Here is a 59,931-nt window from a genome sequence, read left to right as displayed (position 1 = left end):
TCAATTTGAGCTAATTCACCGTGATGTTGACAGTTTTCTTTGTCATCAGCCCACATTGAGCTCTGAACTTTGTTTTGTTTCTTTTTGCTTATGTTACGTTCATCTTTAAATTTATTTATAATTAAATATAGTATTAAATATTTTCATTGAATACAGATTTTTAAAATATATTTATTTGTTAATATTACTAAGTAAAAACATTATTATTATTAATCTTAATCAAGACCAATCTTTTAAGTAATTAATTTAAGTATTTCCTCCAAGGTCTTTCCACCATGTATTTCCTCTACGTATTTTTTCCAAGTATTTCCGTTAGGTATTTTCTTTAGGTATTTCCTCTACGTATTTCATTCAAGTATTTCCTCCAAATATTTCCTCCACGTATTTTCTTTACATATTTCCTTTACGTCTTTCCTCCACGTATTTCCTCCACGTATTTCCTCCACGTATTTCCTCCAATTATTCTTTTATGTATTTCTTTAATGTATTTCCCTTAAGTATTTCCCTAACGTATTTCCCTTACGTATTTCCCATACGTATTTCCATAACGTCTTTCCTCTACGTATTTCCCTTACGTATTTCTTCCAAATATTTCCTCAACGTATGTCTTTTACGTATGTCGTCCAGGTTTATAAAGCTTGGTCGATCACACACTTCACTTCAGTTCTTTTTACTCCACTGCACGACTGACCCCCACCAGGCCTGGGCGACTGAAGAAATTCTGCAGCTGCTGCCCTTTATATAGGGCGACATTAACTCGAAGCCTGAGTCGCTATCAAATGTTGAGCCCGACGACAGGTAGGTATCGTAGCAGCCGAGCTGTAAGTGTCCAATGGGATCACTCTCTGCTGCTGTAAGCATTCTCTTTTCGTTTTAATTGAGTATAAGTACCAAATGAATACTGCATACACATAGAGAGCCTAAAATATCTTCTGTAGCTCTTCTAAATACCTTGTTTTTCATAGGCAGGCAGACCGAGAGACAGACTGTGAGAGTGACAGTAATACAGAGAGACATACAGGCAGACATAATAACTTGTATATAGACAAACAATACGCATAGTTAGATCGGATTATTTCATTAAGTTAATATGCTCAATAGCTCTTGTACATTAATATTTGTAATTATTAAATTAAATTTTCTTTTATATTCTCTTAACTGAGGTTTTTTGTATTATTCTTTTATTTATTAATTTTATTTTTTTATTAATTTATTATTATTTACATAATTATTAATGGTATATCTCTCAATGGTTAATATATTATTTCGTTAGCTGAGCTACATTTACTAGAGATCGTGTCCATTTTGTTTGGTCATCCAAATTAATAAGCTTTAACACTCTACTTAATTTTAATCAAGTCCACATCTTGCTTATTCGCACATATGCACATGCTGAAAGTATTCTTAAAGCATAAAAATCGAAAGTTGTTTGGTCAACGATCTGTGTAACGGTAAAGTTAATTTCTGTGGCAGCTCGCAGGTTGCAGCTCCCATTCCGCCAGTCTCTCCATCTCCCCCATCTCCCCATCCCTCCAGCTCACAGTTTGCAATTCCCTGTTAGGGGTAGGTAGACAAAGGACGCGAAACAGACGACCTGCAAATGGGATACATACTTAGTGCCATGTCACCAGCTTCCATCCGAAAAATAGATGGAGATGGGGGGTGGACGAACGCATAAGCATAATGAGCTGCCGTCTGCGCCAATATGAAGGCTAGATGCCAGCCTCCGCTAGGGAATGCCTGCTGGCTGCTCCTGCTGCCTGCTGCCTGGTGCTTGCTGCTTGCTGCTGTATCTAATGGCTCGCGTGGTGGATGGCGTTCTGTGCTGGATGCAGTCGGAGCGAAGGTTTTTGCTGATGCGGTACTTTCGAAAGCCATAAAAGGGCATTAGCCTTGTGAGCACATTGCTGCAGCTGTGGAAAATTGAATAACCAGGCGGCGCACAGGAGAGAGAGGCGAACGGAGGCAGTGTGAGAGAGAGGGGCGGAAGGCTGTTGAATGAGGCTGTTTGCACGAGGCAGCAAGGAATTGGGGAAGCGCGTGTTCGACGTTGTAGCCAAGTGATTTAGGGGTTGCCCTGGCAGCACAGTAGCTGCGGTTTTTAGAACAGTTTAATTTTAATGGCCTGCCAATGAGAGTGGCTCAAATAAACAGTGCTGCCTTGAAGTATGCACACCAGCGACAACAATGATTTATAAATTGCTAAGCGGATCATATTGAAAGCGCCTTTGTTAATTAAATATTGCTGTCATTTAACAATAACATTAACTTTTATTGGGCACTAATACAACTCTTCAAATTTACATAAAAAACATTTTACATTGTTTATATATATGCTTAATGGAACTTATTTATAATTTTGTTTGCATATGCTGTGCATGTACACGGATTTTAGCGCCACTGTTTGCTTTTGATATTTTTTTTTGCCGACAATGTGTCGTAGTGTTATGTAATCCTAGGCTGTTGAATACGTTTGGTTACATGGATATTGATTACGATGCTCTATATTCGGTAATTAAAATTGCAATAAAATTTTACTTTTAGATTTACTTTTATTACCCACAGCTGGTGCATCTATAAAATCAAAGCTCGGCTTTGTTTTGGATCGTCATAAAACTGGAAACATGTTGAGATTATGGACACTTTTTGTTGGTATTTGAAAGTGACTAGCGGTTTAGCTGACCAAATAGTTAAACTTGTCTCTCATCCGAACAATCCTCTGAAATGTACGAAGACTGGATAGAATAATTCTAGCCATCTATCTATCTGCATAATGTATTGTTTGTCGTTATGCAAATATTGAAAGCTATCTAAATTATCCACAAAAATTAAGTGATTTATATCTGTACATAAATTAAGCGAATCAATATATCAAATTTCATGACTCTAGCTTCCACAGCGTACCAGACCAGCTCTAATTAATTTAAATTGATTTGTTGGAGACGTGAAACCTAAACTGCATTTAAGCTATGTTCAAAGACTATAATTATATAAGCTGTGATTATAAATGCTTCTAGTTGCCACTTCTAAGATCAAAATATCATATTAGAGTACCGAGAGATGAACTAATAGATTCGATAGAAAAGCTGCAGAGCAATAAAAATATATTTATAAATACATGCATTATGATTCCCTGGCTTAATAACAAAATATTTAAATATTTATTTAAATATTACATGTAATATATAAAGCTATTAGTACCAGCCACGCCTACATCTATATGTTACATTTACAGGAAATCAGCTTACCATAAATGCCCATTTTCAATGGATCAATCGACGGGCATAGAAAAATGAAACGAAATGCTCGTCACATTCTCGAGTGCCAAGAAGCGGAAATAAATTTCTTTATGTGACGACCTTGAAGCATAGCCAATATGCTACGGATGATATACAAAAGGAAAGAAAAATAAAACTGGTGTTATCAAGAAGTCAACGCAATTAACACGCTACAGAACTCTATTTGACCATGCTCCGGCGACATAAATCGCATAAATATGCTAATTTATGTTGTTGCCGCCCATCCGATTTGGATGATCTCGCTATATTTCTCGGCGCTCTCAGCTCAGTTCAGCTCAGGTTTCGTTTCGTTTTGATTCGTTACGTTTTGTTTATTTTTTGCTCATTTTATATTCCGTTAATTAGCATAGAATTGGTTTGGATTGCCAGTTCTTTAGTTAAGCACGGCATTCAGTATTAAGTGTCTAACATTTGATAAAAGTGAAAGTTCTTAATGTTTTTTATTTTGCTTTATTTCGGATCATTAAATGAAGACGTGACGGGCATTTAAAAATTAAGCTTCTGCTCAGAATTTGCTGTAGATAATGAAGTCGATTTTAAACTGCAGTTCAAATGAACATATACTGTTCATTGTCATCGATAATTATCGATTATGATATATTGATTTTAAGTGAATATTTACTATTGGTGTAGAAACACCCACTTCTTGTGGATACAGACTGTTTACATTTATCTTTCATTGTTCTTCTTTTGTAAAGAAATTTATCGATTGATACCTATCGATGAACAGCCTTTGGCAACTGGTTGGTTGAAGTTTTCCACAGTTTCTTTTAAAAATACATATGCTTATTGATAATAGTTCTTACAGTGTGATAGGTACATACATAGATAAGTTATTGATTAACAAATAATATATTTCTTTTATCATTTGCAATATATTTGTGACTGCAATATATTTGCCTCTTAAAGTTTTGATTTTCAGGAAAATATTTAAATGGATACATAGTCGATAACACAGCACTATTGAATTTAAAGGGTATCAAATATATATACATATAGATGAAATTAAATGAAAATGCATTTCCCTTTGAATTGGCCAGTAATTGTAGTAAAATATTGCCTATGGCAATTTAAAAAATATATTTAATATAATCCAATTAGGGGTTGAGCTCTTTGTCATGTCGCTCTGTATGCATACCGTACTGCAATTATTTGTACAAGCATTTAAATATTATTATTTATTTTAATTGAACGATGCAAAAATGAAAAGAAAAATTAAAAAAGCAATATTAAATTTACATTTCAAAATTTACATAATGTTAAGCGCTGGCATTAAAACATCAACAAGCATATTTGTTGGAGTGAAATTGTGTCCAAACTCAAAATAATGATAGTACTGCGGCTTAATAATACCAACGAACCGAGAATATATCCACTAAGTGGAGTCTACAATACGCTTCACATTATATGATATCAACCATGAAGTGTAAGGGCAATAAATTGACACTTATAGTTTGCCAGTTATTACGTATACGCCCCACTGGCCGCTGAGCGAACATCGAAGCATAAAGAAAATTCTGAAAAAAAAAATAATGTAGAGCAGCGCGATAAGCAACCAAATGACATCCCATAAAAAAAGAGGCAGCGTCGAAATAGACAAAAATATGAGCTGAAGCAACAGCCAGTCCAATAAAAAAAGCAGATGATAGACAGCAACGAAATCTTGAAGTAGACAAACAAAATAAAACCAGAACAAGAATCCAAGATAAGTAGTAGGCTGTGCCCAGCCCATGGCGGATGGCAAACACAGAAAAACAAAAGCAGAGACAAAAGCTGAAGCTGAAGCGACGGCAGGGACGCATATTAAAGCGAATGTTAAAGCTCTCTTGGCAGAATTAGAAGCGGATTTCCAAGCACTTGTCAACTGATTAAATTTATTTATTATCAACTCGCCTAATGGGCAGCTCTTAGGCGTAATCGCAAATAGATGGCCCTTCCAAACACTTGGGGGCAGGTAAGCACTCAGCTTAGCTTCAGCCTGTCTCACTCTCTCACTCACTCACTCTCCCCATCTCGCTCTGTCTCTGTTGCTGGGCATCGATGGTTAGCTAATTGAATTTGATCTGATGCCTATCGGAACTGTCAGTTGAGAACTTACTTTGAGTGCAAGCCAAATTTCAAGCGGTATTTAAAGGAATTCCCCAGATAATCTCGGCCAATCCATGAGCATTTGGCGGCCCAAGAGCTTAGGCACCTCAAGAAGCTGACCTAGAAATTATTTAATTGAAATATATGCTTAAAGGTATTCTATGGAGCAACTCTATGTTGCTTTGATTTGTCTTTAGAAAAAAATCAGCTTTTTATTAGGGAGCTGAACCTACAAAACTATGCTTAGAGATACTAATTAATAATAAGAATACATTAGTATATAATACTTAATATTTCAATATATAAATATTTCAACAACAATGCAAAAAAAAAAAAAACAAAAAAAAAACATTATATAAAAAAATTATATAAAGAAATAAGTACAAGATATATTTAAATTAAAAAATAATAATAAATAAATATATTTTCATATGTAAAACCCTACATAATATAATAATATAATTTTTCTGATTCAAAATTCCATTGCAGTTCATCTAAAGTATATATGTATATAGCATTTCTGATTCTCATTTGACAGGCTTAAATAAATTGTCAATTTGTTAACTTAACACAAGTCTTGGTAATAGAAATGTGGACTCAGATTTGATGTACTACATAATTTAAAATTGATTTCAGCTCTTCGAGTCAGAATGATCCTAATCATAGACTCGATTAATCAATGAATCTGCCCTGTTCTGCTGCCTACCCCACTCATTATATAGAGCTGCCTGATAAAGGTTTTTCCATGAGCATATTTGATTAGCCTAAATGATAATTTATGGTTTGGGCTTTTAATCATAATTAGTCGACCAATTGCATTAGCCACATATACATATACATATACATATATACGAATGTGTGTATATATTGTGTGGCACAATTAATTACCATATTTTTGGGTTTCCGAATTCGAATTTGAAATGTGCGCAATAAAACAAAGGCTGCATTTACCTGTTTGTCTTCTTTTGCATTACGTTTACCGCTGGCCATTAACAAGCGAATGTGGCTGGGGGAATGTTTGTTGTTGCTGTTGTTGTTGTTGTTGTTATCGTTGCTGCTGATGCTGCTGCCTGTGTTTAACAAATGCAAAAATAATTATAATTAATGCAGAGTTTCTGGCCTTGAACCTGCATAACCTGCACGCGGCTTAAACAAACGTAATTGCTCCGATGATGGCGACTGATGATGGCGTCGTTGCTTTTTGGTCTGACCAACAAATAATACACAAATTTTTTAATATAAATGAAATATACGAAAAACAAAAATGAAGAAAAATTAACCGTCATCATTTCATAGCGAGTGTGAAGTCCAAAAATTGCACACATTCCGCACAAATTTATATTGAATATTCAACAAAGCAGTTAACGTAGTTTTTTTCCTCGGTTTCCATCCATTTTTGTTCTCCATATTTTCAAGCATCGCTGCACAGCGTTCGCTTTTTATGCAATTGCACACAGGAAAAAAGCTTCAATTGCCATCATCAATTACGACAAAAAAAAAACAAAAAAGAAAAAGCATTTTAAGTCCCACACGCAGCGAACGAGGGAGCAGCTCCAAGTTCAGCAAAGATCACTTGACAAGTTCAAGGTAATCAGTCGAACGCAGGTGTCACCCAGACAGCCAAAAAGCTACTTAAGCTATCTACATAGCTCTACACTGATGAAATGAAAATGCTGAGCTTTCGAAAAAAAAATCCCATTGGATATCTGTTATATAGAGGAGGGGTCTAGACCCTTAACTAGAAGAGAAAGAGATTTACTGCACTGTGCGACTAGATGTGTTGATGATTTCGTACTTTACTTTATTTTTAAATCATATCTGAAATACCACAAAATATTAAAAAAATATATATATTTTTTGCTGAATGATTACTTCCAATAACTACGCAGATTAAGTATAGTTTGTATTATAATTTTTTTTTTCTTTTTTTTTTTTGCAAATTTTGACAGTTTAGAAAATAATGCTTCATGTTAAATTTTAGGTTTTTAAACTGAAAGATTTGGTAAATGAAACTGTTTCGTTTCAGCTCAAGTCAAATATTTTAGTTTGCAGCTGTGGCAGCTCAATTAGTTAAAGCTTTATCCCATTGCGCCCATTCGGTCCTGATTCATTTTCTTTTGCATTATGAATCAGCCCATGAATTGGCTGCCGCATCGCCTATATCGACTCGATGTCATATAATTAGCTAATTTTTGGCCATTCTAATTTATTAGCCACTTCCATTCGGTTGCATTCAGGCAGGTGATTCACACACACATCCCGTGGGCAGTGCGGGGCGTGTTCGGCGTCTCAACAATCAGACAGCTCCTGCTCACGCGCGACTCGTCATCGTTTGCCATAATCTGATCTCACTTTAATTGCTTCTAATGAATGTCAACGCTAATTGCCACTTGAACGCCGGCATAATCGCTGCCTTGTTGCAAGTCAGCTGTAAAAAAAAAAAGAAAAGAGCTACGAATGGGGCGGGGCATGGAAGCGGAAAGCCAACAAACAAAATTAAATAAGAGCTAAGATATACAGAGAACTGTGGAAATAAAAACCAAGTGTTATGGAGAGTGTTATTTTTGCAATTTTATTGCTCAATCTAAGACTGGTATAGATCTAGATATTCTTTTGTAATTCCCCTACTTTTATTTAGAAATTGAAACTTGACTCGGCCTAATTAGATTCGTATATTTTTCATTAACAAATTACATCTTATATTTTAGCTATATGACATTTATGGGAACCATCAATCATGTCATGCTAAGTTATTACATTATATAATTTATTTATTTATTTATTTATATATTTCAATTTTCAGACCAAGTTCATGAGCCGAGCTCAGTCCAGCTTTGGTCTAAGATAAAGCTTCACATTTTGCAAACCTATTTATAATGCATAATACAAAACTAATTAATGACTTTTATATTTTATAATATTCCATTTGAAAACAACAACAAATATTTGTTTGTTCTTAAAATCTAAGTATTTATTTTTTTTTTTGGTTATAAATAAAATTCGAAGAATTAGTCGCAAAAATTGATTGTGCGATTCCATCTTCAGAGTTAGCTACTTCAACAGCAGCAACTACTGCAGCTGCTTTGGCTGTTGGCCATTTGAATTTGGAGCTCAAAGTGCTTTGTCATAGCAACAGTTGGCGCTGCGACTGCGACAGGTTGAGATTTGCTGTTCTGTGTACCAGGTAATTGTCGAATGAGATGATGACGCTGCCGATGACGATGATGATGTCATGTTGTCAAAGCCTCGGCTTGAGCTGTTGCCGTTGATAGATCTGTTCTGTCATGGACCTGGCTTCAATTGTATTGGATGCTGCGCATTTTGACCAATTTTAGCCAAACTCAATTAGTCTTCGCTGATGCTTAACAATCGTTCGCGTCTCAGTTCTGTGCACTCTCAGAAGGAGCGCTGATGCCGCCGCATTCAGTCTGGGGTCAAGGTGAGTGGACAACGGCTGGGAACCCAACTGGGTATCAATAAAATATAATAAAAAGCCATTTTGCGACTGAGCTGCGTAATTCAAAGAAAGCCGTGCACATCAGCGCCTGCTTAAAAAGTCTTGTCTGTATTTTACTCAAACGAATCTGATTCTTTCACTTTTATTTACTTTTGCATTCTGTTGTTGTTGTTGTTGTTGTTGTTGTATTGTTTTGCTTCTTTCTGTCTGGATCTGTGACTTTAATTAGCACTCGAATTCAACTTTTTACCGCGGCGCTGTGTCATTTGCTTTGCCCGTTTTACCTGCGACTCCAAAAAAGTTTATAAACTCCCAAAAGCAATATCTTTTTTAGATATGTATTCTATATATATATATATACAGATTTATATAAACATATATTCCAGTTTACATACGATGCTGATTAACCGGCTAATTCTTTGTTAAACAATCCGAGAGAACCAAAGAAAACAACAACAACAACGACAACAAAAGCATCCTCCACTGTGCAACTCAATTCCCCATTGAGCAGCGCCCAAAAATCTTCGTACACACGCTAAAAAAAAGTTCTTTTGCTGATGACCTTGGAATTTTATTTCAATTTTGCTGCTGTTGTTTGTACATCGAATTTGACTACCCTTTATGATGGGTATTTCAATTACATAGATGATTTTGACTGTAGAATGTGTTTCATTTCTATAATACACATCTTTTCATCACACTCTGTATATATATATGTATGCCACTGGGAAAGCTCAGATAAAAAAAAAATAAATTATTCAGAATTGCTTATCAAAATTTCTTGAATTTCACTATATAATGGTATAACTATGAATATATATACTTTAGTTTTTGGTTGTAGTCCTACTATGATATTCCCGGCTTCAGTCGGAAATGTAAGAAATGAATATTTTTCAAAATATTAGGAATTTTATTTTATTTTATTTTCTTCATACTACACCAAACTTCTCTTCTTAATCATATGCTTATATAGTGGAAAGACGACATATCATAGGATAATTATACTATCCTTTAACTCGCCGTCCGCCCTCAGTTGAATTAAAAAAAAAATTGAATTCTAATGAGAATTATTTTTCCCCTGCTTTAAGCTTTATTTCCATACATTTAAACTATGTACATCAAAATAATATAACTATATCAGCATGCTTATACCATCCCATAACATTCTCTCTCTCTCTCTCTCACTTATTTTCCGGTAAGAGATATTTATTCACGATAGTTTGTTTTCCCTTCACTTCATTCCCTTCATGCTATTATGACCATGTTTCTATTATTTCCGTTTATCATTACCATCTTTCTATTATTATTCCTCTACTAAAGTCTGGTCCTCCTCTAGTTAGTGTATCTAAGTTTCGGTCTGCCCTAAGAGTTTTACATTTTATCCCCTTGGCCGTCTTCCGCTGCTTCGGCTTTTTGGTTTTTTTTATTTATTATTTTTTAATGCGATTTTGCGGCTCGCCATTTATATATCATAAAATGCTAACTTTGAAATTTATTATTTTTTTTACATTTGGTTTTTTATGAGCTTTTCCAACTGTCTTTTTATGCTCGTCTTTTTTTTTTTTAATAACTTCAAATACTTGCGCTTTTCAGCTGTTTATCTAGCTGTTTATCGGCTGTTTGTTAGCTTTAGTCGAGCTGAAAGCCGTACCATTTACAAATTGGGGGCGCCGCATTTGCTAAATGCAACCAGCTGCAGTTCGGTAGCAACAACAATTGCTTTGATTTAGCTGTTGCGCAAGTAAGCACACACACAGACTCACACACACGCACACATGTCTATGCACTCCCATTAGCCCCTTTGACTCCTATATGGCTCACATTTTGGCGTGGCCTGCATTCAATGGCTGCCCCACGGCTGTGAACTGCATCTGCAGAGCTCATTCGAAATGGAAAACAGAACCAGAACAGAATACATAAAAGAACTAAATGGACAGAGCCCGCTTCTCATAGATACCGCCTCGCAATTGCACCGATGCACATATGCAGATACGTCAAATAGATATATACATATATATGTATATATATGTATATACATGCATATACATATACAAATGCGCAGACAAACGCATCTAAATTGCAAGAATCCATAACTGACAGACTTGAGTCGGTTGAGTGTGGGGACTGGCTGCTTGAGGCAGAAACAGAGGCAGGGCCAGGGGCTGGGGCATGGGCACTGGGGTCTGGTCTGCCCCAGTTGCTTCTTGCACCAATTACTTAATTTAGCAAGAATACTGCAAAGATCAGAACAGAATCGCACGAGACGGACAGTGGGCAGTCCGGCAGTCCGGCAGCCGGGCAACGAGTCGAGGCTAAATAGATCCACAAATGTTGCATAAGAATCTTTGGCGAGCCAACTGAAATTGCCGCGCGCAACAGCTTCGCATTGCTGCCTAGGAAAAAGAATAAATGGCGAAACTAGGTCACTTGCGCCAATTCGATTATGGCCCAATGTAAACGCAGCGTATTAATTTTTCTGATATTTTTGTATATTTTGTTCTCATGCCACTAACTGTGTCAGCATCTCTATAGCTGGCCAATTGATTTGTTCTGCTCTTTTATTGCACGCGTGTCGCATTGCCAATTTATTCCAAAGTCTGCACATCGATGCCTTTTAATACTATTTCATTTTCCAGCTCGAATAGTAGCTTATAATGATAATTAATAATAATGATAATGAATATTTTATGCAATTATAACATATATATACATAATTAATATTATAAATGATAATTAATTATGTATATATGAGTTTGAATATGAGAATTACTATTATAAAAAAATATTATAAGATATTATGGGAAGAATTACTTTTGTTTGCTCATTCATTAGAGAGGGAGAGACATAGATAGAGAGAGTGAGAGAGAGAGAGAGAGAGAGAGAGAGAGAGAGAGTGAAAGAGTGAGGGAGAGCGAGAGAGAGAGAGAGAGAGAGAGACATAAAGGATAGACAGTTCTATGTATGCTCTAATTTTCTTTATTCCAAGATTTGACTACAATTTTTATTCCTGAATTAAATTTATGAATTCCATTGATTAAAAATAAAGTGTCCCATATAAATAAATAAATAAAATATTATATATATATATAAAAGTGCTATGTAAAAATCGTAAATTTTGTCAGCGAGTGTTATCAGCAAAGTAATGCGTGCTGCTTGCGTGCTTTCTCTCTCCCTCTCTCTCTAATTTTTTTATTTTCTATCTCTCATTTTCACACATAGATCGTGGGCGTACCATAGACATTCGGACTGCACTCGACAGACAGCCGAATATTTCTCTGAGTTAAGCTCAGAGAGCATGCGAGCTGACTCTGCGTCAAACACCAAGCCAAGTGGTTCTTATTTGAATAATGATGTATTTTGTGGTAGGGGAGGGGTCGTTGTCAAAGGTGAGCTCTTAATGCATGAGTAATAATCTACACGAATATGGTTATGAATGCCTTGCTTCCATCTCTCTCTTTGTCTCTCTCGCTCTCTCTCTCTCTCTCTCTCTCTCTCTCTCTGTGCTTTTATGCAAACGTTCACCTTGAACTTGGCAAATGAACCTGGCGGAAATGAGCAAAGTTCTTGAGCAAACAATTTTTTTTACTAACTGAAATTGACTTGAGGAATTTTGTTTAGTACGTAAAAGAACTACGTAGATGAGGAAGCACTTAACAAGATTTTTTTTATGTGCTGATCTGCAGTATATTTTTAAAGAGTTTTCTTTAGAGTTGAATGTGTATTATTAACCCCTAAACACATTGTTTGATTTAGAGTATATTGGTCTTTCAGTTGAAAAAGGCAAGGCAGATGCCATCAAGTGTATTCTTATTGATGAGCTGAGTCGATAAAGCTGGGTTCGTTTCTTCGTCTTTCCGTCCGTCCGGCCATATGATCGTCTCGTAAAACTCAGTGCCTTGATAAATTTTGCAATTTCGATAATAATCGATTTTTTGTTCATTTTGGAAGCATATCTTGATTATTATACATAAAAGTTATAGATTTTACATTTAATTTTTCTGTTAATATAATGAATACTGGAGATCTCTTCTGGTTCTTCCAAAGACTTCTGCTGACACTTTTTATAGCTATGACACTTATGGACACCAATTTTACGTTCTTGATTAGGAAATTTGAACTAAAACAAAAGGTTTTGAGCCATGGCCATCTGACATATTGCGTATTCATAGGAGCAGCCCATTACAGCCGTTACGTCAACTGAGTAGCTAGCAGAGCAAGTGTGCTTATATATGCATGCAGATATCTATAAAATAATATTAAATTGTTTCAGGGTGTTCAGGGTATCATCGAGTCGCGCACTCCCGCAATGCGCACTCTTACTTAATTTATAAAATGAATTGCAAATATTGCTACCAGTTGAATGTGAATGAAATTATGCAATTGTCATTCGTTTCAGTTGAGTTCTATACAGTTCCGTGAATTGCATTCGCACACTGGGCACAACTGTGCGAGCAATGCGCAAATATTGACAAATCAAGATCTCGAGTAGCCCGAATGGGACGTGCGAGCCCTTTTCCCCCTTTTCCCAGCGCTGGTGCAAGTTACGCAGTGACGCAAACAGAAGCGACACAAAACAAAAACAAAAAATGTATAAAAATAAAAATGCAATAATTGCATATTGACCCATTTTACACACACGCACACACTTACCCAAAGTGGGCTGGAGGCGGGGCAGTTTGTGGCGATATTTACCGATTGAGTTACGCATGCGTGCGCGTTGCCTTCGATTAATTAGGCTGCGACGGCGGGCAGGTGTCGCGTCGCAGTCAGCGTCGCAGCTGAAGTCGAAGTCGAAGTCGGAGTCGGAGTCCAAGTTGAAGTTGAGGTCGCCATCAATCAGCGAACGAGTCGTTAAGTGAGGCGTGAAAATGGCGAAGAAAACGAACAAAAAGAGCAAGAAAGAAAAAAAAAAAAATAATGCATGGATGCATCGAAATGGGAATGCCCTAACCCGTAGTTGAAGCAGTTCCGGGAATATCAGAGTGACCCTTCATGCTCCTGCTACAAGATGCGCCTAAAAGTGTATATATGGAAATATGCAATCAAGTTTTATATTACTGCCAAGTCAATTGAAATATTTATGTGAGCATTATTAATATATTTTCTGCAATACCCATTGTTAGGGTATTTAACGAGATGAAAACGAAACTGCAGTCAAAGATTGCTGCATAAATGAATGAGACGAAGAGGAGATGGGCTGGGTGACTGTGGGCAGGTCTGCTGACTGTGGGGCTGGAGGTGCAAAGGCACTTCATTGAGGCGTGGCAGCCTGTTTAAGCTCATTTGACAGTGGAGTGCCTCTGATGACGACGCGGCTCTGGGCGCGTTTATTATTTGCCTGGCCCACTTTGCGTACAGCGGCGATAATTGACGCCACGGTGGCTGCAACTGAACCAACAACAACAACACCAACAGTAACAATTCGGGCTGCACTTTATTAAAGTGTCCCCCAAGCAAGTCGCGACGATGCGTTTTCGTGAGTGTTTTTCACTGTTGGACCAAAGCATTTGGCTAAATTGCATTTTTATGTGGCCGGCCGCTGCAGTTGTTGATGTGTGGCAACACTCACACACACACACGCACAGCATATGGAAATGCACTTACGCACATTGCTGCGGATGAGCCGGGCCATTGGTTGGCTGGGTCAAGCGCTGCTTAAGGATTAAGTATATATATGATATAATGGCTGACTCTGCGAGTTATTTGAGAGTTGAAGCTAGGCTAAGTCTGAATTTCGCTCTAGAATAAATTTAAAAATTATTAATAATTTTTTGTAAAACTAATTATTAATAATTTTTAAATTTATTCTAGAGCGAAATTCACAAAAAACCTGATAAAAAAAATATTCATTTATTTATTCAATTCAAAATCTGATATAGTATATAAGAGAAAATCCGATGAATAAATATTAAAAATAGTCTTTATTTTTATATACAATGAGAAGAGAAATAGTAATACAAAAATAAAATAATTAAGAAATAAAATATATTATTCAAACAAAACTCTTTCGTTTTACTCAAGCAAAATATTTCAGCTACGATTAGAGTATAGTTTAGCATAATATACAAATCGTATATTTAAATAGATGAAGAGAGATTAACTCTGCCTCAATATACACATATTTACACAGTGCATAAATCTATTTGCTATTTACTGTCACACAGGTCATCAGCTAGTCGATCATTTTAGATTTTCATGGTTGAATTGTCCGTCTAACAATAAATAAATGGGAATTTCCTGGACATTGTTTGAGCTGCCAGCCAAGCCAAAGTTCTAACAAAGCCCTCCCAAGCCGCATCAAATGTCAGTTTTCAGGGTTTTATTTTCGTTTTATTTTTTTTTTATTTTCAGCAAATCCAACAAATTGCAGCAGCAAACAAAAGAGCGTTATTCACTGCTAACCACTAATTAAAAAGCAAATTATTTGTACTTTAAATAAACTTTCACATTACAACTGATCAAATTTAAAGCTTCAATTTGATTTCCGTTCCCAAGTGCTGCTGCATGCTGGTGTATATTTTCAAGCAGGGACCGCAAATAAGTGTTACGCATTTAAAAAAATTGAGGCTCAAAAGTATTCCCAAAAAGAGAGAGGAAAACACACATAAGGATATTTTTTTATGGCGAGTTCAAAAAAAGGATAAACTTTTATTGGTAATTTTTTATAAAAAAATTATTTTTAATTATTAAAATTGATTTTTATGATAAAAATCAAAAATAATTATTACAAAACAATTTTATATAAAAATCAAATCATAAGTCTTATATTTGATTTTTATTATAAAAATCAAAAATAAGACTTATGATTTGATTTTTATTTTAAAAATTGAAAATAAAAATTGAATTGATATATCTCTTGAAGTAAAGGAGCTAGATCATATATCGGCATATATATATGATCTACGCATTATTACCTTTCAGATGATATATAATATGTATGTAAATATGTACATATATACGTACATATACATTAATTATATACTTAGACGCTTTCCCAGGGCACTTGCGCTGTGCACTTGCTCGTACCTATTCAGCAGATAATGTGAGGGGGAGACAGATGCAGATAAAACATAATCACTGTATATATGTACATACATATGTTTATATGTATATATACGTATTATTGTCACCTTTCCCTGCTCCCATAGATAAAAAATTTACTTTAGGCGCAAAAGAGTGAAAGAAATAGATTGAACTAGAGCATAATGACATACGCACAGTGGGCATCTATCGGTCAATGCATTTTATAAAAAATAATACCAAACCTAAAAATTGTTCAATATTGTAAAAATATCCTAAAACTTTGAATTCTAGAAAAAAATTAATTTTTTAAGAGAAAAAAAAAACTAAGCTAAATGGGCCGTTTGGCCCACTGTGCAACGGGGAGAACCGTTAAAAATCTATTTTTAGAATTCGATTTGCGATAAGAAGTGGTTAACGCAGCATCGTTAAGCTTTTTGTGTGCATTGTTTCTTTTATAATTTGGTGATTGATTGCAAAGCCAAAAGATTTAAACGTGGATATTATGTGCTATTGGGAGGACAAAAAGTTCACATATCCACGATTGTACCGTCTTGCCAAGATAGTTCACTCGGTGCCTGCCACGCAGGTTTCGGTGGAAAGGGCATTTTCTGCGCTTAAGCTTGTGCTGACAGACTTAAGGTCTAACCTAAGTGCAGACTCTATAAAAAAAATAATGTTCTTAAAACTAAATAAATAGTAAACTTATACCAAGTGTTATATCTATGAGAGCAGGGAAAGGTGACAATAATACGTATATATGCATATAAACATATGTATGTACATATATACAGTGATTATGTTTTATCTGCATCTGTCTCCCCCTCACATTATCTGCTGAATAGGTACGAGCAAGTGCACAGCGCAAGTGCCCTGGGAAAGCGTCTAAGTATATAATTAATGTATATGTACGTATATATGTACATATTTACATACATATTATATATCATCTGAAAGGTAATAATGCGTAGATCATATATATATGCCGATATATGATCTAGCTCCTTTACTTCAAGAGATATATCAATTCAATTTTTATTTTCAATTTTTAAAATAAAAATCAAATCATAAGTCTTATATTTGATTTTTATAATAAAAATCAAATATAAGACTTATGATTTGATTTTTATATAAAATTGTTTTGCAATAATTATTTTTGATTTTTATCATAAAAATCAATTTTAATTATTAAAAATAATTTTTTTTTAATTTATCAAAAAATAATAATTATTTTTTAATTTTTTCGTATAAAAGTTATAATCGTTACGGTCCCTGTTTTCAAGTGAAACATGTATATATATATATTTATGCCCTGTTTAGAATCGGCTCGCCGTGTGAATCATGTGCGAATCTAAGCTGGACAGCACGAATAACAAAAGAAATGCAGAGCTGAAATGAAATTAAAGCGTCTGCTCATGCTGCGACGATAAGCAACATTGACGACAACAACGACTCGAGTCGAGAAGGGTATTCGTAGTATAATAAAAAAATCAATTTCGATTTCTGTTGTGTTTTGTGTTTGGCTTGGCTGTGTCTTGGTTGAGCTGCGACGTGTAAGCACTGGGACGTGAATCGAGCCACGAACTTAAACTCTGAGACCTTAGCTAATTTTATTTTATTATTATTATTATTATTTTTTTTTTTTTTTTTGTATCAGAAAGACACAAAATAAGTATAAAAACTAAAGAGCGCACGTAGCCGGAGGCGAGACTTCAATAGAATGTAAAATAGGAATATGAAATTGCATTTCCGCTAAGGGAAACTGTCATGGAGACATTCAGTTCAGCTGGCACAAACCCATAGGCAGACACATACATATACATACATATATATGTGTATATATGTAGGCCAATCTCATATATCAGCTGTTGGGGTAATCTGTATCGATTCGCCAAGCAGATAAACAACAGTCTGTGAATTCAATTGCCGCACAAAAGGCAGTCGGCCAAACTGCTGACCAAAGTCAAATTGCCACCAATCAAGGACACTGAAAAGGACACACAACTGCCGTTCTAACGACTGCCAACTGCCGACTGCCCACTCCATAGGCTAGGGATGATGGCGCTTAAGAGCTGCTCATAAAGCGCACATTCAGTGTTCTAATAAATAAATTTAATCAATTGCCGTCAACATCTGTCGTCTCGGGCCTCCAGCCCAACTCAATGGGGTGCTTGCGCTATTGAAATTCAAATTTTTGGATTATTCTGGGTCGGCAGCCACGCACAGAGCGTCTGTCTTTGTGACATTCTTGTGTGCTTCAGAGTTTGTCACTCGTCTATCTATGAGTTTATAATTTTAGTCTTTAGCGTTCATTTCATTCGAATTTCGAACCTTTTATGAGCTCTGCTTATCGCGCTGGCTGCCTTTGCCTTCGCTCTTTGCCTTTGTCTGGCATGAAAGAAAAGACATTCTCTGCGTGTGTCTCCCTCTCTGTGTGTGTCGGTGAATGTATTTCAATACATCACAGAATATATTTCACATTATTTACAGCCGCACAGCCACACAGCAGACTTCACATTACATCACACATACGCACTGTTGGCTTTATCAACCCCAAAAACTTTGAGAAGGTTAATGTTTGCGCATGATTTGCAGTTGCTTTATAGCTAATTAAATTTCATGATATTGCACACATTTAAATGTAATTTAAACTTGTTCAATTTAGCTACTGTTTTAACTTTTTTTCCTTTATTTTTCGCTTTCTGTTCAGTAATTTTATTCATCATTCCATTGACCCAATTCGTGAAATAAAAAATGTGTTTTAGACTTATTGCCAATAGCTGCGAATTACTTTTACTTTTTTTTTTTACTTTTGTTCTCTAGAACTTGTATTTCATAAGCTCAAAGACTCACACACACACTCACTCAGAGTTAACTTATGCTAATTGTGCAAAGCTGAATTTTAAGTTAATGCGACACAGAAAAAAAAAAAAAAAATGATAATAAAAATAAAATGATATAAAATACCTGGCCGCAAAGCGCAAAACGTCGCTTGAGTGAAAAATTAACATATTTATGCGATTTATGCGAGCGCCTCTTCATTTTAATATCAAATCGCTGAATCGCGGAGAATCTCGCTGAATCGAAGATGGCTTTCCTGCACTGTGGCAAGTGCTAATTTCTGATCCACCTGCTCAGGTGGTTGCTCCGTCAATTCGAGCTGGCTTCCAGCTGGTACCAGGCAGTTGGAATTAATCGTAGAACTTCAGATGATTCGTGTTCGCTCACAGTCAAGGACTGTTTGTAAATGAAATTTGTAGAATTTGCTTCCGCTTTGGCCATTTATTGTAATTTTTATTTATTTTTTTTATTGCTATTGCCAAGCATGTAGCTAGTTATATGACCGAAACCAGTTATTAGACTTGGTTCGATAACCATAGTTCGTGGTATTTATAAATTACACATTTTTACATTCCATGACTGGCCAATCATAATGATAATGCTGATGATGATGCTGATAATAACAATTCAATGGCAATTAACTGAGCAATTTGGTTTCATTCAACTGAAAGTTATGTAAAATTTAAATGGCAATGCAAATTATATTAGATAACCAAACTGCTGTCAATATATACCTAAATATATAACTGACATAAATATTTAGAATGAAACCATGGTAAATCGACAATAAAATATTATGTAAATAATCTAAAATAAATTCAAAGAAAATTAAAATTAATAATAAAAAATAGTTTTTATATTTATTTATAATTCTCAATAAATAAGTAATAATCTTATTCCTTATAAAATAAAAAATAAAGCATAATACATCGAAGTTGTTTCCAATTAGCTTAAGATCCCTTAGGATACTATTTAAATATATAACCCAACAAATGGGACAGCTTTTTAGCCGTTAGCAAATTAAGCAATATATCATTTATGTTAATAATGTCATAATTCATGGTTGAGCTGAAAATTTTGTCTACGACGACTGTGCGTTCATTAACCGTTGTGCATGGGTAAAAAAAAAAACAACAAATAAGAGTACTATAGTCGAGAGTGCTTGACTAATTGATACCCTGAAAGTTGAGCAGATCTGATAGTCCTATTATTCAAAACATTTTTTTTGCATATGTAGCAGCAAAAAATTAAAAAATTATTTTACTAAAATTTAACAATTAAACGGGATTAGTAATATTTTTTTTTAAGTGTCAAGTTTTTATAGGTTCTGAGATCGACTTGTTCACACATATGGACAGACGGATGCATAGACTGACGGACAAAGCTAACTCGACTCAGATCATCGGCTCGATTAGAAATATATATATACTCTATGGGGTCTGCTTCTGCCTGTTACACACATTTTAAGAAAATCAATATACCCTAATTTCGCATTTGCAACGTGTTCAGGGTATAATACAATATATAAATCAGGCAAAAGAAGATCGAGCGAAATATATAACTCAAAGAACAATACGTAAATTAATCAGACGCCCCCACAGAGTGGACGGCAGCACAGCCTCATTCCGTTCTCTCCACAAAAATGCGACAGTTAAAGCGTTTGCATTGCGCGGCACTGTGTGGCACATAAATTTTATTGCGTATACGCAACGTTGCAGCCGTATGTCTAAATGGTCAACAGCAGACAACATGATGTTTAATATTTATTTGCCCGGCCCCAATGATGACGTTGTGGCGGCCACTTTGCCTAGTCCGGCGACAGCTGCCGGGTGTCGCGTTCAGTTTTCATGGCGCTGGCACAATGACAAATTACAAGTTGAAAGTTGACTGAACTTTGGCCGCTTTGATTTTTTGTCACTGCTCGACTTCTACTGCCGCTGCTCCTGCCTATTCCTCTGCCTCTGCCATTTGCCTTTGCTGCTGCAGCAGCTGATGCTGTCTTCTGTTTCTTGTTTCTCAACCTCTGTCCAATCTCTCGCGCAGCCTATGAAATTGATGGGGCTCTTGTTGTTTTGGCAAATGAGGCGCAGATAAGCGTCAACTTTGACGCCCTTTTCTTCGGCTACTTTTGCTTATCAACACACACAGACGCACGCATACCAAATTTAGCTCTGCTGCGCTCTTTGATTGTTGTTTTCTTGATTTTCTGCGTGTGTGATGGCCACCCATTTGAACCCAATAAGAACTCTCTGCTCACTCTCCCCCTCATTTATTTAGCTAGCATTCGTTCGATCCCTCTATCCAGAGCCATTGATTTTGTTTCATAACTGACTTCATCAAAGTTGCATATTGGATTGCAGATTAGGATAAATCGGAAAATAAATTTCTTGGTCGTTGGACTTGGGCTTTGAATCAATTGACTGGGTCTGGAAGCTTGAGTGGAAATGCTGATGACTCTCTTTAGTTGTGGAACTATTCTTTCACATAAATCAAATAGATGAGCAACGATGCTCTTTATATAGGCATATATAAATTTAATTAATTAATATAATTCAATAAAATATTTTATTAAATTAACGTAATAAATTATAAAAATATATAACACCTAATAAATAAATTAAATTTTTTTTAAATTAATTTAATATAATAATATTTGTGTGTGTGTGTGTTTTTTTTTTTATTAATTAATTATGATTATTATTATGATTATGATTCATATAATTATTAGTATCATGATTATTATCGGCTAGAATTATTATTTTGAGCTCGTTATTCAATTGATATATATTACATATATATATATATATATATATATATATATATATATTACTATATACTCACATATCCCTGGATTATTTTCCTTTCCATAAACTATTTCTAATTAGTTTGCAAATCTAATTATAGTTGAATGTGATGGCATACATTTGCATAATCTTTGATGGAAATTCTTGCCAACTTCGAATCCTTTGAGAATATGTGCATGTATACAACTAGACATACATACACATGTGTGTGTGTAGCTATGTATATGTTGTAGTTGCTATGCAAAACTCAGGCACTCATCTTTTTTAATGCCACTTCTGCTGATTTTACCTCAATCAAAGCAAATCCTCAGTGAGTGGCGGCGGTATTTGCTGCATTTCAATTGCATTTCCACTTTCCTCCAGGCTCATTAGACTTGCATATGCTTGGATTTACCATAGGTACGTCTGGGCTTTCCCTTTGACGGCATACATACGGAGACCGAATCCCCAGTGTCAATATAGAACCAGCTTCTGCTCCACATTTGGTGCTTAACTTTCATTTTTTTTTTTTTTTTGTTTTTTTTTCCACCTTTTTTTGCATCTCTTCTGTTCTGTGTTAGTCAAACTCTTGTTCGACATATGCAATATTTCCTGTTTTGGGAACTTGCCATTCAGTTGGTCTTTGGTTCTTAGCTTTTTGGTATTTCTGCTAATCTGCAAAGATTTTCTAGCAAAAGCTGCCGCATCATTCATTAAAATCAAATCTGGCAAAAAAAAAAATTCTAGTTTCGTTATTCCTAAAAAAAAAGAAAAAATAAAAATAAATAAAAAACTGAGCGCAGAGACAAAGATTATTGAAATGGCAAAAGGAAGACCTTGATCTTTAGATTATCACATCAATAAATGGTAGTTTTTGTTGTTGCCTCACGAGAGCGCAGCTTTGTCGTCTTCTTTGGTACGTTTCGTGTTTGTGTCTTTGGCGTGAAAGAAACGAAAACGAAATTGAAATTGAAATTCTAGCACTGACAAATAGTAGCCAGCCCAGTCAGCCTCACAGCCTCCCAGCCTCCCAGCCTCTCAGCCTCTCAGTCAGCCATTCAGCAGCTACGTCGACGGCGACAGCGTCAGAGACATTAACGTACGCAAACTGGTGGAACCAGTCAAACAGCCATCCAAGTCGAACCAAAAGAACTTCTTGAACTAATTAAGACCTGCCAGAGCAAATAAAAGATATTTTCATGTTTACCTTAATAACTGCGTCTCGCGCTTTTTCGTATTGCAGCTCTATAAAAAAAGAAACAAGTTAGAACGTTGCAGTCGGGCGTTATCGACTGCACAATACTCATTTACGGTCCAAACGCTGCCAGATTCATTTTCCGATCGGCCGTACCCTCAATTGCTATATACATATATTCGAATCAAATGTAAAATAGTCTTTCATTTTGAGTTTCTTAATCTAAAACTGTAGAAATGCATTTTTCGATTCAACACGGATCCCAATATGCTCATTTAACTCTCATGAATGGGCATATAAACTAACAAAAAAGAAGCGGCAAAGAAAAAAGAAAACAAACGTAATTTCCCCGTTGCTAGCCGAAAACATTGATGGAAATTGCCGTACGAGTGCGATTACGTGATTGCATAAAAAACATAAAAAGCGATTTGAACTTGAAAGCCCAGAGAGCGTCATGCAATTGAAACAAAGTAAAAACAGCATTAGCCAAACACACACACACACACATACACAGAAGTATTTAACTTTTTATACTCTGCTTATGTTTTTTATTAACAAAAAACTGCAAGCTAATCGGAAAAGTGATTTTGACAGGTCGTATGCGTATTATTCGTCGTATACGTATTATTTATTATGAATAGCAATGGAATAAATATGTAAAACAAATTTCATTTGTTTGGCTTAATATATGCATATATTTATATATGTTATTTTTCATTTTTACGCTATTTGGAATCTTCTTTGACATATGTATATTGAATGAATGTCTCTGAGGGTAAATAACTAGCTTCGCAGTCGAAACAAATTTTTTTTAAATTATAGTTTCAAAAAAAATTTATATATATTAATAATATTGAGCTCATTAAAATGGATATAATTTTTGAAGACAAATATCAATTGGATAATATTTATGATAAGGCAAAAATGCAGATTCTGACATATGAAACTTCATTTGAATTCTGAACGAAATTAAAAATTAATAACATAAAAATAGTGTCCAATAAACGCAGCCATTTAATCAAAATTGAAAGGGTTTCAGTTCAGAGAAGCTAGTATAGCTATACATGCATATATGCACTATAATGCATCTTAATGATATATAGATAAATGAATAGAGCTCTCTCAAAATGTCAGGGTATTTTCTTATTCGTTACACTGTGGCGTATGTTAACAAGTAAATCGTTTGAAACAAAACGTACTAACCATAAAATTGTTACAATGGCGACCCCAGCACATTAGCAGCAGCGACAACAACATCAACAACAGCAACAACAGCAACGACGAAAGCAATGCAAAACAAACAGATTAAATTGAATGGCAGCAGGCCGAAAGAGAAGAGCAACAACAACATCAACTACAACGAGAATAATACGACTATGAAAACGTTTACCATTTACGTTCGTAGCCACAAACACACACAGACGTTGTTCTGGTTGCATTGATTTGTGGTTAAACATTGCATTTAGCTCTACAAAATTAATAAATAATAATAATAATATACATATGTATTGTAAGTGTTTTAAAAATAGCGTTAAGTTAATTTAAAGTGTGAGCAATTTTGCAAGCTAACAAAATATGGTGCAATTCAGTAAAATATAAATAAATAAATAAATATCAGAGTGAAGTCGAAGCCGTAATGCATAGACGTATTGCATTAGATCATCCATATCTGTGCCCCTGAATATAGTTTTAATAGCTTTTGTAAAGTTAATTTTGTATCTGAACATCTGCATTTATTCCTATTATATTTTGTCCTATGAACTATCATGTTACTATATTAGATCACTTCCCTCAATTTCGGATATATACTTAAATTTATTATCTTAAATTTTCAGCTGCTTGCTTTCCTATAAATTTTGTCGCTAAATAAGAAATTTTCCTATCCATCATTAAGCAACTGCTGTTTCTATTACTTATTCTCGTTTTATGTTGTACCTATGGCAATCCTCATATTATTATACCATTAGGAAACTCAAGTATCGTTTGTTGATATAGAGCGTGACTTAAATTCGACAATACTCAGTTAGCTCAATTTAATGCCAACAATTAGCAATACAATTCGGCAACAATTGAAAGTAAATTGATTCTGAAGGACAGTTTATGTTATTGTTGGAGGAGCCGAGAAGTCGAGCAGTTGGAAAATTGGGGAGCATGAGGTGCGGAGAGGACTTCTTCAGAGAATCCACAGAATCCACTTGACAATGACAATTATTAAGGGACTCTGACTGTTATCCCTTCGAGTGCAGACACACCCACTCAATGAGGGATAATTGTGCGTTACGCATACGCCTGCGTGAGTTTGATTTTATTGCCAGAGCCCGAGGCGAAAGCCAATTTGTGCGGCCAAGCAATTTGGCCTAAGGAAGCCGCACAATAACAAAAAAAAAAAAAAAAAAAAAGGAAAATACAAAAAGAAAACACACAAACTAAAGATAATTTTGGGCTCATGGAAAGTTTTTGCGTAACTGCAAACACACGAACACAGGAGACGGAGCAGTGGCAGGAGCAGGAACTGGGTGTAGTTCATGGTATCGTTCATCGCCAGGATGCCAGGATGCCAGGATGTGGACCAAGCCATATGTGCGTGAAGCACATGATCAACGGCCGATACTGTCGACGTAATTGATTTTGGCGGTCGAGAATCCTAATTAAGTTTGGCCTCGGCCATTATACGATTTCCTCATTTTAATCAGTGATTCAATGGCTAACATATGTACGGCAAATTATGTTACAATAATTGAACATTTATGCGATCAATTCGAGTCTCTAGCGTCCCAATGGGCCGAGCATATTGAATGGCGCCTGATAGGACATCGGCTGTCGTTCCGTTTCAAATCTTAGCTCATACCATTCAAAGCAAAAGGCGTTTGCTCTTAGCCATGTCAGTATTCTGACATTAAATCCTCGACTTATCAAATACTCGTTGGTGTCTACAATCAGTTCGCTGTCAGGGGTGCGCGTGCGTGTCAGTATTCGAAGGGTCCCTAAAAAATAGTTAAATATATTATTCGATTCAGCAAGAATAGATAGATGTTGAACTACTTACTTACATACTTCTGGATAGCTTGATTGTATTTGCATGAATATGTGACGACAACCTGAGCATTTTTTTTGTCATAATAGAGAATATTGGTCTTAAAGTAGGCTGTACCAAGAACATATGTCAGTTGTCCGATCGCGCACACTTCATCGCTTCCATATACTCACGTGAGTTCCTCACATTGTACGAGGCACATCTACGCTGATATTGCTGAAAGGGCAGCGGAGTTGTTGCATAGGCGTACCACACACCCAACAGCCTATGCTTGGGAGCATTCTCTTCCATTTGAATGTACGGGCATTGGTCTACATAGAGAGTGGCATTTACGACATCACTGGCCTCATATGCTTCCACTATTAGGACCCCTAGACCGAGCACCATGAGCACCATGTAGCTAAGCAAATGAAGTAAGAAATATAAATGAAATAAAATACATTATCTGAATTAGAAATATTTCGTACACTTTGTAGGCGCACATCTTGCCTGAGTGAAGTTTCTGTTAGAACTGAACAGTTGAAGTGTTGCAACGATTCCATGAAAGCAGTTGCATATAAGTATGCCTGTTGCAACCAACTGCGTCGTACTCGTGCATTGCCAATAAAAACTTTGATAAGCTCATGTTGCAGTTTTCAAGAGGGAGTCAATTTTGCAGCTGTAATTTTTCAACTGCTTGAGAACACGTTTTTCAAGACATCTGATGAGACATAACTTTTTCTTTTATTACCAATCAATTAGAGAAAATCGAACTATGATAATATGGCTTTCACCAGGAACTCAAGCAAAGGCTCCATACTGTAAAAGTTTCAGCCTATATATATTGCCTCGCTCACAAAAAACGACACTATACAGATATAGTCGTGGTTTTACTATATATACATATGTTACAACCTTTCTTCAATATCAGATATAATATTTTGCATTTAATAGACCAAATATCCAATTAAATTTCTCTAGTTTCCATTGCATCGGCACGGTTTGCGTGCATATTAATAATCAAATAGAGAGACAGCAAGGCGGGCGTTACACAAGCCCAATATACTCCTCTCACATTCTGAAAAAATGTTTATTTATTTTATTACATATTCCAAGTGTCAAATTTCTGCAAAGGTTTTTATTTATGATTACCCAGACTGTTCTATAATATAAATAAAAGTATTATATACATACATACAAATAATCAATAATAATCGTAAATATTATTTGCGACTGCTCAATTATTACATTATTCTAAATAAATATTATTCAATTTTTGATTTCTCTCCCACTAGCTAGAGCATAACTCATTGGGGGTGGGAGTTTAGGTTGGGAACTCAAAATTCAATCAGTCTTACTTCCTTTTATGCTTCGTCTCTTCTGCTTCTGGAGAAGAAACCTTATATATTTATACATACATATATTGTATTAGATTCTCTAGTTGAGGTTTCGGCCACCAATTATAATAATATGTATTATATTCTCTTCAGCAGTACGTTTACATGTGTATGTCCTCTTTCTTTTGATCCTTCATTGGCTCCTTAGGGCTTTCCTAAGGAAAGACAAACGTGTTTCTGTACCGTACTCTTACTTCATTTACAATTTGTTTCTTATATAATTGATTAACACCTAGCTAAGTCTCTCTTAAAACTTTTTGTATGACTCCAATTAAATTCTATTTGAGTCTCTCTAAACAGTAGCTCACACAGTTTCAGTCGTAGTGCAACAAGACGTATCTAAATTTCTGGCTGATTTTTAGCTAGTTATATATGCTCTTATCTTGCTAGTTTTTAGCCATTTTGGTTCTTCTACTCGTTGTTTATTGGACGTTTTTCTTTGGGCAATTTCGCCCAACAATAATGCACGTAATCTTTCCCTAGATATGTCTTTCAAATCGCTCGACATTTGATGATTTATTCAATTTGTGCTATGAAGCGCAAACTTTTTGTTTACAACCTTTAGACGTTGTTGTTGTTATTGTTGCTGTTGCTGTTGCTGTTCTATGGCAGCGGATGTGCGCTGTATGCTGTGCAAACCTATCGCAACGAGTCGTGCCACTCATTGCTCTCTGGCCTCTGGTCCTGGCCTCTGTCCAGTGTGTTTTTTGCTTTAAATGACTTAATGCCACAAGCTGCATGCTCCATGTCCCCTACCCCATGCGCCATGCTTCGCCATCTGACGTTCGCAGTTTTGCTGCATATCTTTGAGCGTGTCATCAAGTGAATATTTGTGTGTGCTAAGCATCGATTCAGCTAGATTATCTATGGCAAAATTCATTCTTCAGTACGCGTTTTTTCCTGTCTTATTGCCAATTCATTACAAAGTCTGTTGTTGTTAGATGGCGCCAAGCCTCTGGGCCGTTTGATGATATGAAAATAATATTTTCAGAAAAGGAATAGACGAGTCGTGGTAATGGAAGCTGCCTTTGTAATCAATGCCAGAATAAAGTTTTATATTTATTATGTTTTTATACATTCCTATTTTTTTTTTTTAATATAATTAAATATTTACTTTTATTTTAATATAGCTTTTAATGTTAGCTTTGTCTTTATCTTCTCTGGAATTAATAGAGATGGAGCAACGGATACAGATGATATATTTTTGGAACCTTTGCTTACGCTAGTCCTGCATATATCTGCAAGCTCAGCAAGATCGAAAGTTTCACTCTCTAGTTTATTGACTGGGAAATTTCAGTTAACTGAAATGGAATTGAAATTGGCAAAACTCTGTCTCTGCTGCAGATTGTGACAGTTCTGTAATTAAATATTTGTTTGCTATTATAGAACGAAAAAACAATTTATAATTACTGTTGTTGACTTTTCCTGTTGATGCTGTTCGCCAACTTTGCTGCAGATAAAAAGACACAAATTATTGCACTTTTCAGCTTCATTTGGCCGAGGCTGTTTCTCATAGCACTTTTACGACTGTTTTGCCAAGTTTCTCAGCGATATTATAAGCTAATTGCCGTTTGTTTATTTGCTTTTCGCTTTTTTCCTTTTTTGTTTTTACTTGACAAATTTGTGGAGCGACGAAGTTTTCAAGCATGGCATACCATCAAGTGGTCAGAGGTGTTGTGTTCTATTAAATACTTGAGATTTTTCGCTGCAAAGAAAAGGAAACGAAGGGAATATTTTGCAAAATTTCAAGTCATTTAAGTGTAATATAAGAGGATAAAAACAGCGAAATTTATTGAGTTCGTATAATAATATAGGAAAAATCCACGCAAAATGTTTGTTGTAATATGGACTTGGAATAACTTCACTCTAGAGCTAAAATTAAGGCTTCAGGTGACTTCAATTATATATTGAATATTCCGCCCATTGAGAGCGTGGCTAATGGGAGCTTTATAAATAGCTTAAATACTATAATATAATGCATAATTATAGAGCTGGGATCAATAAGTTTTGCAACCATAACTAATAGAACTAGCAATTATATGGCTCGTTAATAGGGCGTATCAATTAGAAAATAATTATATATTTATATATATAAAATATATATAATATTTATTTTATATTTAATATTACAGAATATGCCTAAAGGTATGATTTACCTAAGCTCAAATTCCATGCCAAAGGCTTCTTAAGTACTTTTGTTTGTGATACTTGAAAACATTTTTAATATAATTTGAAAAGTGTATGCTTGCCTGTCCTATATATGGCATTTAAGCTCTTTTAGTTTTCGCCTTTGCTTTCAGTTGTTTACTCAATTTCCATCAATTTTCATCAGCTCAGACAGCTACTTACCTACTTAGTAAGTTGGCTACTTAAGGCAGCAGCAGAACATTTTTGAACTTTGTGCAACATTTGGACAAATTGCAGCGACAAAGTGCGGGCCAATATGTGCTGTTGGCCATATAAATTTCATTTTCGCCAGTTAAATTAATTACTGTCAACACATGCGAGGCGGCAGTCATAATAGCAGCAGCAGCAGCAGCGGCTGTCAGAGGCGAGAAACTAAAGCAGGCCAAGCTAAAGTCCAACAAAGTTGTAGAAGAAGAAGAAGAAGAGGACGAAGAAGACATTATGGGTCCAGGGCGTGGCAGAGGGCGGTGTTTGGCCGAGACAGCGTCGGAGCGTTGAGCGTGTAGCGAGCATAAACACAAAGTCATAAAGTTTTTACATAAAAGCATTTAATTTTATTGCATTTTTGGGCAGCCGCCAGTGGTGCAGACCGTCCGACAGCCAGACGGCACAGAACTGGGGCGGGCGGCTGGTTATTGGGTCTACATGGTCTACTGGCCGGATGGATGGGGGCCAACTTAATTTGGTGCAAATCAAGCAAAACTGCAACAGCAGCCGTCAAGTTCGCAACTAGCGCGTTGCAGTCCGGTAGCTCAGCACAATGCAATGCGAACTTTTGTTAATGCGCGCCGTGCTCTCTGCTCTGAAAGCTGACTCAGTGACTCCCCGACTGAATGACTAACCGACTGACAGACAGACGGGCGGACAGGCGGACAGTCAGTCAGACTGACGTTCTCGCATAGCTCATGTGCGCCTCGCTGACGTCAGCGCAAAAGCATTTATATCTATGTGTGTGTATGGCAGTCTCAACATGCATCCTAGCCAAAGCGAAAAGAAATCTCTTTAGCATTTTGTTTAGACATCTTTTGAAGAACGTCGACGGAATACTTGAAATGGAAACCCAGCGAGTGAAAAATGCTTCGCGCAAAGTTTGTTTTTGCTTCTATTTCACTTCTTTCCCCACCATTTGTTCTTGTTTTCCCTCTGTGATATACACATATATATATTGTTTTTTTTTGGCAAGCTAAGCGCACATGTAAATTCGAATTATGCGAAATGCGAAAATTTGCAATGCGTATACGTAATATGCACTCGCATCAACAAGTGAAACAGTTTCTGCGGAAAACATTTCGGACCAAATACATTTGAATGTTTAATGTTTAATGGTTCTTTTAAATGTGTCAGGGGGAAACATTAAAACTGAAACACAACTGAACAGATATTACTTTAATATATATGTATATCTACACTTATGTATGTATAAATATATTTGAATATTCTATATTTTATTAAAATATTTTGATATATATGTATATATATATATATATGTATATATATATATATATATATATATATATATATATAAATATATATATATATTTTTTTTATTTTATTTTATTTTATTTTATTTTTTTTTAATTTTTAAATAGTTCATTGAAGTTATTTATATACTTTTTGTACAGCTGTCAAAAAAAATAAAAATAAAATAAAAATAAAAAAAAGGGTTTAAGTATTACTTAAAGAAATATTTAAAAAAACTAAAAAAAATATGCAACACTTTAAAATTATTCATTTATTCTAAAAGAACAATGAAATGTAGGAAAATTTTAAAATAAAAAGCAAAAAAAAAAAAAAATATATATATGTATATATAAAATATTAAAAACAAATACATATATATTCTGTCAATATCATTTTCGGGTTTCGGCTTAGCATAGAGAAACTGTAGAAAAGCTTCGTATATGTCCTTTTGCTTTAACTAAAATATTCAGCTTAGAATCACATTTGCCTTAACTGCTTTTCAATGCACTTTTGTTACCCAGAAGTGGCTAACACTAAAACGAGTTGTTCAACGGCTTTAAAAGCTTTTTATGCGCTGAGAGCCATAGAGCTCCCATTTTATTCTTGATGTTCGGGAATAAACAGAAAAGCTAACTGTAGTGCGGATGACCCATTAATTCGATCTGTTGAGTGCTCGAAGACTCTCGTGTGTGAGCCGACACGTGAGAGCTGGCATTGTCTTCGTGAAGCAGTGTTCCCTGATTCTCTGAAAACTTCCGGAGAGCAACTACTAGTTGTGCACTGAGAATTGATTACTTCAAGTTTCCCTAGTGATACAGTTGCGACGTGACCAGATTTTTTAATTAGAAGATATCAAATGCTGTATATATGTATGTATGTAGGTTATAAGCTGATTGTTTTTTCTTTAAGTAATGGATTACAGTGAGTCATAAAGTATGTTCAGGCCAGTAATATTTCAAGTTCATTCAATATTTATATGCATACACTGTGTCAAGCAAGTATTGAAACGCGCTAAACTTGCTCTCAACTTATCTATTGATATTGAGCTAATATGTTTTTTGACTAACATACATAATGTTTTGAGATTACGCAAGAAAATATAAAATTAAAAATTAAATGTGAAAAAAAAATTAAAAAAAAAAAATATATATATAAAAAAAATAAATAAATAAAAATAAATAAATTTATATATATATATATATATATATATATATATATATATATATATATATATATATATATATATATATATCTATATATATATATATATATATATATATATTTTTTTTTTTTTATTATTTATTTATTTTTTTTTTTATGTTTCACATTTAGATTTTAATTTTATATTTTCTTGCGTAATCTCAAACCAACTTTTATTACTTTCGCTTTCAACCCCTTGTTCATCCAGTAGTTTGCCCAAATTAAAATGTTTTTCTTGTTTTCAGTAAGTTTTTAGTTGAGCTGACCATCTGCCGCAATGCTAAAAATCGCATTCTTATGGCTAGTGCCTTTTATGGAATTCAGCAATAAAAACACTTTCATATGGCAGCAGCAGCAGCCGCAGCAGCAACTGTCGAAGAAGCATATGCCATGGGTCGTCGCAACTCGGGCAGAGACAACCCCCAAAGTGGGCTGATTTTATTTTCTTTCTGTCTCTCTGTTTTCAAGAATGTTCGTCCAAAGATCTTTGCCTCGATAGAGGAATAAAAGAAGAGCGTGTCGGCGTCCATGTCGGAGGCGGGGGTGGATTATGTAGGTAGTACATGGCCCATGGCATATGTCTGGCATGCTCATTAGGGGACACAGCGTGGCGTGGCTAATGTGGCAACAAGCGGCTGACTGGGGCTGAGGCTGGGACTGGAGCAGGGGCAGGCACAGCGGCAAGAGACAGAGCAATTGGAGCTGGAGCTGCCCTATGGGTCTGATGATTTTCATTTGACTTTGTTGGCGCTTATTTTATTTATTTTTTTTTTATTTTTTTTTTCTTATTCTGGTTTTTTGCTTTACCGGCCTTGTCAACATATTCGTTTCAGGGGCACACTTTCAACTTTTATTCTCGGTTTTATTGTTTTGTTTTCACTGTGGTAGCCGTCGGCCATGTCATTGTTGTTGTTGCTGTTGTTGTTGCCTCTGCTTGGGGTAATTCAATTTTCTGTCACAATTTTCATTTGTGCAAACTTCGAATATATTTTTCCATAGGCTGACTTGAAGGAAAGTCGATGGCTGCAATGGTCGTCCTGGCATCATTTCATGCACAATTTGTTTGGCTTTTATTTTTATTTTGCCGCATTGTTAAATTTTCCTTGGCATTGGCCACGTTTTTACTGCCGACCAAAAAAAGGCCAACGCACATTTAATGTAACTGCCAGATGAGTCAATTTACCCCTCAGGGCAATGCTTAGGGTTGTGCGTGCCAGCCTAACAGCTTTAGTCAATGCCAAAAGAGCTGCTTAATTCGCTGACAGCTGCTAAGCTAAGCCGAGCACTTTAACATAGCATCTACAGCTATTAAGAGAGGGCAGATTAACAGCAGCCGACACGCTATGACTCTCTTCACTTTTCTGCGCTCTTTGCTACGCTTGCTGCTCGGCTCTGCTCTGCTCTGCTCTTCTCAGCTTAACAGCCGCTGTTAAAGCACTGCGCAGTTAACAGTTCTGGACCTTAAGCTCGGCTGACGCCGGCCCGATTAGCGTGCGTCAAATTGCGTAGAAAGTTTTAATTTTCCCTGGAGTACCATTTGCCTGCTGCCTGAGCTGGCGTAGCATTTTTCGTCTTCTTCTTTTGCTTCTCTGTGTGTTTTTTGGCACGTGAAAATTGCGTGTAAATTAGCTGCCCAATAGACAGCTGATGTTGCTAGTCCAATTGCAATTTCCGTACATACCTGGCCGAAAAAAAAGATGGCTATAAACGACATTGTCGCATCAATCATTTCAATGATGGCTGCTATAAACTGATCGCAATGACGATGCTATTGACCATGAAGTTGACTGGGGGCCAACAGCAGCTGCCCTATTTATAAATCTTCTTTTTGGACATACTAAATCTAAGCGCTGAAATCGCTGTGACAGAGATTTCGAGGGTCTTTCCACCATTATTAAGCCAAAAAAACAAATGATTTGCAGTTTGCATTCTGTTTGCCACATGGCGAGCTCTTTTGTTCCTCGATTAGAACATTCATTTATTTCAATTGCAATTCCATTTTACCCTGTAAACAAGGGTGAGCTATTTATGATTGGGGAGGATTTCAGTAAAGCTGCTTGAGTAGGAAATGTTTATTATGTGCTTACATAGACTTAGAGTTTGAGCAACTTTCTTAGAATAGATGTTGTTTATTTGGAATTAATAGTTATGAGAGTTTCTCAGAATAGGAAATTTAATACAAATTGTAGAAATTCAGGATAAATTACAATATTTATTGATGTATAAAAACAATATTTTCTAATTACTTTTAGAATAAAAAAGATATAAAAAAAAAATAAATAAATAAAAAGTCATAAATATTCAATATTACAAGATGAAAACTAAATATTACAAAATTACTTTTCAGAATAAAATAATGATCAAAAAAAAAATGTATTAGAAGATTTGATTCCAAAAGAAACATTTGGAGCTTAACTGGGTATTAGTAGGTGTTGAAGATGTTTATCTCAAATTACCACTTCCCTAGAGGGTATTTATGTAGTTGTTCTTATACGCCCGCTGCCTTTTTCTAAACTTATTTTTTATGTCTAAGTTTACAAGCATCTGCATGCATATGTCTTTGGAATCTTTTTGCTGCTGCTTTTTCGTTTGTCTGTGTAAACAAATGGCCGTTGCATCTATTTTGTTTGTGTTTTGTTGTTGTTGTTCTTTTGGTTTTTTTTTTTTTTTTTGGCAGCCATTCAAAATGCACATTGCTAAATGGCAAACAATTATTTGATATTTGATGTTCGTTCGAATGTTCCAGCTGTGGCAAGCATCTGCAATACGCTGCGTATACGTTACGAGTGTGCCAAAGGCAGCAACAAGAGCAAAAACAACATAAAGAATTTTGTTGTTGAATAGAAGACATGTGAAAAAAGAAATATAAATGTTCTACATTCATATATCCTGACCCGTTTCATTGTGCGGCTTTGCAATTTGTATCCTTGTGATATATTCGACAATTGTTTGTTTTTTATTTGTATTTCTTTATTTGTTCTTCTGTTTCGTGCTCCTGTGGTTGTTTTACCTGCTTGTTGACCATCATCCAAAAGTGATTTAGTATTTTCGTGTGGTTAGCTAGCCCCCGACGACAAAACAGTTGAATGTTTGATTTATTGTGGCCAGCTATGTACAATTGTGAATTACTCGATAAGGAGGAGCAAAAAATATAGCCGCCAGCGAATGTAGACACAGGAAAATGGACTTCGAGTTAAAAGTGTTGCAAATGTGTATCAGAACTTTATGGCGTATTAGTTGAGCTTAAAAAGTCAGAAAGGCAGCCAACTAAATTAAATACTATTAGTTAGTCAATCCGCTTAGCAGTCAGTCAAATTGCTAGCTAGTCAATCAGTCTCTAAATCAGACTATTTGTCAGTTATTAGTCAATAGGTAAAATGGGTCAAAAAGGCTGACTAAAAGTCAGTCAATCAATCAGTCATTTAGCATTGAATCAGTCAATTAGTAAATAATTCAGGCAGTCATTCAATCTGCCAGACATTTGTCAGTTAGCAAGTCAGTAAGTTAGCCAATCAATCAGTCAGTCAGTCAGTTATCTCTTAATTAGTCAGTTTTTAGGAATCTAAAATAATATTTGCCCGTCAGTTTCACAATCAGTGGGCCAATCAATCAATCAGCAAGTGAATAAATTAGTTAGTTAGTTTATCCGACAATCAGACAGATAGTCATCAGTCAATATGTCAATCTGGTAAACTAAATCAATCATCAGTCGGTTAGCCATCCTGGCAGTCAAGCATTCAATCAATGAAATAATCATTCAACCAGCAAGTTAATCAAGTTAGCCAGTCAATAGCATCGTCAATCAAAATATCGTCAATCAGCCAATGTGCTAACAGTCTGTTCTTCTTTCTGTTGTCTTTCCTAGAAGCAAATCTGGCCGTAGAATTGGCAGTCAAGCAACCAGACAAACAGCAAATCAAATAATCAATCATCAATCAGTCAATCAGTCAGCTATTAATCGGTCAATCAGTCTTATATTCACTCCCAGCCAGTATGCTGTCTGTGATTTCAGTCAATCCATTGCATTGCAGTTAATCAACTCGTGTGGAAATATAATATGGTATACATATACCAATAACTTGTTTGGATTAGTAACAATATCAATGTATACAAATATATAATTATACACAGTATTGGCATTTAAGCGAGCACCTTAGGCCAGGATAACAGCAATGTCCTTTCATATGCTACAAGCACTGTCAAATAGTTCAAGTATCCTTGTAAGGGTTGTATTCAACGGCAACAACAGCAGACAAAAAAGTGTCACAAGTTTCTTAGGCGGACGTTAAAGGCGTGTTGAGGTATGTGTGGGTGTATGATTGTGATTGTGCTTGTGTGTATTTGAGTGTGTGATTGTGTTAATGACAAGTGTTTTCGTGCTCTTTTCGTATGTGCCGCGTAATGACAAGGATGTCGATGAGTATAATGACAACATCAATGCTGCTCTTGATGATGGCTGACTGTCTATGGACGAGGCAACGATGGGCACAGAGAGAACGAGAGAGAGAGAGAGGGAGAGAGTGGGGGATGTGAAAGAGACGGTCTGCTGGGCTGCATGAATGAAGCACTTGGAATAGCTTGTCACGGGCGCCAGCTTAAAGTGCTTGTTAGGCGCTTTTCTTGTAGCTGCTGCCACTTTCTATTTTTCCCCATTCGTTCGTTTGCACCATTGAAGATGCTGTCAATGCGAAATTGAGCTTCCAGCATAAACACGTTGTCAAATGATACGCGTGAGTGCTCACGCACGCACGCACACCAACGCTCACTCACACACACACATACCCAGACATGTCCTGCGAATTGGACCAACTAGAGGTGTGACAGGTTAGCTGTTAATATTGGTGCGCTCAACTATTGACGTTGTTGTGGTGCTCAGGTGCTGGGGCTGGAGGCAGACTGTGTTTGTAATTTATCGCTGATTTATTTGCTATAATTTATATGTATTATGGTAGAGTACTCAGAATGGGTGTGCATGGGTCTCATCGAATGATGAGGGATGAAATGATAAGATTCTTACATTTATATAGAATAATATGATACATAAAATATTTCTTTATTAATATTAATATTATTTTTTATTTTTATACCCTGAACCCATTGAAAATGGGAAATCAGGGTATAATGGTTTTGTTGAAATGTATGTAACAGGCAGAAGGAGGCGTGGCAGACCCCACAAAGTATATATATTCTTGATCAGGGTGACGAGCTGAGTTGATTTGGCCCTGTCCGTCTGTCTGTCTGTCCGTCTGTCCGTCTGTCCGTCTGTCCGTATGTTTGAACGCGTCGATTTCCGAAGATATAAGAGCTAGAGACTTCAAATTTTTTGTAAAATGTTCGTAATTACAGCGCGGATATCGAGTTTATCATTAAAATTCGATAACTCATCCCGATCTTTTTTTATCGATGAAAAACCTTATCGAAAACCAGTTATAAAATTATATCTTCTATACCTTTATTGCTAGAGTCTCCAAATTTTTAATGTATGCTTATATGCAATTTATACAATTTCGGTTTTTGTTAAAATTTACCCCCCACCTCTAAATTCACCCCCTCACCCTCACTTTTGTAACACGCGTATTTCAAATACTAGAGACTTGTCCTTTGGCAATTACATATTGCATATTCATGTTATAATCATAATCTGAAAGTTTCATGAAGATCGTACGTCCACAAAAAAAGTTATTAAACAATTAAGTTCTCATAGTAAGCGCACACTGCAGCCCATGCGTGTTTATGCGTGGGTGCTTGTGTGTGTATGTGTTTGTGTATGTGTGTATGTTTCTTGTGTAAGCTGAAAGACGCGAAAAATTATTGAAATAGCTAGCACTCCAAGGGTTCAGGGGATCTCGTAGTCGAGCAGTCTCGACTAGAGCTTTCTTACTTGTTTATTTTATTTATTTCTTTTTTGCAATTTCTTCGGCTTTACTATAAGGCATCGTTCAGTTGGAAATACTCTCACACATGTACATAAATATATTTTTTTGCAACTATTTCGAATATGGAGAGATGAAATGATAAGATTCCTATATCTATATAATATAATAGCAATCTTTGATATCATGCATAAACTATCTCTTTACTTTCTTTTTTTTTTTTGCAATTTCTTGCTTTCAATTATAAGGCATCTTTCAGTGAGAAATACTCTCACACATGTACATACATATATATATATATATCTGCAAAATGTTTATTTTTTTTTTTTGTTCGCTAGGGGGCGCCCTTTTTGCTGATATTTTGCTGTTAGCAGCGTCTCTTCAGTCCAGGCTGGGGGCATGCCCAATGCTATTTATTCTTCTTTTTCACGCACATCACGTTGCAAGGCTAAGACGTCTTGAGCCCCTTAGGTGATTTTCAAGATATTTTCTGACAGTCGTCGCGACTGCTGGGACCCAAAAACTAATTTAATGAAAAAAGTGTGAGTATGAAATGAAATAGAGATATATATTTTGCGTGACTTTAGTTTGCTTGAAAATTTAATAGATGAAAGGTTAAAGGAAACCCACTTAGGATGAATAATTCTTGTTTATGCCTATAAAACTCTTTGTAAACCTATTATCATACTATCATACTTTAAGCTATTTAAACGACATTAATCGCCTCGAACTAATTGTTGAGCAAACGAATGAAGCATCTGAAGAGTGATTTTTCATATTTAGCTGGAAGGATAATTTCCATGCCAAGATGTTAATAGGAAGCACTTAAGCGGCGCACAGCTGAAGCTCAAGTAGCGCGAAATTCATTTGAAATGCAAATGAGAAAATTTACTAATTGAAAACTTTTTCAGGCCACTGGGGCGGGGCTGCAGCAACAGCAGCAGCAACAGCAGCAGCAACAGCAACAGCAACATCGCAACAGTTAGAAGCGTCGGCAACTGCTTTGACGTCGGCGTCTCTGCTGGAGCTTAAAGTGTTAACTCAGCGACTGTCAATACAGAGGCGAGAGAGATGCGCTTTTAATTAGGCTCTGGGTAAGGAAGCGGGAGAAGCGAATGAAAGTTAAATCCACAACGGCAAACACTAAATAGGCGAACGTGCGGAAATGCTAATTGAAATCTGTCTGTGTTTTGAAATAGTTGCGACAGCGAGTGGGCAGTGGGTGAGGGAGCGGGAGGGGGAGGAAAGTTGAGAGGAGGCTGACAATGCCATAGCGAGCGTCTTAAATGGAGGCTAGAAGTCAGCCAGCGGGCTCTGCATTACGAGAGCCAAGTTAAGCCAACGCCATTGAGCAGCATCTAGAACCGGGTCAAGGCTGGCTGCGTCATCGACATCGTCACCAAATCTGATTGCCGGCTTGCCACAAATGTTGCACAACGGGCTTGCGGTTTACCTCTACCTCTACCTCTTGCAACTACAAATTTGTCTATTTAGCTAAAAACAGAAAAATACTTTGTGCCACAAAGACATACTGTGGGAATTTCGAAGAAGTGAATAAATGCGAATGAATGAATAAAGGAATACAACTGCAGCTATGTAACCTCTCTTTACTTTAATGTAGCAAGTTCATTCACTTTAAAAACCCCTATTGTGTATCGATCCTTATCGCCAACAATTATCAATAATCAGCTGCTGTCAGTCACCTAAGTACTACAAAATCTGAGCTTCTCTGTTAATCACAATTGTTGCATGCAAACGCACTTATCCCAACTGACACCTGACTGAAGCGTTAAGGTCAATGTAAATCCGCCATTAAAAACTTTGAAAGTGCTGCAGCCGAAACAGAGAGCAGCGCTCGGGGGCCCTAAAAAGTCTCGAGGCAGTTGGGTCAAACCTTTGAACCCTCGAGCACTTGCTAACAGAGCAGTAATAACAAGTGCAACAACACGGACCACAAAATTAAGAGATTAATCCGAGACAAGCGAATGCGAAAAACCAACGAGATGCGGACAAGAGAATGTTGATGAATAAAATGAAAAAAAAAGGAAAACATAAGCAGAAAAACAAAAGCGAAAACAGAATCAAATATATATATGTATATATATTACTTACATGCGCCTCAGTTTTTGTTTTGTTTGTTGTTTTTTTGGGCTCGCAATAAGGTCTTATAATTTATGGAAGGCAAAACTTGAACTTCAGCCTGTCAACACCTCGAAGTGGTGGCTGCCTTCAAGATTTTTGCGATAGCCAGCCGAGACGTTAACATCGACATCTCAGCCTCTGCCCGGCTGCTGCTAATTACCAGCATCAATTACGTTACTCATACGCAGTGTTAACGTGTTGCTGCTGCTGCTGCTGCTGCTACTGCTGCTGGTTGGCCTTACGTCAGTTTGTGAAAAACTAATGTGCCAGCGCGACATTGCAAGAAAATGCAGTTTCACTTGATGCTGCCAACTAAAGATTCATTAAGCAACAAAGTTGAACTGCTAAATGCAGCGCCCGATTTGCAGTTAGCCATGGAAACGAAACGGGACGATGCAACTGACAGCACTAAATAATTGCCACCCGGCTGTACGCGAGCTGTGCATTATGTCATCCCACAGCGCTCGAGTTCTTAAAAAAAAAAATAAAATAAAATAAAATAAATAAATAAATAAAAATTAACAAATAAAAATAAATAAATAAGTAAAAATAAAAATAAATTATCATAAATATTTACAATTTCAGTTTATTTTAATTTGTATTCTTGAATACTTTTTTCTCCATAAATATGTGCTGTAAAAATTTTTTATGATCTTTGAGATAATTAGAATAGAAAACTACATTATTCATATTGCTATATTATATTATGCAACTAGAACTAGAGTATATAAGTCTATATTTAATATAATATATATATTTATTTAGTATCATATTATTCGACAGTTGTAATATTCAAAATTCCAATTATCCGTAAGCTTTACTTGTGTATTCTTATATGTAGCTTCTTCCACTCCTAAATTCTTTACTCAATTATCATAATTTTTTTCAACTCTGTTATCTCGGCTGCTGCAAAAAAACATACCCATTTCACATATTTAATAAGAGAATGAGAATGGACAAATTACATATTAGTTTATATACTACGCTCATCTCGCAGTGAGTATCATTATCATTAGCAGCATCTGTGCATGGCCTGCAATGACACAGACAACGGCAGCAGAACAAAAACTAAATAATAATAATAATAAAAAAAAGAAAACAAACAGGGGTAAAAAAGTGCTCAGCATTCGCTCTATACGTGCGGTTGTTGCTGACTTTGACCTTGTCGTGCAGTGTATTTTGTTGGCTTTGTTGTTGTTGTTGTTTCGATTTTCTATGCCCGCTACAGATGCACGATGACATTGATGTAAAAAAAAAACAACAAAAAAAAAACCACAAAAGCTGATGATGCTTCCTGAACCTCTAATGATCGCTCAACATGCTCTATATGTGCACTCGAACTGAAATGGGAAGCGATCTTTTCAGATAGCGGTGCCATTTGGTACTTGGTAGCATAATCATAATCATACGCACCGTGGTACCGCGGCGCCACTCTTATTATTATTTCTATTATTATTACAATTATTCATATGTATATTGGGTCACATGGCATTGCATTTCCTTATGGGCGACTCACAAAGCGTGTGCTGAGTGCGCGCTATTTTCACTAATCTCGTCAAAGCAACAACAACAACAAGTAAAAAAACAAAAAAAAAAGAAACAACAAAACAAGAACATTAACTAAGCAGCGCATGGCGCAAAAACAATTTCAAGGCCATTGACACAGTTCAAGCGAGAAGACGGCGAGCGAGCGAGCGAGCGACGGGCTAAGAGCAGCAGGGCGGCGCAGCAGGAAGAGGGGCAGCAACAGCGGGGCATGAAGGGCATTCGAGTGCATATTGGAGGAGCTTGGCTGCTGCGATAAACCATGCAGCTGCCAGTGCCCCCAGCCACCAGCCCCCCGCCAGCCTTCGCCCCGAATCGTCCCAACCCATTCGCCAGTCTCGTTCTTGCTTAGTTTCTAACAAGTAGACGAAGTGCAAATGTTTAGCTTTTACACACAGATGCAGTTGCTATCAACATGCACACTGTCGACGTCGTCTTGGAAGACGCAGTTAAACTGCAAATGATTTGAGCCGCAGTCGGCGACTTTCATGAACGTTAGCATCTCATTCTATATAAGAAACATTGCCCAAATTCATTAACAAATTACATTCTCTTCGCATCATATTTCTTTATCGACTCAATAAATTTCGTTCGATTTGCATTTCTGTTGTCTGCTGCGTCTTTGACTAATGCTTCAGGCAAATAAACAGAAAGTTTTTCAATAAATAATTTATAAATTAATCAATTGCTGCGGTTGTGTTTTTGGCCGCGCTGCAAAGTTGATTGAACTTGTAAAGCACGAAGCTGATTTAACAAAAAAAAAAAAAAAGAAGAATGAATATACAAGTATATACAAGTACAACAACAACAACAACAGCAGCAGCAGCAGCAGCAACAGGATAGCCAGAAACCAGACCAGATCGTACCACCGAATTGTGTATAAGCCAACGACATATAAACAATTTATCAGAAATAAATTGGTTAACAGGTAAAATAAACAAATTAAGCACAGAGTTCGATAAATGCTTAATACACACTCACACACTCACACGTACATTTACGTTTTTATATTATTGTTTTTGTTAAATTGTTGGCTCAATTTAAAGAGTTGGGCAGAGGTTAGTAAACAAATAATGCATAAACAAATTATATATGCAAATTTCAAATAGCAAAATTTTATTCAAATTATTGCAGCTCATTTAATTGTTGTGCGCGTGGGTCTGGCTTATGGACCTATTTAATGACTATAAAACACAATCGATCCAATTAGCAATAATCTTTTGATAATCCAGCTATAATTAGTAACACAAAATAATAGAAAATGCGTTCGTAACTATTTTATTATTATTCATTTTAATATAATTAAATAAGAAATAAAAAAAATAAAAAATTATAATAAATATATTAATAATAGTTTGTAGCATTTTTTATAGGTGTAAAAAAAATTTATAATGAGTTCTAGAATTTTTCTAAAAGGGAAGGGTTTGAGGTATCAGTAGATGCCGAGCATTTCATTTTTATAATAGATATTTAAATATACAATAAATATTTTTTATCAGATCTGTATGCCAGCTTTGAAAACATAATTGATTTAACAGCAAGGGGAAGTAAGTGAAAAAGTTATTAATTATTTTAAACTAAAAGGGCAGCGCGAAAGTATAAGAGGACAACACGTAATGTAGGGGTGTCAAAGTCAAGGTTTATAGGTAAGCTGTTTAGTCAATTACAATTCGTTTAGCTTAAAAGTTAATTTATATGCATGAATTAAATGATTCTACTGTACTCAATGTCCGGGCAACATCCTGAAACAAACTCGATCTGTGAGTGCTTTAGTATATATAAGATCAAGACACAAGTCCTTGAAGCTCCCAGAGCAACGACAATGGACAGACAACTAGTTGAACCTGATTAAGCCTACAGCATGTAGTGCGACAAGCCTTTTTTGGTTTTTATATAGGTTATAAGAATAGTTTTTTACTCATCTAACGGTTTAGGGTTAGAAAGAACAGATAGAAATTGGTTTATCTTCAAAAATTGCATTTAGTTTTCTCTGATTGAGCTTTTTGCAGCTAGTCAGATTTTCACTCAAACAGTTACTCGGGTTGCTCTATCATTGTAGAACTGTTGTTTTCGATTATTCTTCATTAAAGTGAATCATAAAATATTTAACTTTCTTTATCAATGCGTCGAAAATTTGCATGTTCTGAAGGTCAAATTGGGGAGACAGATATTTAGCTTCAACTTCTACTTTTACTTGAGCTCCATCTCCCGCTTCAGCTTCTACTTCTGCTGCAGCTCCTGCTTTAGCTTGAGATATACCGCATCGAGTTCAGTTACAGGTAAGCCGCTGTCCGACTTTGGCATCATTTGCGTCATGCAGTTGCCGACTGTCGCATCCCCTTCGGCTGGCAGGCAGAGCCATCATTTCATTTGCAATTTATTGAAACGAAGTTGACCTTGAATTTGGCTAAAGTCTTTTAACTTTTATTCGCTTTCGGCTCTTGTGACTGCTGGCTGCGTTTTTTCTCTTCTCTTCTTATTTTTTGTACTTCTTTAAGATACCCTGTAGTTTATTCAAGGGTAGGTTGATATGCTGATGTATGGAATGAAAGCATAAAATTAGGTTAGCTATATCTCTAAGAGTCAGAAACGAGAGCCGACTCGATATTATAAATTTTATTTCGTTTTATTTCTGCATTCCTTATATGAGCCCAGCCCGAGAATAAATTGGGTATCTCGTCTCTTATTCTTAACGTTTTGGTTGCCTAAATATTTAAAAAAAAGTCGTAGTATTACTACATATTTATCATAGATAGTCTGTAGTATATTCTTAATATATATATATATTTGTTTTTTTTTTTTTTTTTTTTTTTCAAGAACTAATAAGTTTGATAAGTAGATTTTCATATATAAAACATATCAAGCATTAAAGAGATTTCGAAGATATTTCTGTGTCTAGGGTATTTACATAGTCAGTCACTTATCTGAGCTCTTGCTCATTTTGTCTTCTTCTTGTGTTAAATGCTGCCTCGCTGCCGTCTGCTGATGATTCTTGCTCTTACTGTTGATTACTTTAACGATGATGTCCATAAAATGTATTTCAAGCTCGCAACATTTTCGGCAGCTTGTGCGAGGTTCGTGGGCAGCAGGTTTCACATTCAAGAATAAAAACGAGTAAAATAAAACCGATTAAAGATACGTATTCAAAACAAGAAATCGAGCAAAAAACAAATTACCTTTTTTTTTTCTTTTTTAGCTGAAGTGCAACAAGTGGCAGCTGCCCTGGCCTATGCCTCGCTCGCTGCACATTTAGCGAAAACCTATTTGATTAGCTATTCCACTCTCTCAAGAGACTTCTCCCTCTCTTTCTTGCTCTGTCTCAGTTCGCTTGTGTCAATTTAATATTAATCAGCTGCTGCCCCCACGCAAAACAATGACGTTTTCAATTCACATTTTTTTTATTTTCTTTAATTCTATTAAAATACTTTATTTTTTTTTATATTTCTATTTCTTTTGCTTTTCTATTCTCCACGCCACGCTTTGTGTGTGTTTTTCGTTTGTTTTGTTGTTTCCGTGCAGTGAACTTGCTACTATTTGATTACACACACACACACATACATACATGCCAACAGGTGCTTGCACACTCCGGCTCAGCTGAATAGATTAAACACAACTGAAAATTCAAATATTTTAAATTATAATCAAATAAATTTCATTGTGAATGAAAAATGAAATTAGTATATTTTCTTTACTATTTACACACATTCATATATGTCAAAAATTATTTATATTTATATCAGTTTAAGTAGTTGCCTATAGAAATTTATTTATATTTTTTGTCTATTTGCGCTCTCAACTCAAAATGTTTGCTCATTTATTTGCTCATAGCTTTATTTATCTGTTTAGGAGGTCATTGTCATGGAATTTGTTTATTTTTGTTTCACTCGCCGTTTAGAACACTTTGAATAATACATATATAAATATATATGTATATGTGTGCATAAACATATATATTTAAACAATTTACTGACCGAAAATTGAACGTTTCAGAAATATGTGTCACTCATTCAAATTTTGTGTGTTTTGATTTTGTTTTGCTCTAATTTAATTAATTATGTTATTTACACGGAAGTTTCCACTACCTGCAAAATTTGAGTTCGCTGTTAAAATTGTTGTATATGTGATAACTAAATCCCATTGAAATTGGGAAATCAGATATTTGTCAAGTGTATGTAAAAGAGAGAAGGGGGCGTGGCAGACCCCATAAAGTATATACATTGTTGATCAGGGCAACAAGCTCAACCCTTTTCGTCTGTCCGTATGTGATTTTGATTTTGATTGATTTTTCTATTCCATATCTAGCTCTTAACATGAGGACTGTAAGCCCCCATACCAAATGTGCACTGTGCGGCTGGGATGGACAAATTGTGAGTAAATAATCAGATTCATTTGAGTATCGGGATGGACAAATTGTGAGTAAATAATCAGATTCATTTGAGTATCGCTAACCAAAATAATCAATTGCCTTTTTCCTATTTAAGGGCGTCATGCAGATCAATTTCTTATATGCATTTGAATGAATGAATATGTGAATTTATATCATTCGCTTATTCCAATGTGAGTTTCCTGTTAGAGTTTATTATAAGAATTCTTTAAGCAACTTTTTTGCAAACAACTCATCAATCAAATCTTATTTCTATCTAGCTTCCATATTACGCATTCCATTTCAATAAAATAATCATCCAACTTTTACTCTCACCAAACCCTTTTTAGAGAATAATTACATATTTCTAGTCCAAAACTGAAACAGCTCTGTCGAACCCCATAAAATATCGTTTAATGAAGCACTCAATACTTTTGACTCGACTTGACAACTGTCAGCGCTTGTTAAGATGAAACTTGTTGTTCTGTTGCAAAAAAAAATGCAAAAAAAGAACCTTTGTCATTTACCTTTATTTATTTCACCTTTTCGGTTCACTCAACTTGAGCTATATGTCACAAAGAAACAGATACGGAAATCAAATAAACGCGACAGAAAATAGCGAAAAAAAAAAAAAAAGACTAACATAAAAAAGCGAAATACGTTTTCTAAGTGACAAAAGGGGAAAATCTGTGATCTGTGACAAGGCATACGAACTGCATTTTCCATCAATGTCACAGACTCGGCGACCATTCGCTGAGCTTTCCATTTTATATCTTTGCGCCTGTCTCGCACACTCGACTGTATATCAGCATTATCATTATAGGCAATAATTTTGCAGCTCATTGAGATGTGCAGCATACATTGCGTCAGACAATAAACAAGATGCAAAGTATCTGATATTAAGATAAAGATTTATATGCATATATCTATATATATGTATGTGTGCATATACATATATCTCGATTCTTGTCATGCACTCTCATCAGCATCTGCATTAAGTCGCCAATGATTAATTTTCGCATTGTTCTACGGCTGAAAGTCGCATCTGTTGATGCGACAATAACCTCGCAGACGGTCGGAACAGGCGGTTGGCCATCTGGAGACATGACCAAGCCAACCGCCCACCCCAAATAATGCAATAAGCCTCAATTAAATACAAATTTATTGTAGGCTGCGCCAACAACTGTCCCCAAGTTAATTTATATAGATATATGTAGGTATGCGTGTATATGTATACAAATTCATAAATAAACATTGCTATACAGTGAATTTGTCTGTTTGTATATCATTAAGAACTGCATGAATTGCACGCATTTCAGGCAAGTTTTACATTCAACACAACTGAAGGGCAGTAGTCGAGCTATTTTTGACTGCATTGAGTTCTCATAGTTATACACAGTTATATTGCTTTATATAACTATAAAGTGGATATTTCATTATGTAAAGGGTGTTTGTGCCTCATAGTTCCTCTTGTTGTCTTTGGCTTACCATTTCATGATGGTATTTCTCAGAGTAACGCTCGCAAATTGTTGATATGAGTCACTAGCTGATATTAAATAAAATGTTTGATATTTTATCTACTTTAATTCGATATTTATTAACTCCAATATATCAGAATTCGATGTTCCAAGTTGTATAGAAACGTGTTTACCAACTGAATCTCGGCTGAATCCGGCTTTATGGTATATGTGTTAAATAATTCAAATATTTTCCAATTTCTGACTACTATATTATAAATCCAAATAACATTAATTAAAGTATGAAATATTTCATCATAATTTTTATTATTTTCCTTATTTATATATTTTATTTCATTATTTAATGTAACTAAAGTTCATTTAATATCATCTCTTAGAATAACAGATCTGCCTGGATACACACAATATGAGAATAAATTATAGACTACCATATTATCAGCATGATATACTAGGAATTTCTCCCAGTACGAACAAATATGAGTCTCATCATCTCATCTCCCAACTACTTCAAGCTCAACTAGCTAGTCACTGGTTCTTAACTACAGCTTTGCTATAAATACAAAAAAACTAAGCTTAACAATTAACCCTATCTATATAAGTTTTAATTGATTAAAAATATAATAAAATTATTTTACGCATTTTCAGATAGGTCTTGAGCTAGGCAAATGCCGAAATGCTGACTGTTTCCTGTTTTCATTTAAATTAGAATATAAACATTGTATAAACCTATAAACATCAAATAAAATGTGATTTAATTTAACTTTCGTTTCATGACTTTCACTTTCCAATGCAATTTGATAAGCAATTATTGGACCCAAATCCAGCGTTGTCTTGGAAATATGAGCAGCTGACAGTTTATTTTTATTATCGCTTCACGCAAAGTTCTTTTATTTACGGCAGAGGATTCGACTCTAGTGGACTGAGCTACAATTTGTGGCCTGCCAGCACTTGAGTTGGGTTATCAACAACAGTAGCAACAGCAGCAGGAGCAGGAGCAACAGTAGCAGAAGCCTGAGCAGAAGTCACTTTCATCAAGTCGAACTTGTGCGTCCCTTTTGACAAGGCTTGTTATTGCTGTCGACCCATATTGATTTACATATGTATTTACAAACACACAGAGAGAGAGAGAGAGAGAGAGAGACAGACACAGTGAGATAAAGAGAGCGAGAGGGAGAGAGAGAGAGAGACAAATATGAAGAGCCTGCTTATAAGGCTTATGTTGAGAAAACGTCAACGAAAGCAGCTTCTGGGCAAACTGTTTACTTTGGCTAAACGCACAGAACCACCAAATATTTGGGCTATGACTCAGCAAATGGCGAAGGCGATGGAGATGGAGATGGAGATGGCGATGTCTGGCAGTAGTTTGGGCCAGAGACCCTCAAATATACTTAAATTCAATTTTGATGACTCTCTGCGTGAAGAGCAAAGTGTAGCTGAGTGCCAACTGCCACATGTGTGTGTGTGCGTGTGTGTGTATCTGTATTTGTTTGTGTGTGTGCGCACTTGACTAAACTGCTCGCATTGCATTTAGCCCAGTGCCTTGCCCTGATCCAAAGACAACCAAAACCGGTTCCAATCTACCTTTATTAGTGTAGTATACATGTGCATGTGTATGTGTATATGTATGTGTATGCATTATGCGATTGCGATCGCATCTAATATCAAGTTCAAGGTCGCTCGCTGTAAACGTGTAGCGCTGGCAACGTTTTCAATCAATTTTAAAAGAGTTTCCTCTCCTCTCTCCTCTCTCCGCTCTCCACCCTCCACTCTCCCCTCTCACACGCTCTGTCTCTCGCTGTAATTATTGCTTTTCAAAATGTATCTGCCAGTTGCGCTTGATGAGTTGGCCAGAGCCATAGCCAGAGCCATTAGGTTCTCACGAATACACCTACACACAAATGCCAACGACTAGAGCACAGTCGTTCGTTAAGTATACGCCCCGTGTGTGTGTGTGTGTGTGTGTGTGTTTGTGTGTCTGTGTTTGGCTGCTGGCAGGAACTGTGTAATAGCCGTAAACAGGTGACTAATCGTGGCAAAACGTTTGCTCGTAATTGGAAGCTGCATATTCTATGCCAGTTTGGTGCCAGTCTGTTCCAAATGACTCAGTTGCAATTCCAGCGAACTCGAGAACCAGAAGAAATTCACACCAAACAAATGCTCGAATTACTCATACGCACCGTATGGCCAAAGTTGCTCAAATTCTATTCCGACTAACAACTGCGCAAATTTAACCAAAATGTATGCGCATTCTATCCGCCTCCCAGACAAACACACACATACACACACACACTTACAAGGTTTAAACGCAATTTCACTTACAGCAAGCTACAAACTGTCAAAAAGGTTTCTGTGGCTTACATAAAACATATGTATAATTTGTATAGATATATGTATATGTATGTTCACATTAAATATTTTTTAAAAATTTCATAAAATATATAATATAGTACATGTTTCAACAGCCAGCTTAAATTCATTTGCCAGCAATTCGGCAGCCACAGCAGCTACACAAAATCTATTCAAACACAAGTCTGTCTGCCAGTCTCTCTCTCTCTTTCTCTCTCTCTCTCTCTCTCTATCTATCTCGCTTTGCTTGCCTGAAATGTATCTTCGGTGCCCAACTGTTATCTGCTGGCAATTGGAGGACAGCTTTTTCGCAATTGTACTTCATTTGAACTTAATTTGTATGCAACACATACACGCGCACGCACACACACTCGCCGAGTGACTCGAAAAAATGCAACAGCTGAGAATGTTGAAATAATTCAAGGCAAATAATTATTTTCCATTTAAATGTTGTCAATAAATGTAATTTAAAGTTAAGTCAAGTTAAGGCAGCTGCATTAGATAAAATTACTTCCCTATAAAGAGACTCTCGCTTAAAATTTGTATAAAAGAATTTATATAAAATGTTAAAAAAATATATTTTGAAAATACTATATATATATACTATAATGTAAAAAGTTGTTTACCAAAAAAAAATAAATAAATAAATAAATAAAAAAAATAAATAAATAAAATAATACTAATCATACTCATCATAAATAAATAAAAATAATAATTATTATTCCGATCCCTAGCCAATTGCTTTGATATCTCAGAAAGTAGCGAAAGCCAAACTTGTATTGGTTTAAAAGTTACGCTGAATTGCAACAGAAAGTTTTTTTGTTAAGGCCGCGTATAAAGAACAAACATGCCACACAAAAACTTACACACACACACCCCAAGCAGACACACACACACACATGTGAGTCAAACAAGTGAGGAAAATGTGGAAAAACCACAAACGAACGCTGACTAAAAGCCAATTGTATTTATGCAGTGCATATAGCTGTTTGTGTATGTATGTGTGTACATGTGTGTGCATGTGTGAGAGTCTTTCTGTATATTTAAATAGCCCTCGCTCAACTTTGTGCACAAACTTTAGAAAAAAAAAAACCAAACATTTTAGTTGAGGGAGCTGAAGTTGAGATGCTCTATAGGCGAAGCACTCAGCTTAAAGCTCTTGAAACTCATATTGATTATAACGAATAAATTATAAATAATAATTGATTTGCATATCAATTTTATTTATTTATCATTTATACGAGTTTCATTGTTATAAGAAAAGGTCAGTTAGTCCAGTTCGGTGGCTCTAGCCCTATTATTCGGTTGCCTTTGGCAAGGAATTGTTAGAGCTTCTTTGCTTCCTTTTTTGGAATAGACAAAAATCGAAGCCCAGTCAGAATAACACGTGCAGGCAAAGCAGCTGTCAAAATTCACTGAATATTCAATGCGAACGAGCTTGTCGGCATATTAGAAATACATGAGTACCAGCATAAAGTAACAGTCAAATCGAAAATCAAGTAGCCCGCGGTAATAGCAAAAATTTAATTTGTTATACTTTCTGAAGAGATTTCATAGAAATATAATAAGCGCCAAGTGTACTCAGTGCTAAAATTAACTAATATATGCATATATATGCATATATTTTATATTATATAATGAATAATCTATTTTATATTAATCTAAAACCCAATTCTTAGAATAATGATAATAAAAATATACATATTCATATTACAAGGAAATTTATAAAATTACGACTCATATTAAATGAAGAAGATATTTCGAATAAACAAGCTAAGTAGGACAAGCTAAGTAGCATCAAATGTATTTGAAGTACATTAATTTTAATAATTATTAATTAATTAATAATAAATAATTACTATATCGGTCGTCAATTGCGTTCACATAAATTTTCCTACGCTAATCATGAAAATTCTTGTCTTAATTTCCCATTTGCCATTTGCGGCCTCGACAAATGTTTGCACTCGTCTGTGAGTACGAAATAGTAGTCGCTGCTTGTGTTCTCTTGTGTAAGGTTTCATTTAGCTGAGAATATACATATGTATGCGTGTATGTATGTGCTATGGCCACGAATTGAAATGGAACTTTTTACAGATCGCTTGTGCTACGCCTTTTGGCTGCTGTTGCTCTGAACAGCTGTTGTTGTTGTTGTTATTGGAATGTTTGTTTGCCTTTGGTTTGCTAGCTGCTTTTTCAGTTCGCTTACAATGCGAATATTTTCCCCAAATACACATACACATGCACGCTGCTTGTTGGTATGGGTGACCATGAAATATTCAGACAACGAGCGCTTCCACTCAGCCGATTCCGGTCTCTTTGTGGACCTGGCTGCGACGCAGATTGACGCTTCATTACAAGCAGCGTGTTATGCAATTCGGGTCCAGAGCAGAGCAGAGCAGAGCACACACAGACAAAGTCTCTCTCTGTGCGTGTGTGTGTGTGTGTGTCTGTGTGTGAGAGATAATTTGACGATGAGGCGTGCTAACATTTGCCCGCGGCCGGGCTTAGTGTCCGACTCTGTGCACAGCCATTGGATGGCTGCTTTTCATCATGCAGCGAGTGCATGTGAGATCATCAGGCGGCTAACAAAAATTCTACGTTCTGTATTCGCCCCGTGGAACGGGCCGACAATTGCTGTTGTTGTTGTTGTTACTGCTGCTGCGGCGCTGCCCGTTGGCTGCGAAGCGTAAATTGCAATTATTTCACATGACATGACTTTGGCAGCAGCAGCAGCAGCAGCCGCAGCAGCGACTGCTCTGCCGTCAGGTGCTGAAGTTTCTATTTGGCTCCCCCCCTCCCTGCCGCTCACCCCCAGCAGCACTTCACAAATGTGCAAAAAAGTTGGACCTTGAGGTTAGCGCGACTAATGCGCGACAATTGTTGTAGCTGTTAGCAACAACTGCACAGAAACCAAATCAAATCACACACACACACACACACTCGCATGAAAGCCGAAAGCTCTTTGCCGCAGACTTCTGATGCTAAGACGAGCATGAAAATTTGCATAAAAATATATATGCATACATATATATCGTTTGCACTTGTGCGCTAAACGAAACAAAGATTCACGAGAAGAAACCAAAACGAGTAATGTTGGGAACGGGTGTCAACGACTGGCGAATACCTGTTTACGACTAAGTGAACTTTGAAAAAGAGTTGAAATTAATTTCTGTTCATAATTATAGCTAGATTACGTTAGAAAATGAATATTCTTAGCACAGTGGTCTTAATCGGGTATGAACGCCTGTCTAATGCCTATGCAATGAAAAATGTATATGTGTATGTAACATAAAAATGTATGTAATAGAGAGGTGAAAGCTTAAGAGACATAAGAGACTCTTATTGAATATTATTTCCTTTTCATAAATAAGTCGGGTGTTAATGACGATGTAATACTCGCTTGAGATTATTTTATAATAGTTTCATTGCTCAGACGAACTGTAACGATTACGTAATGAATTTGATTAGGTCAAGTGTTAATGGTTACATAATACTCGCTCGTTTAGGAAAAAGGGTAAGTAAAGTTTTTGTGGAAACTTCGGAAAAACTCATTTGCATTGAAAATTTTAGATTATGTTGGAAACTGAATAAATTGTACTTACAAAGTATACTCAGGTGTTCACGACTACGTAATACTCGCTTGTGGAATAATATTTGATTAACAGTCTCTTGGAAGTTAAATCTTAAGATAAACTATATTTCATTAAAGATTGAAATTTTTAATATAATAAATATGGCATGTAGGATTGGTGTAAACGATTACCTAATACTCAATGGTATTTAAATAACACCTAAAACGATAGTCTCTGCTCCCATAGGAAGATAGATCAGATTAGATTTCCATTACTACAATAGATAAGCTGTCAACAAATATACCCGAAAGAAGCCAAATATGCAGTTGAGCTATAGATAAATCTCATTTGTCACACCTTATAGGGCAAGCAATAAATCAGGTCATTCAAGCAATTTATTATAATCAGACAAGCACGTTTATGAATTCAAACTTTCTGATGACACACTAATATGCCCACTTGCCATGCAGCTGTGGCGGGTATTTAACAACTGCTGCGTGGTGCTAAGAAACGTTTTCCAGCTTCTCGCACAACCGGGCAAGCAAGATCCAAAACCGAAATTGTTGAAGAACGTCCAACGCTGGCGACTCAACCTCGCTTACCCTTGATCTCGTGCTTATTTCGGCAGTCGAGCGATACGAAATAAATAAATAAATAATTAAATACACAGCGAGGCCAGCAAAAGAATTTCTTGTTCTTGTTGCTATTTTTCGTCAAGTTTTTGTTGTTTCTTATTCTGATTTTCAGTTTGGTCTGTCGGCATTGCCTGTGCCGTAAATGGGCGGCCGAACCAAGTTGGCGTGGCACGGAGAGCATCGATGCCATCGTATCGATGAGCCAAAGATTAAGTAATTGAGAACCAATAACGAAAATGTGTGAACAATTACAAGACGTGCTGAAATGCAGCTGTGTGCGAAGCTGCTGAGCTGAACCTTAGCCAGAGAGTGGACGGAGCCAGAGAGAGGCCTGGCTATGATAATGGAGTGCATATGTGTGACAAGTCGAGAGCAGATCGAATCGTGCGAGGTGATAATAAATACTTATACATAGGAAATGACAAAAACATGTTTAATAAGAGAATTCTAATTTTTATAGAAATTTTATGCCTTTTTATGAACACGTTTTTGTTTTCCTTAATATATTTTGATTGGGCTTTGCATTTTGAGCAAGCATTTCTATAATCTGTATTATTATATGACATATGTTAAACTTCTTTATTATTATTATTGCCGCAGTCGCATGCTCAAAATGCTTATAAAATAAATATTTAATATGATTTCAACTTAATGAGTTCTATAAAACTCATGCATATACTAACAGTTCTCTGCATAATACAGATATGTTTTTCATCATCGAATATGCATATTATGAAAGAACAATTCTTTGAAATACTATAAAAAATATCTATATAATATATTACTACCGATTAATATCTGTAGTTTTATATGATCATTGATCTTAGCTATCAGTTAGCTATAGTTTTCCAAGTCTTTTTGTTATTGAATATAACTTTTATATATGTAGCCTGTAAATTTTCATTTGTAATCATTGCCATTTTAATATCTTTGTTCATAAAAGTTTAAAGAATTTTTATTTCAGCTATTTATTGGCTTTACTCTCGAAAAGTCTGTCTGATAAATATTTATTTATATTTGGAATGCTTCAATGAAAAAATCTCTTCTATTAAATGTCCTTTAAGAAGAGTTTAATTCATACTGAAATTCTAAATATATTGTAATCCAATTGCTTTGATCAAGATATATTTACATTTCATCCAAGGCCTGTTCTTCTCTTTGCTGAATTTAACAAATTAATGTTGAGCAACTCTTTGTACTCCTCTTTCTCTGCTTCTCTTTAACCCTCATTCTCTACCTTATTTCTCTCTTACCACAAATGTCAACTGACATCGAGACAGATTTTACGAGTTTCTACTTTGATTCTTCAAGAACCGCACGCACAGCTGCTGCTGCTGCTGCAGCTCGTACTTGGTCCAATTGGTCGATTAATTCATTTTGTACGCTTTTATTTATTGCACTTAATTTAATATAGCCAACCCAAAAACCAATTTTATGGCTACATAATTTAACATTTTACGGCACACACACACACACACACACTTGAAATAAAATAAATAAAACAAAATACAAGAGCGGACAACAACGAAATATAAAAATTGGTTTCATTTTCATTTCATTTTGCCAGTTGCTTGACAGCTGGCCAGGCTGTTAAGTTCTCGTATTTATCGTATAGTGCTATATACATATATGTGTATGTATGTGCATATATCAATATGTGTGCGTGTGTATATATCGCATTTCGTTTACCAGTTTTGGGTTTTTCAAGTACAAACCACAAGACGAATTTGGTCATTTAAAATTGCGGCGCTGTCTTGGTCTTGGTCTGCCCGCTGATGGATGGATGGATGGCTGGCTGAGATGGTTGAGATGGTTGGTTGTTTGCTTGGTTGGTTGGTTGGCTGGTTGAACGGACGGACGGGCACTCGGATGGTTGGCTAGATGTTTGGTCTGCTGCCTGCTGTTTACAATTGTCGTCATTGTCAACGTGTTTTAACTCTCTTGACGGGGCGTTACCAGCAGCAACAGCAGCAACAGCAACAGCAACAGCAGCAACAGCAACAGCAGCAGCAACAATGAGCAGAGCTTTGTCTTCGAGAGCCGCTGCAAATGACCCATTTAACGGGCCAGTGCACAAGAAGCCGCCTTGGCTCTCGGTTAGCCGTTTAGCCAACTTGGCTCAAACCAATTGGGAACGTGGGAGATTTGGTGGCTCCAAGTACACGAGCCTCGGCATGAACTTGAAACCCGCAGCGCCGATTGATTAGAACTCTGCTCGATGACGATAATTACAGCGATCTATGCCAGGCACTTAAATGCAAATGCAAATCTCAAATGAAGTGTGAACTGCAGCTAGTCCATAACTAACCGACAGATTTGACTATATAAATGTATATCTATGGCAATTATTGCATCGCCATTAAAGGCACGTTTCATGTGCGCCGACAAGTGGCGTGCCGTGCCGCGCCGTGTTGAGTAATCAATCTACCTTTTGGGCCAAAGTTGACGAGATCAGCTCTTGCAGTCAATTTTCTAGTTGGCTGACTGAGAATTTTATTGGCCCGACCCATGGCTGCAATGATTTAATGACATAGCTTATTGCTCACTTTTTGCTAAATTGTCGTGCAAGAAAGCCAAATGATCAATTTGCATTTGTTGTCCCGCACACCCTGTAAACGCGGCTATCAAATGGGGTATATGTGATTTGTGGAAAATAGTGAAGAGATGATTGAAGTTGGCTGAAAGTGTTGAATAAGTTAAAGGTTTATATTTATTCTTATTTCATATGTTTTTATGTAAGATAAAGAGATACAAATTTTATAAATGTTTTCTAGTTAGCCTGAGTTAAGTTTCTTTTGTATAATTAATTATACATTTTTTCTAGTTATTAGGCTTAGCATAAATGCGTGTTAAGAGTTGTTTCACGTATATAAAATATATATGCATTTCTATATACACAGGCTTGTATATATATATATTGAAGTTCTATTCAAATCTTGCACATTTTCATTTTTTACTTCCGTCTGAGCATATTTGATTTTTTGATATTTTGTTGGCCTTATTTTGCTGCTCATGCCGACAAGTTCAGCCAATTTTAATGCCCAACTAATGCTTGGCAAAAGTTTTGCTTGAACGAGTCTTAGGTCGTCTTTGATTTTTGCTTAATCGAAAAGAATATATCAAACAAAGCTGCATCCAGTTTTTGACTAATCACAAAACAGACCCGCATTTAACTAGCTACAAGTATACAGATATATTTTATTCAGTTAGTAGAGTAACTTCCAGTCGAAGTGTTCTCACTCAGAGCTCATCCACTTGCTACTGCTGGCAGCAACTGGCGTCCATTTTGTGTAATTTATGTCAATCATTTGTTGCTGCTGCTGTTTGCGCATTAGAATATAAGACGACCATTTGTTCATAAGTACAATAACATTAGCGCCAGCTTGTTTGGATGGAGTCTTCTTAGTCATGTTCGCTTGTTGAGCGAATCCATGTAAATAAATGAATTTATTCATATCTGCCAAGATTTCTGCACTGCGCCAGCATTGAGAATCATTCAATATGCAGTATTATGGAGGAGAAGAGCTCTGCTCCTTTGTTAGCTCGAGAACTAATGTCTAGCTGTGCAAGCAAAACTCCTTTGTTTGGGTCGTAAATCATATAGAGCTATAGCAGAGCAATGGGCCACGCTCTTGGCCATTATCATCGAGCATCGAGCATCGAACAACTGATCAACAACGGCATTAACAGCCGGAGCAGCAGCATTAGCCATCAATTATGCAAACGGCAAAGTGTGAAAATGTTTTCAACCTGTCCGCACATCACGGCTAAGCACTTTGTATCTGTATCTCGAGCTGCGACTGTGTATCTATTAGCTGGTAACTCGCTGACTGACTGACGGACTGACTGACGGACTGACTGATATCTTTTAGTATGTGTAGCAGCAGCTGTCTAAAGCAAATACAATTTGCACGATTTTTATTTATTTGTATTTTTGTAAGTTTAGAGCGAGCGCATTTTGTATCTCTATCTGTATCTGTATCTGTATCTGTATCTGCATCTGTAAATGTATCCGCTGGCATTGAGTGTGTGCGGCTGACTCAATATGCCTACGATTTGTGTGCATTGTGTTGTTGTATTTGCATTGGTAATTTGTGTATGCACTTGAAATCGGCTCGCACTGCAATTACTCGCAATGCAGCGCACTTTTTTTTTTTTTTTTTTTTTTTTTTTTTTTGTGTTACAATGGAAATGCCAGCAGCTTTTGCCGGAGCTGAACTTGAAATGCCAGCAGTTAGGACGACAGCGGCGACTACGGCGATATCTATCAAAGCTTCAACCTGCTAATTTGTATGTCAACTGTGCGTTGGACGCGCCCACAAATGTGCCGCCCACTTGACCGACTCGCTTCCAGCCACCACCTGCCGCCCCTTGCGCCATCGCGTGCAAACAACGAGAGAGGGAGAGAGAGAGAGGGAGAGCAACAAAAAACAAACTTGACATGCAATTGCCAGCAACTGTCATGCGGTTGCCAATTGAAGCCCCAGCTCAGCTCCAGCCTTGTAATAATCATCAATGTCGTTGTTGTTGTTGTTGTTGCTCTTCAAACACCAAATAAATTTCCCATGCGCCAGTTTCAAGTTTCAAACAAATATTGCGCATACGCCGCGCTGTCCGGCAGCTTTTTGTTAGAATTTCTTAGCCTTAGGCTGTCTGGGGCAACGCTCCAACGCTCTTCTTGTTGATGATGTTGGCCAAGCTGTAGCTCCAGGTCTTAATGCCAACTTAAGAGTGGAAACGAAAGGCAAGCCAAAAAGCTGACCAAACCGCAACCGTCTGTTTCCTGGTTGACCTTGTGCAGTTATTAAAATTTCCATCCGAAGATTGTGCCGGCGATGGCAAGTCGCGTCCAATTCCAATTCCTTGGCACCAGTTGACCTTCGAGGGCCGCTTCTTAATCATGCATATGGACTGGACTGGACAGATGGACGGCCGGACTGGCTGTCGAGTAGCAGGCGGCATAAAATTAAACACTTGAATCGTGGCTGCCATGGCGACAATAATGAACAATGATGAACTCGATTAAAGAGGGACCTATGCCAAACCAGTTGACGCCAAGGCTCAAGCCAAACCAGAGCAATTCCCATACATTATGTGGATGTTACTGTTGCTGTTGCTCTTGCTGCTGGCATCTTAACGTGTCGGCTCAGAGCCTCAACTGTGGTGTTGCCAAAAGTCGCTCAACATCTTTGCTGCTGCTGCTGCGGCTACGGCGGCTACGGCGGCTGTTGCAACATTGGCCGGCGACATTCTCGTTTTGCCACTTTGGGATTAAGCTTGAAATATGTATTCATAATAAAGAAAGTTGTTTTTGTTTTTGTATTATTTTTATTTTGTATCTTCTTCTTGAGCAACGCAATCTGCATACACTAGGAGTTGCATAGCGAAATGAGCTGCATTCAAATACGAAATGCAATAAATTGAACAAATAAATAAATAAAATAAAAAATAAAAATAAAATAAATAGAAAAAATAATAAATATATTTTAAACATTTTTTTTAAATTTTTACTCATTTGCAAAATTTTATATAACTTTGGAATATTCGGTTTGCTTTTAGTTAATAGATAAAAATAATAAAAATATTCCAAAAATGTAAATTAAAATAAATTAACGAATAAAAATTGAATAAATTAATACAAAATAAGTACAATATGTTTGACTTATATAAACAATCAAAAAGCGATTGACTGATTGACGTATTAACTATAATGCCAGCAAGAAAAGCAACTGCATTAATTAGTGATTGACTAATTGCCAGATTCACTTGATTGAATTTTTGATTGAAGAGCTTATTGAAAAGCTGATTGATTTACTAACGATGGAACTGCTGTTTGACTGAGTTAAAAAATCCACCAACTATATACTCTCTCACAAATTGTGAGTACTCCTCATTAGGGTATTATAATTAAGAAACGCGCCTTCGATATGCAAGTCTGCCCAAAGAGTATCGAACTGTGGGTTTTGTCAAGTGGCTTGTGGATATTCTGCTTTCAGCATAAATAGCTTGACCAAGGTCAAGAAGGTCCCACAACCA

The 59,931-nt window shown here is 36.1% G+C and overlaps 1 protein-coding gene and 1 long non-coding RNA gene across 3 annotated transcripts; one reads left to right on the top strand and one right to left on the bottom strand.

Annotated features, from left to right (window-relative positions):
• Positions 1-25,350: 25,350 nt before the first annotated feature.
• LOC108609903 (uncharacterized) lies at positions 25,351-40,365 on the bottom strand. Of its 2 annotated transcripts, XM_089464035.1 has the most exons (6): positions 39,927-40,365; positions 28,504-28,798; positions 26,185-28,449; positions 25,891-26,117; positions 25,730-25,828; positions 25,351-25,667 (listed from the first exon to the last, which is right to left on the bottom strand). In XM_089464035.1, the coding sequence occupies exons 3-6, from the start codon at positions 26,199-26,201 to the stop codon at positions 25,450-25,452; spliced, it is 561 nt and encodes a 186-aa protein (XP_089320161.1). In that variant the 5' UTR covers positions 26,202-28,449; positions 28,504-28,798; positions 39,927-40,365; the 3' UTR covers positions 25,351-25,449. The 2 variants fall into 2 exon arrangements, with proteins under 2 accessions (XP_089320161.1, XP_017857170.1); XM_018001681.2 differs by having other exon boundaries at positions 26,185-28,798.
• Positions 40,366-45,059: 4,694 nt separating this feature from the next.
• Positions 45,060-48,091, top strand: LOC149269679 (uncharacterized). Its single transcript, XR_016269269.1, has 4 exons — positions 45,060-45,669; positions 45,804-45,913; positions 45,983-46,058; positions 47,988-48,091. It is a non-coding gene; the product is annotated as an uncharacterized LOC149269679 (long non-coding RNA).
• The last annotated feature ends 11,840 nt before the right edge of the window (positions 48,092-59,931 follow it).

Source organism: Drosophila arizonae, chromosome 3 (genome assembly GCF_054131065.1).
Source record: "Drosophila arizonae isolate 15081-1271.41 chromosome 3, UAZ_ARI_1.0, whole genome shotgun sequence".
In the NCBI taxonomy this organism is placed as follows: Eukaryota; Metazoa; Arthropoda; class Insecta; order Diptera; family Drosophilidae; genus Drosophila; species Drosophila arizonae.
This window is presented reverse-complemented; position numbering and strand designations above follow the sequence as displayed.

Excerpts from the sequence above, each read along its gene's own strand:
- LOC108609903 (XM_018001681.2), bottom strand. Across the intron at positions 25,829-25,890 it reads GTACAATGTGAGGAACTCAC|CCTACTTTAAGACCAATATT; the intron begins GTGAGTATATGG and ends TTCTTGGTACAG. Across the intron at positions 25,668-25,729 it reads AGCTATCCAGAAGTATGTAA|GGACCCTTCGAATACTGACA; the intron begins GTAAGTAGTTCA and ends ACTATTTTTTAG.